The sequence below is a fragment of the Doryrhamphus excisus genome, chromosome 11, assembly GCF_030265055.1.
Source record: "Doryrhamphus excisus isolate RoL2022-K1 chromosome 11, RoL_Dexc_1.0, whole genome shotgun sequence".
Classification (NCBI taxonomy): domain Eukaryota; kingdom Metazoa; phylum Chordata; class Actinopteri; order Syngnathiformes; family Syngnathidae; genus Doryrhamphus; species Doryrhamphus excisus.
Window position 1 is genome coordinate 16547828 of NC_080476.1, and position 72089 is coordinate 16619916.

The 72089-nt window shown below is 41.2% G+C and overlaps 4 protein-coding genes across 7 annotated transcripts in view; 3 read left to right on the top strand and 1 right to left on the bottom strand.

The window, feature by feature from the left end:
• The window catches only part of rbm27 (RNA binding motif protein 27), a 13196-nt gene extending 6763 nt beyond the window's left edge, over positions 1-6433 (top strand). For 2 of the 4 annotated variants that reach the window (XM_058087883.1, XM_058087886.1), the window contains 11 exons: positions 179-332; positions 402-593; positions 668-784; positions 1101-1235; positions 1340-1414; positions 1544-1714; positions 1806-1910; positions 3057-3296; positions 3388-3471; positions 3953-4072; positions 6113-6433. In XM_058087883.1, coding sequence (XP_057943866.1) covers positions 179-332; positions 402-593; positions 668-784; positions 1101-1235; positions 1340-1414; positions 1544-1714; positions 1806-1910; positions 3057-3296; positions 3388-3471; positions 3953-4072; positions 6113-6211 — 1492 coding nt within the window. In that variant the 3' untranslated portion in view covers positions 6212-6433. The remainder of the gene's footprint in view (positions 1-178; positions 333-401; positions 594-667; positions 785-1100; positions 1236-1339; positions 1415-1543; positions 1715-1805; positions 1911-3056; positions 3297-3387; positions 3472-3952; positions 4073-6112) is intronic. The other 2 variants (XM_058087885.1, XM_058087884.1) reach the window with 2 other exon arrangements.
• Positions 6434-11139: 4706 nt separating this feature from the next.
• Positions 11140-13049, top strand: pou4f3 (POU class 4 homeobox 3). The gene is made up of 2 exons (XM_058087316.1): positions 11140-11269; positions 11443-13049. The coding sequence occupies exons 1-2, from the start codon at positions 11162-11164 to the stop codon at positions 12355-12357; spliced, it is 1023 nt and encodes a 340-aa protein (XP_057943299.1). The 5' UTR covers positions 11140-11161; the 3' UTR covers positions 12358-13049.
• Positions 13050-27946: 14897 nt separating this feature from the next.
• On the bottom strand, positions 27947-42924 carry rad50 (RAD50 homolog, double strand break repair protein). The gene is made up of 28 exons (XM_058087959.1): positions 42805-42924; positions 41129-41266; positions 40784-40867; positions 40545-40696; positions 40280-40465; positions 39981-40185; positions 39763-39891; positions 39116-39281; positions 38956-39014; positions 38234-38368; positions 37910-38116; positions 36591-36773; positions 36361-36518; positions 36107-36282; positions 35790-36027; positions 35354-35543; positions 35137-35263; positions 33633-33826; positions 33435-33545; positions 33242-33334; positions 33047-33160; positions 32073-32200; positions 31888-31989; positions 31680-31802; positions 29413-29498; positions 29199-29341; positions 28910-29043; positions 27947-28306 (listed from the first exon to the last, which is right to left on the bottom strand). The coding sequence occupies exons 2-28, from the start codon at positions 41255-41257 to the stop codon at positions 28120-28122; spliced, it is 3939 nt and encodes a 1312-aa protein (XP_057943942.1). The 5' UTR covers positions 41258-41266; positions 42805-42924; the 3' UTR covers positions 27947-28119.
• A 5262-nt stretch (positions 42925-48186) lies between these two features.
• Positions 48187-57173, top strand: drd1b (dopamine receptor D1b). Its single transcript, XM_058087917.1, has one exon. The coding sequence runs from the start codon at positions 49190-49192 to the stop codon at positions 50606-50608; it is 1419 nt and encodes a 472-aa protein (XP_057943900.1). The 5' UTR covers positions 48187-49189; the 3' UTR covers positions 50609-57173.
• The last annotated feature ends 14916 nt before the right edge of the window (positions 57174-72089 follow it).

Here is a 72089-nt window from a genome sequence, read left to right on the forward strand (position 1 = left end):
CCCTTGGGAACACATTTACAGTAACTAAAAGGAGTCTACACTTACATTTTCATTCTACATCAATTATGGTGCTATATAAGGAAATCATTTTATTTTCATTATTTTTATATTTCTGGGTTTAGTATAAATTCTAACTGTCATTGCACGACACTCATCGCTGTCTAATTGTCCGTTTTAGGCCAAACTTTAACCACCAGCACAAGGGTGGCTTCCCGAAGAGGAATTTCCACGTGAACACCAAGCTGGAGGTGCGCAATATCCCGCCCGACCTCAACACCATCACAAAACTCAACGAGCACTTCAGCAAATTTGGGACCATCGTGAACATTCAGGTAAAAGAGCAAAGAAACCAAAAAATAGGACAACTTCTGTATGACCACTTACCTCTGTTCTCCATCCAGGTGGTATTTGGCGGCGACCCTGAGGCGGCGTTGATCCAGTTCACGACCAACGAGGAAGCCAGACGGGCCATGTACTGCGTGGAGGCCGTGCTCAATAACCGCTTCATCAACATGCGCTGGCACCGCAAGTCCAGCATGCTAGGGGTTCACCCGCTGGAGCAGATCTCGGGGAGCACGGTGGCAGGGCCCCAGGTAGGGTCACTGGACCGGAAGGGAGCATGAGCGATTGTATATGAACTCTGATCTTACCGTTTTTGTTGCGCTAGCAGGGGATCAAGCAGCACAACCCTGCCGCGTACGTCTTGAACAAGCATCGCTCACCAGTAGCAGTCGGCGCCACGAGCACCCCTGACAACCCGAACCCCATCACGGAAGCTGCCAACGTACGTCTTCATCTCTTGTATCTTTGTCTTCCTCCTGCCGGTTACAGTATTGATGATAACTAACCATAATTCACTGCGGTCTTATGCACGCTAGTTATTAATGCTAACTGAATGATGAAAAATAATCCACAAAGTCAGAACATGCACATGCACGGGTGCTCAATTGAGCCATGTTGTACGTCACATGATCACATTTTAAAAGTGAAGTCTTGTTTGTTTGCCATGTCCTGCTTCTCCCAGCTCCTCGCCATGACCTCAATGTGTTGCTAACATTCTCTCTCTCTTGTTCTCTCGCCTGACTCCGCACGGCACTTAGGTGGCGCCGGCGCCGGCTCCGACAAACACCCAGAAGGGCCCCTCTTACGCTTCCAACCCGCTCAAGTTGTCCTCCAAGTGCCTCGGGAAAACGGCAAAAGCACTGGAAGCGCAGGAAGCCCTTAAAAAGAAACAGGCACGGCGCTCAATTTTTTAATACGCATCACGTCGCCGGAGCTCACGGGTGCCATTTGCTTTCCCAAATTGAGTGTGTCTTACATTTCGTTTGTTTTCATTCAGGAGGCGTTAAAACTTCAGAACGACTTGCGAAAGAAGAAACAAGAAATGTTGAAGACACAGATTGAATGTCAGAAGGTGAGACCGGTTATAGAGGTCATTAACCGTCAAAAATCAACAAAGTACCTCACGCTTTTGTCATAAATTTTTTTTTGTAATGTTGCGATGACCTTTGCTGAGATTCCCGATTTTGACTTTTCGTACCAGGCACTGATTAACCGTCTGGAGAAAAACCGAGGCATGAAACCCGAGGAACGAGCCAACATCATGAAAACCCTGAAGGAGCTCACCGAAAAGATAGACCAGCTCCAGAACGAAATGAATCCAGCCTCCCAGGCGCCCAAAGCCAACCACAACCAGCCCAAGACCAAAACCGACGTGAGACGGGGACTCAATAGGATTATCCCGACGGATGAAACAGAAACATAGCATTATTTACATTTTTTTGGTTCTTTTCTCTCATATGCAGGCCCAGAAGGAGCTGCTGGATGCTGAGCTGGACTTCCATAAGAAGATGAGCTCTGGTGAAGACACGACAGACCTCAAGAGGAAGCTGGGGATGCTACAGAAGGAGGTAAAGTCACCTGGCGACATCATTTCAGATCATAACGGCGTCAAAGAGGTAAAGGAATTTCATATCTGACATATAAGCAAACCACATTTTAAGCAACAGCGCCTCTGCTGGTTGCAGCAAAGTAGGCGCCCTATTATGCATCGGTCGCTTCAAGGTGCAATTAATCGACAATCGCAATAAAAATGGCAGCGCTCTAAAAGTAAAACATTGCTTTAATAGTACTTAAGGAGTACTTTTTGTTGTGGGAGCGGCATCTTAAGGAAGCACTTTAGAGTCTCTCCGACTCGCATGTGTCGTCCCACTGAAACGCATCACAAGCGTGTGCTTGTTGTGTCCCAACATGCGCTCAATAAGAACACGGCTTTTGATAGTAACACCCTGCCTAACATGTTTTTTTTTTCTTCTTCTTCTTCTTCCCCCGTGGCTTCTAAATTAGCTAGCTGTTAAAAATGCATCACCCCCCAGCCAGTCCTCCCTGTGCACATTAAAAGCGCAGCCACTTTTAGCGAGCCCAGAGGAAGAGCTAAATGCTAACGAAGCCCAATCAAACACCAGCCTCTTACGGAGGCCGTCTCATTAAAGTTTGACGAAAATCACGGGCGGGCGATGTGAGGGAGACGTGAGCAAATGGAAGTTAAGTAAGTGAGAGTGGGAGGGGTGGGTGGGGGGTTTCGGAAGAGGTGAGGATACGAGGGAGCAAGGCAGGACGTCTAATTGAAAAGTAGGAGAAAGCAAGTTGGAGGAATGTGATGACAACCATAGAACCAGAAACATAGAGCCTATCACAGCTTTTTTTTACACCCTGGACTGGTGGCCAGCCAATCACAGGGCACATATAGACAAACAACCATTCACACTCACATTCATACCTATGGACAATTTGGAGTCGCTAATTAACCTAGCATGTTTTTGGAATGTGGGAGGAAACCGGAGTACCCGGAGAAAACCCACGCATGAACATGCAAACTCCACACAGAGATGGCCGAGGGTGGGATTGAACTCGGGTCTCGTAGCTGTGAGGCCTGTGTGCTAACCACTCGACCACCATGCAGCCCAAACAGGACCATATGAACAATAGAATATCAGCATGAGTGTGTGTTTATCCTCGACAATAACAACAACAACGGCCCCCTGCTGTCGTCGTAGGCAACACAACTTGGCATCCTACGATCCCCGACGGGTCAAGGCCGCGGCCGAGGGCGAGGCAAGACGCCGCCGGAAGCCGGCACCGCACACATGGGTCGCGCCAGGGGCCGCAGCCGTGACATGCCAGGGCGCGGCGGCAGCGGCGCCGTCAACCGCATGGTGGTAGACCACCGCCCCAGAGCCCTGTCTATCGTGGGGGTCACCCAGGAGGAGAAGGAGGAGCTCATGCAGCACTTTGTGGTGAGAACGCCGCAACGCCATGCTTTCAGGGCGTAGTATAATAGGCCCCGCCTACTCGTTCTTTATGCTTAAGGATATGTTTTATTCCTAGAATTTTGGCGACATCGAGGATCTCCGCGACCACGACGCCGCCGGCGTCATTGTGACCTTTAAGACTCGGAGTGAAGCCGAGAATGTAAGTCACGTCATCCTTTTTTCATTCATTTTCTACCGCTTATCCTCAGGGGGGGTGCTGGAGCCTATCCCAGCTGTCTTGGGGTGATAGGCGGGGTACACCCTGGACTGGTCACCAGCCAATCACAGGGCACATATAGACAAACCACCATTCACACTCACATTCATACCTATGGACAATTTGGAGTCGCCAATTAACCTAGCATGTTTTTGGAATGTGGGAGGAAACCGGAGTACCCGGAGAAAACCCACGCATGCACGGGGAGAACATGCAAACTCCACACAGAGATTGCTGAGCGTGGACTCGAACTCGGGACTCCTAGCTGTGAGGCCTGCGCGCTTAACCATGCAGCCTGCTGTATATCCATCATATAAAAAAATATATAAGCGGCTGTATGAATACATGGGTAACAAATTAAGTCACAAACACTTAGCTTTAGCGGTTTCAAACCCTTGGTAACGTTACCGTATGTGTCGTCCAGGCTGCCAACCAGGGAGCGAAGTTCAAGGATCGCGTGTTGCAGATTTCCTGGTACAAGCCCAAGACGCCCTCCGTCACCACGGAACCGGAGGAAGAGGAGCCCAAAGACGATGACAACACGGTAAGACGATGAGCAGGGATACACAATATGTAACAGTTATTATTCATTCATTCATTTTCTACCGCTTTTCCTCACGAGGGTCGCGGGTTGCTGGAGCCTATCCCAGCTGTCTTTGGGCGAGAGGCGGGGTACACCCTGGACTGGTCGCCAGCCAATCACAGGGCACATATAGACAAACAACCATTCACACCACTAGTCCAACCACTAGACCACCGTCAACCCCCCCCCCGTCTTTCATCAGAAAAAAAAGGTTTAGTAATCAGCAAAATAACATAGCTAAGTTTCAGGAAAATATCCATTCCTGACTAAAAAATTGAGAAAAATACATTACATTACAATACAAATACATTTCAAGCATGAAATAACACCCTCATAGTCACTTTACCAACAACCATTCACACTCACATTCATACCTATGGACAATTTGGAGTCGCTAATTAACCTAGCATGTTTTTGGAATGTGGGAGGAAACCGGAGTACCCGGAGAAAACCCACGCATGCACGGGGAGAACATGCAAACTCCACACAGAGATGGCCGAGGGTGGAATTGAACCCTGGTCTCCTAGCTGTGAGGTCTGCGCGCTAACCACTAGGCTACCGTGCAGCCAACAGCTATTATTATTATTATTATTATTATTATTATTATTTAACCACTTGAAAACTGTATCATGACATGACTACTATGAACAAAACCTATTTAAAAATAGCAGCACAGAAAGTATAAACTGTGGCGTTTTCCTGTCAATGTTATAGCACCATGCTGTTGTTTCCTTTTCAAACGCTGCGGCGATAGGAACAAGCCCCCCCTGTGCCTCAGCCGTCATAGCACCGCCGGTGTTTCATGTTGTGGAATATATCTTCCTCTGAAACCGCGATACGTCCCGCCCACATGATGAACGCCATGTTTGTTTACAAGTCAGCTCACAGGAAGTTTACGTAGAGCCTCAATTCCATCAGTTTATCGTATTAGCCGTGTTTCATTTGACTATTGTTTTGTTTGTCCGTGTCGTTTTTAAGTCGAGAGGGAGGAAAACTTTGGGATGTTTTTTAGTGTTTTTCGTTCATAGATTTCTCCCTCTCTCTGCGGCGCTCTTAAATTTTTCACGGGGCTCAACTCTCAGTGGGAAAAGGAGGCCGAGCTCCTCGTAAGTAAAAAGCATCTCCGCCATCAGAGGGAAGCAGGACGACTGTCAGGAGGAATCTCAGGAAGGAGACCGCTTTTATGTTTTGGTTTTTACAGCTTTTCAGTTAAGTAGTGACATACCGGGGGTGTCCAAAGTGCAGTCCGGGGTTCATTTGCAGCCCGCGGAACACTAACCCGGGTGGTTTATATTTATTTATATACTATTTTTGGGGTTCCAAGCATGCCAAGTAGGTTTGTATGCTACTCGTTGGTTGATAAGTTGATGATGAACATACATGCTAGCGTTAGCTTGCCCGGTTGTACCGTATCGGGTCTCACTTTACATTAAGGTACACAAAAATGATGAGTGGTTAGTTAGGTTTGTTACCCTTGTTGTAAAGCAGGGGGTCTCAAACTCAATTTACTTGGGGACCACTGGAGCTAGGGTCTGGGCAAGGCTGGGCCGCATCAGGTTTTCCCAAAAAAAAACAAAAAAAACCCCAACATATTGCGCAACTGCAGGGTCTTGAGACACATGCTAACTCGCAAACTAGAGAGCTAGCGACCTAAACGGTAGCCTTCAAGTTATTTCCTTTAAACTTAAATAGCCAAAAACTTACCACTTCCACACGGATAGAGAGGATAACTATTAACAGTTATTTAACCTTTAACATGAACATTAATCAAACGTAATAATTTTTTCTGGGTACATGATACCATACAGCATCAAGGCGGGGGCCTCGAACTAGTGTCCTGTGGGCCACGTTTGGCCCGCGGGCCACATGTTTGAGACCCCTGTTGTAAAAGTTACCCCATAACTGCCCTCAGTCTCCTCTTGGATAATGCTCTGTGCCTCCATTGTTTGATGCGTTTTACATAAAGACGTGTGCCATTTTGTTTTGGTGTCCTTCAATCAGCAGAAGGAAGGAAGCTCCTACTTGCCCGGCGAGGAGGAAGAAGAGGAAGAGGACGACGACGAGGACGACAAGTACGAAAGCCGATCTTGGCGACGATGAACCAGCAAGAAAAATCCGACCCAAGAGGACTTTTGACCCCCACGCGCCCCCACCCACCCCCACGCCCTTTCCCAGTATTTTCAAACAAGTCACTTTGACGACTAACAAGAAGTCTTCTCTTTCCTTTTCGAGCGTTTTTTTTTTTTTCGAGGGTTCCCTCCACTCGACCTCTCACTTTTGCTGAGAAACGTGTTCTTAGAGATAAACGTAGAAACAAAATACCTACATGAAGTTGGAGTGTTGGCTGTCAGTAATGCACAACATTTGTGTCTACTGTGAAAAGGTATTTTTATACATACTGTATTTAATTCATGACTTGTTTTTTTTTTTTTGGTAACTTGTGGCCCCTCACTCGACTTTTTCACTTCTTAATTTATTTGTCTTACCGGAAAATATCCAAGTATCCGCCACCGTCTGAGCCAGTTAGAATATAGGAAAGACCTAGAAGACAACAAATAGGCAAAATTCAATTCTACACGTTCTGAATGATATTGGTGTAAATATTTTTTTTTCTTGTTCCCTCAAACACACGAATCACATGACTCATCCATCCGTCAAGTCCATTAGTAAGATGTTTGATTGTAAAACGCGAGCCAACCCCTTTTTTGTTTTTAGCAATATATATATATATATAAATATATGAATTCTTTGCCTTACACAGAATTTTTACAAGATTTGTGACTTCATTTTTGTATATTTTTGTGAATGATGTTAAAGAGGAATTCATGTTGATTTTGTTTGGGATTTTTTTTTTTTTTTTTTTTAATCGGAGTATATTCAAAAATCCAATTCATTCATTCCATTTCATTAAATTTGTTATCCAAACGGCAAAAAAATAACCAGGCCCCCCACACTAGATTTTTTTTGTTTGTTTGCTCAAAACAAAACAAAAAACATTTTTGAACCAGTTTCAGTCCTAAAATATAGATTTTTAGAAATATAATTTCTTTGTAATATGATGCTGACCCGTCCAACAAATTTTCATCCATTAGCGAACCAAACACTATTTAAAAAAAAAAGAAAGCTATACATAAATATTTTCTCCCTTTTATTTTAATTCATTTTAATTTCCTTATGATGATAAAATGTTATTAATTTGTCATCCAAATACTCAAACGGTTTCTTTGTTTGGCATAAATTGTCACTCACTGCCTTTTTAATTCGGAGGAAAGGAATAAAATTAGTTTTCTAAGTTCATGCACCCCAATTAAAAATCACATGAATCCTCCTGGGTTTTTTTTTTTTTTAAATCATCATTCAAAAAAACTGAGTGAAAAAACCCAAATAATATTAATAGAACATCCTGCATGTTAAATCAACTCTCATTTCTTTTCTGACCTTTTTTGACTGATGACATCATCACCCAAGATCACTGTTTGTTTTAAAAGAACGACCAAGTGAATTGTCCCATTTTTTTTTGTACTACTACTACTACTACTACTACTACTGTACACAATATGCCGTAGTGTAAAGAAAAAAAATGTAAGTTTATCGGATAATAGTTTTTGGGATTTGTTACTGTTTATATTGCAAGGATGTGGATGTATTTTTCTTCATGTATTATTTTTCTTTGTAAAAAGATGGATTTCTAAATGACTATACTATTATAGCATGTTTGCTTTTGCCAATAAAGATGAAGGAATGGACTGCTTAGGGAGGGAGGGAGTGAACAAAAAAAAAAAGAAAGAAAAAAAATATTACATTTGGGCAAGAACAACACCAAAAAATATATATTGGCAAGTTTAAAAAAAAAAAAAAAAAAGCAAGCAAAAGCATTCCAGGAAATATCATCTTTAAATAATTGTGTCGTGTCCTTTTTTTTTTTTTGCACCTCTGACATTTTAGTTGATACCCCTGCACTTGTGTACATACATACATACGTACTTACATGTTTTGTTGTGTAATTGTAGTGTTTTCGTGGCAAGAGTTGTCCCCCAAAATATCACTGCACCCTTTTTGCAAGAACACGTCAGAAGCGATCTTGAGTATCTGAAAAACACACACACACACACACACACACACACACACATAGATGACAGCTCCCAAACAATGACCACTAAATTATGAATGACCTGAGTGTCTATTAAGAAGAAAAAAAAGCCAGGGTGAGAAAAGGGATTTCATGCTTTATTCAGAGTAGAATACTGCATGACAGCTTCTAGTGTGTGTGTGTGTGTGTGTGTGTGTGACGCATACCTCCACCAAGGCAAACAGCCCTTTAGTAAAGAAAAGAAAGAAAACAGAATGTAATTTGTTGCAATATATATAAAAATATAGTTTGAATGTTGTATTTTCGGCACGGTGGTCGAGTGGTTAGCGCACAGACCTCACAGCTAGGAGACCAGGGTTCAATTCCACCCTCGGCCATCTCTCTGTGTGGAGTTTGCATGTTCTCCCCCGTGCATGTGTGGGTTTTCTCCGGGTACTCCGGTTCCAAAAAAAAAAACATGCTAGGTTAATTAGCGACTCCAAATTGTCCATAGGTATGAATGTGAGTGTGAATGGTTGTTTGTCTATATGTGCACTGTGATTGGCTGGCCACCAGTCCAGGGTGTACCCCGCCTCTCGCCCGAAGACAGCTGGGATAGGCTCCAGCAACCATTACACTACCTCCACCATATTTTACTGTTGGTATGATGTTCTTTTTTCTGAAATGTGGCTTTACTTTTACGCACACCTTCCAAAAAGTTCAACTTTTATCTCGTCTTTGTTCGGCAGGGATTTTGGTCTTGGAACTCTGCCATGCAGGCCGATTTTGGCCAGTGTCTTTCTAATGGTGGAGTCATGAACACTGACCTTGACTGAGGCAAGTGAGGCCTGCAGTTGGATGTTGTTATGGGGTCTTTTGTGACCTTTTGGATGAGTGATGGATGTGCTCTTGGGGTCACTTTGGTTGGTCGGCCACTCCTGGGAAGGTTCATCACTGTTCCATGTTTTTGGCCGTTTGTGGATAATGGCTCTCACTGTGGATTGCTGGAGTCCCAAAGCTATAGAAAGAAAGAAATGGCTTCATAACAGGGGTCTCAAACTCAATTTACTTGGGGGCCACTGGAGCTAGGGTCTAGGGTGAGACTGGGCCGCATCAGGTTTTTAAAAAAAAAAAAAAAAAACGCATTTATTAAAAACTAAAAAATTAAAAAAAACTTCGCTTTGGTTCCAATTTTCTACAATAAAAGCGCTGATAAAACATTCCACTGTTCTTAAATATCTTACTTTTTATTTTTCTACACTAAATAAGATGAAAAATAAATAAACAAATCAAGAAAATTAATCAATCAATAATAAATAAATTGATTTTTTTTTTTTTTTTTAGAGCCCTGTAGACATGACAAAACACGACTATAGTCACATTTATACTCTTTTTATTTACAACATATTGCGCAACTGCAGGGTCTTGAGACACATGCTAACTCGCAAACTAGAGCGCTAGCGACCTAAACGGTAGCCTCCAAGTTATTTCCTTTAAACTTAAAAAGCCAAAAACTTACCACTTCCACACGGATAGGGAGGATAACTATTAACAGTTATTTAATCTTTAACATGAACATGAATCAAACGTAATAATTTTTTCTGGGTACATGATACCATACAGCATCCATATCAAACTTTCATATCAAGGCGGGGGCCTCAAACTAGTGTCCTGCGGGCCACATTTGGCCCACAGGCCACGTGTTTGAGACCCCTTATTTAATGATATGAAACATTTAAGTGTGACAAACATAAAGGGGGCACCACTGTATTACCAGCAATGGGATAGAATGGCGGGTGTGTCTCCATTTATGATAATAAGGTTTTTTGTGTATGTGTTTGTTGAATAGAAAGATGCTAACATTGTAACGGATGCCTGCCACCTGCTACATTATTTACACGTTAAGGGAACCAGACATGCGAGCGGCGGGATCAGATGGACCTGCAGCGTCATCATTCTCTGCCCCCCCCCTTCCCCCTCGCCCCCCCCCAAACATGCTCTTCTTTCTGTAAGTCTCCCTTAATTCTATTGGGTGGAACTTTTATCATATGATTTAATGCTTACAGTGTTTGTCACACTAGGATCAGCACCATGGACAGCTGCACAGTGCTGTCGACCTATGATAAATAATAATGCTCAGTTATATTCATTTATAATACTTTTAAAAGCCAAATTGTGCAATTAATAAGTGTATAAATGTGCAATAATTTGTTTTTCATACTTAGTTCAATGATCATTAATAATATAGTACATTAATAATAATTTATTACGGCTTTGTTGTGGTTCATCTACTGCATAGATATTTACTACTACTACAAATGGTTATATTTTGTATCATTTTTGTGTTTTTTGTATTTGTATTGTTTTGTATTTGTATTTATTATGGCTTTGTTGTGGTTCATCTACTGTGTATATATTTACTACTAATAAAAATAGTTATATTTTGTATCATTTTAGTGTTTTTTGTATTTGTATTGTTTTGTATTTGTATTTATTACGGCTTTGTTGTGGTTCATGTACTGCATAGATATTTACTACTACTACAAATAGTTATATTTTGTATCATTTTAGTGTTTTTGTATTCTAAAATGTAACAGTATACTAAAAGGCTTTGCTTATTATTGGATTCTGTATAATTATGTCATCATAATAATATTAATATTTGATTATTAAAATATATTTTCTGTATTTTAATACTGTTTTAGCATCTGTAAAATATATATATATATCAATAGTAAAGTATTCGTGTACTCTTTTATGCATTAAGAAGTAGACGTTTGGGAAATGCAGGACAAATTGAGCGGGTAAGCATTATTGCGCATGCGCAGAACAGGTCCACCTGTTGCGTCCATGTAAGAGGAGCTAGGTGCAGGGGGAGGAGGAGGAGAGGAGGAAGGTGTAAGGGTGCAGTCATAAAGTCCAGTCAGTGTGGACCTGCTCTTCCTCCATCATAGCGGAAGAAGAAGAAGAAGAAGAAGAGGATGATGATGATGACCATGGACGGCAAGCAGCACTTGAGCCACCCCGGCCTGCACACTCACGGGGTGCATGAGAGCATGCGCAGAGTGTGCCTGCCGGGCCCACCACAGGTCGGTGAACGTTTTGTGTGTAAATGTGATTTGACTTTGTTCCATGCGATACACTCCTCCTCCCTCCATATTAATTTTTATGACCTCCCTCCTCCTTCTACTCCTCCTCACCATCATCATCATCCTCATGCCTGACACAATTCCCCACTGACTCCCACCATGCTGGCTTGCAGCTGCAGGCCAATATATTGGGGGGCGGCGTGGAGGAGAGCCTGCTGGCGCGGGCAGAAGCTCTGCAGGCGGCGGCTGACAGCATCAGGAGAGACGGCTGTACCTTCCATACCATGAGCACCTCCACCTCCACCTCCTCCTCCTCGGTCTCCTTACACGTACCTGCTATCATCGCACCTCAGAATCATCATCATCACCATCATCATCATCACCAGCTGGGACAGAGCCTGGAGGCCGGGGATCTTCTGGAGCATCTCTCCAGCAGCCTGGCTGTGACCGGGATGGGGGCTCCGGAGCCCGGCATGGCTCACCACCATCATCAGCACCACCACCTGCAAACCATGGGACAGCTGCACCAGGCCATGGCCGCCATGGGTCACCCTCACCCGGGCATGCCCGCGCACAGTGACGTGGAGTCAGACCCACGCGAGCTGGAAGCCTTCGCAGAGCGCTTCAAGCAGAGGCGCATCAAGCTCGGCGTGACGCAAGCGGACGTGGGCTCGGCTCTGGCGGATTTGAAGATCCCCGGCGTGGGTTCGCTGAGCCAGAGCACTATCTGCAGGTTCGAGTCCCTCACGCTGTCGCATAACAACATGATCGCGCTCAAGCCAGTGCTCCACGCTTGGCTGGAGGAGGCCGAGGCGGCGCACCGGGACAGGAGCGCCAAGCAGGATCTACTCGGAGGTGCCGGACCCGGTGGCCCGATGGGGGACGACGCGAGGAGGCGGCGGCGCACCTCCATCGCAGCCCCGGAGAAGCGCTCACTGGAGGCCTACTTCGCCATCCAGCCGAGGCCCTCCTCGGAGAAGATCGCAGCCATCGCGGAGAAACTGGACCTGAAAAAGAACGTGGTTCGAGTGTGGTTCTGCAACCAGAGGCAGAAACAGAAGCGCATGAAGTACTCGGCGGTGCACTGACATTGAACGCATCACCCGTTCGTTGGACATTTGCGAGGCAGCTCTTGTCACATCTCAAATTTTGGGATTATATCTTCTATATTTTTCATTTTAGTGCACTTTTTTTTTAAAAAAAAAAAAGCACAAATCAGGAATTGTTGAACACGTGACTGTGCTGTAACTTCTAAAAGACACTTTATGTCACTTTCAGGGATGTTACGTCACTTTACGTCATTTGATGGATGGACTACTTCAACACAATCACGTCTTCACTTTGTTCTTCCTAAGTGCAAATGTTACTGATTGTTGCTTTAAAAAGGCACAGTATTATTATTATTATTATTATTATTACTACTTGTTGTTAAATTATAAATTATATTATTAAAACTGCGTGGATTTCCCCCTCTTACACACACACACACACACATACACATTTCACAAGGTTGTGTTCATGTTCATTATGAATGAACAATGGCTGCTATTATTGAATGATATTATATTTAAAAGCAGATTTACATGATATAGTCACTGGTCACTTCATTAGGTACACCTCCACAACCATTCATTTCATTTCATATGAGTTATTGAATATGTGTGTGTGTTATTTTATTGGGTCACGTGTAGCCGTGCCTGCTGTATGTACATCATATTTATGAAAACCGCTCACCCTTTTTAAAGACGTTGTTTAAATGTAATTAATAAATGACTGTTTATTTTCTAAACCTGGCTATTTCCATGACTCCACCATTCCATAATATTGTGATATATTAATATATATTTTGTATGTGTATAAATTCCTATGCACACACACACACACATATTCAGGAATTAAATATGCATGATGAGTGTTTTATTTTACATATAGCCTATTGCCTTTTAAATTGCTACACATTTAATTATGGATAATGGATGAATGGCCATGGCAGTTATTATTATGAAGACATAGCAATGTTATTATATTTTTATTTTTAATTATATTTTGGTCTATAAGGGTGATGATGATTTATAGTGCATATTTTTTTTACATTAAAAAAAGTAAATATAGTTAAATTAATCAAATATTGTAGCTAATATTGTATTCAATTCAAATATTTGTTTTATTATTTACTATACCAGAATACTATATTGACTGTAATTTTTAAAAATAATTTATATTTGATTATTCTAACACAACAAATATGCAGGTATTATCTATAATAAAAAATACACTATTTTTGTTATTATTTAAATCTGATCATTTTTAAATGTCATCTTATTTCTTTCTAGTTATCAACAAAAATCTGCATTATTTTTTCAAATGTTATAAATATACCGATTTAAGTCAATACATATATTATAGCTTGTTTAACTGTATAAAATATAGATAAAAAATAAAAAATATATATTGTAAATGTGAATATTATATGTATATATTTAAATATGTTACATTATAAATATGGATCATCATATGGGCTGCTTCCGGTCCAATCTTCTGTTAAGTATTAATATTTCAACATCATTCGTCTGCACTTGATGCTAAGTAGATAAAGAGGTCGCACCCCTGGGTCACATCATTAGGTACCCCTGTAAACGCTACATGAACCAATTATCCACTATTCCTATTATAATGGCTGTGAGGAGCCACAGTGGGCCGGTGTACCTGAGAGCTGGGTGGAATATTGGAATATTTATTCAGGAAGAGACCTGGCTACCGCCGACAGCAACGCTAATAATAAAGATGTTGTGATTATGGGGTGTTCCTAAAGACGTGAGCATGTAAAGAGGAGGTTAAACAGGGTCTGCAGGGTCGTGTTCATACATAATGGATGCTGATATGAGAAGCGGAGCCTTGTGTTGTGTTGGTAAGTGGAGCTGAAAGGCGTCATGTGGCCGACTTTGAATTATTTACATTCTCATGCAACAATCTTACATTTGAGTATTTAAAAAAAATTTAAAAAAATAATAAAAAAGAGAATTTTGGGAGAGATGCAAACACTTTTAAAGGGTGTTACTGACAGAATGGGGATGCTACTCTAGAATTTGTATAAATATAAATATATATAAATATAAATAAACACACACATAAGGTTGTCATGGCAGTAAGGAGAGTAAGGGAATGCAGCCCAAAATCAATAATTTATCAGCAGCCGGTAGCAACAAATGAGAATGTAGAAGACTCTTCTCTATTAGTCAGCTTCTATCAGCATCACAACACACACACACACACACACACTTACAGACTTGGGTGATGGATGTCTTCTTCATTGAGATGATGTCCATCTGTCTCTATGATGACGTCATCTTAGAAGGACATCTACAAACACAACACTCAAACACCTGATTAGGGGACTACAATAGCAGATAATGCATACGTATATGTATACATAAACTACACACATATGCAAAATAATACACACCAACCACCTATCCCAGCTGTCTTTGGGTGAGAGGCGGGGTAACACCCTGGACTGGTCGCCAGCCAATCACAGGGCACATATAGACAAACAACCATTCACACTCACATTCATACCTATGGAAAATTTGCTAATTAACCTAGCATGTTTTTGGAATGTGGGAGGAAACCGGAGTACCCGGAGAAAACCCACGCATGCACGGGGAGAACATGCAAACTCCACACAGAGATCACAGAGGGTGGGATTGAATTGGGTTTCCTAGCTGTGAAGTCTGCGCGCTAACCATTCGACCGCCGTGCAGCAGAGTAATAAAATTATTTTTCATATTTAAAAAATGTAATAAAAATATTTAAACTAATAGAAATCAAAATACATCTAAATTCATATTTTAAGTAATTTTTAAAATTATTATATATGTAATGTCAGTGTTTTTTTGTACTTTTTTTTGCAATATTCATGAATTCACTCATTCATTTTCTACCGCTTATCCTCATAAGGGTTGCAAGGGGGTGCTGGAGCCTATCCCAGCTGTCTCCAAGCGAGAGGCGGGGTACACCCTGGACTGGTGGCCAGCCAATCACAGGGCACATATAGACAAACAACCATTCACACTCGCATTCATACCTATGACAGTGCCGTCATTAGGCTTCATTCGTTTTTAGGGGAGCCTCAGTCCCCCTAAAAAATTTTTGATAAAAAATACAAATAATTTGATATTTTTTATTGGGTCCACCCTCGGCCATCTCTGTGTGGAGTTTGCATGTTCTCCCCGTGCATGCGTGGGTTTTCTCCGGGTACTCCGGTTTCCTCCCACATTCCAAAAACATGCTAGGTTAATTAGCGACTCCAAATTGTCCATAGGTATGAATGTGAGTGTGAATGGTTGTTTGTCTATATGTGCTATGTGATTGGCTGGCCACCACATGGATTTTTTATTGGGGATGCTACTTCTAAATTTTATAGAATAGGGCAAAAGCAGGCTAACAAGCATTATGACTATCATCAAAAATCCTATTTTAAGGGGGCTTCTTAAGCCCCCCTAAATATTTTTTTTTAATTGACTTTTTTATTTATTTACAAAAAAAATCAAATACAAATTTCATATAATAGGGCAAAAGCAGGATAATACTACGAGTAGTAGTAGTAATAATCAGAAGAAGAATAATGATGATAGTAATAATAATAGGCTAATTAATAATATAACAATGAATATTATATAGTTAATCACTGTCCACAGGACAGAATGGTTGCGGGGCTTGAACAGCGGTTTTGCAGTGTAGATTATGTGTACTAGTGTACATTTAATGGTGGCCTAAAACTATTGAGTATCTCTACTAAATCTGTCCAAAAGTGGGAAAGTTATATCCCGGTTGTTTTTCCTTATTTGGATTTTTATTTTTTTGATTTTTTTAAATGTTTTTCAGCATGTTTTTTGGAATGTGGGAGGAAACCGGAGTACCCGGGAAAAAACCCACACACATGCACGGGGAGAACATGCAAACTCCACACAGACGGTGGAATCGGATTGCAGGTAGGCCTGCGCTAACCACTTGATCACCGTGCAACCCAGTAAAAACATAATTAAACCAAAAAATAACTTTGTTGTTTATTTACAAAAATATCTGAACAGCTGAAAGAGATTTAGTTGTTGCCTATTTTCCATAATTGGGTAATTAAATCCGAATGCCGGACATCAACCGATACAGTAATACATACAGTATGAATACAGTAACTAAAAGTAAATGGATTGAAAAGGGCTGGCATGCATGGAGGATGATATTAGAGGCGGTGTTCTTAATTCATTCAGCATGCATGCCTGAAGAACAGTATGATACACTGCATTCATTATTCAAAGTCCTCTCCATTATCAGAGTGCCTTGAGGAATAAGATTAGCCAGCCAGAAAGAACTCACTGTGGTGTGATTTTTTTTTTTTTTTCCCCTCTCCCTCCTAACAGCACTTAAAAAGACCGGATCAGTCTGAACAGGAAGTCAGCACATTATCATTTTCTCTCCAAGAAAGAAAGGCTTAGAAGTTCGGAAGAATTGACCAAGGAAAAAAGGAAGCATGGAAAAATAGTACGGAATAAAAAGTTTGACACCGTGTCATCCTGACTGTCCAAATATTTCTTTGCAGAGCGTCACGTCAAGGTGAGACTCTGCAGTTTCCATGCAGGCTGACAGTGAAGCGGTGTGACAAGAGGGAACACCCATGGGAACGCCAAGGGAGGGGCGGCGGACATCATGCCATGATTTAAAAAAGGGGCCCGGAAAATACACATCAAAATAATGTTCCATGAAAGTTTAACTTGGGAATACTGCTGTCATTTGGTTTTAATCTTTTACGTACTTTTGGCAAAAAAAAAAAAAAAACGCACCAAAAAAAAAATTTAATCTGTACTAAAATGGAACTATGGGGGTCTACATTGGCAAAAATAATAATAATCTGAGATTTCGAGACTAAAGTCAGAAATTTACGAGTATAAAGCCGTATATATTTAAGAGAATATAGTCGTAACTTTACAACAATAAACAAGAATAAATAAATTGTAAATGTACAAGAATAAAGCTGTACATTTTAGAGGAAAAACTTTCTAATGTGATGAGAATAAAGTCGTACATCCACAAGGAAAATTTTGTGAATTTACAAGACAAAAAACGTAATATTACGAGAACAAACTTGTAACTTTACAAGAATAACGTTGTAATATTACGAGAATAAAGTTGTAAATTTACGAGAAAAAGAGAAAACAATTTTTTACCAGAAAAAAAGTTGTAATATTACAAGACTAGAGTAGGAAATTTGCGAGAAAAAGAGAAAAAAGTCGTAATATTACGAGACTAAAGTCGGACATTTACAAGAATGAAGTTGTAAATCTAAGAGAAAAAAGTTACAATATTACGAGAATAAAGTCGTATATTTACGAGGAAAAATTTTGTAAATTTTGAGAGAAAAGGCCTAATATTACAAAAAAAGAACAAGCTCATAACTTTATGAAAATAAAATCGTAAATTTATGAGAAAAAGAGCAAAAAAAATACCAGAAAAAAGTAGGAAAAAGTAGGGATATTATGTCGGACATTTATGAGAATAAAGTCGTAATATTGCGAGAATGAAGCCGCAGCGTTATGAGTATAAGGTTGTAATATTACAAGAATAAAGTTGTAAATTTACGAGAAAAAGAGAAAACAATTTTACCAGAAAAAAAGTCGTAATATTACGAGACTAAAGTCCGACATTTACAAGAATAAAGTTGTAAATCTAAGAGAAAAAAGTGACAATATTACGAGGAATACTACGTCCGAAATTTAAGAGAATAAATTCGTAATATTGCAAGAATGAAGCCGTAGCGTTATGAATATAAGGTTGTAATATTACATGAATAAAGTTGTACATTTAAGAGATAAAAAGTTATATTACGAGAATAAAGTCGTACATTTTTTTTGGTAAAAAAAAGTCATCATATTATAAGAATAAATTTGTAAATTTACCAGAAAAAGTGGAAAAAATTAACGAGAATAAAGGTGTAATGTTCACTGACTAAAGTCATACAATTACGAGAATAAAGTCGTAATATTGTGAGAATGAAGCCGTAGCGTTATGAGTATAAGGTTGTAATATTACATGAAAAAAGTTGTACAATTAAGAGATAAAAAGTTATAACATTACGAGAATAAAGTCGTACATTTTTTTTGAGTAAAAAAAGTTGCAAATTTTTTTTGAAAAAAAGTCATCATATTATAAGAATACATTTGTACATTTACCAGAAAAAGAGAAAAAAATTAACAAGAATAAAAGTGTAATATTCACAGACTCAAGTCATACAATTACAAGAATAAAGTCGTAATATTACAAAAATAAAGTCGTAATATTACATGAAGAAAGTCGTACATTTTATGAGAAAAAAATATTTTTTACATTTGCATTTATCTATAAAATCATTTCATTTGTTTTTTAAATTTTTTTGGAGATAAACACTTTTCAACATTTCCATAAATCCATGTTAAAAAGGGTATATAATTGAAACAATTTTGGAGATTGTGCTAACATATTCCCATAAATTACTTGGAAAGCAAAATGACCTGACAGTGTTCCACCTTCTGCTCTGCTGTGTGCAAGAGGTTTTTAGATCAGAAGCGTCCTTCATGACACGATCATTCTTCTAAGTGACCGAAAGGGACACACGGAAACATTGAAAAACAAATAAATGTCGGACTCGTGGAGAAGCAAACAATGGCAGCATTGATGAACTCACTCACGCTTCCTGCTTCCCTTTGAAGGCACACATGAAACACAGAGACCCCCGGAGGACGCCCCCTGGCAGTTGCAGCAAACCCCTCCTCCCCCCCACCCCCTTTCCACCAGCCCCGCCGTCTGCTCCCAGCGGCCCCCGGGCCCTCAAGTCAGCCCTCAGGCTACTGGCCCGGGATCATCTTGCAGAAGCAGCGGCTTGCACACAACAAGAGAAGAACATCATCATTTAGATCCATGAAAACGCCTTAACACCTCGTGTGTGTGTAGTAATGGCATTAAGATGTTGATGCAACCACTAAGTCAATGTTGAGCGTGCTATGCTATGCTATGCATGCTATGACCAGGAAGAAGAACACATTCAAACAGGCTTCTGATTGGTCCACATGGAAACAAAAATTCTATTTTGTGTCAAGTCACATGAAAATAAAAATATGTATTGTTATATTAAATCAAGGCTGCACGGCGGTCAAGCGGTGCAGACCTCACAGCTAGGAGACCTGGATTCGATTCCACCCTCGGCCATCTCTGTGTGGAGTTTGCATGTTCTCCCCTGTGCATGCGTGGGTTTTCTCCGGGTACTCCGGTTTCCTCCCACATTCCAAAAAAAAACATGCTAGGTTAATTGGCGACTCCAAATTGTCCATAGGTATGAATGTGAGTGTGAATGGTTGTTTGTCTATATGTGCCCTGTGATTGGCTGGCGACCAGTCCAGAGTGTACCCCGCCGACAGCTGGGATAGGCTCCAGCACCCCCACGACTCTTGTGAGGATAAGTGGTAGAAAAATGCCACAATGATCCCCGGAGAAACGCAAAATAAATTAAAGTCATTAAATACAGTAGGCCCAAAAATTATTTTAAAAATTCCAAAGGCACAAAAAAAAAAAAAACGAGAACAAAAAAAAAAATAAATAAATAATAATAAAGGTGTCACTCCGTTCACGCCATTGTTCTATAAAACAAAGTGATCTCTCTTCCTTCCTGTTTGGAGGCAGCAGGTGAGGCAAACAGACACACGTGTACATGAGCTCATTTATTGCGTGATTAATTAATTAATTTAGTATCAAAGTTTAGTGCCCACCAGACTGGTTTATCATAGTTTAGAACTCGTGTTTATCACTAACCAGCTACGATTAGCTAGACCAGGGGTCTCAAACTCGCGACCCGCGGGCCGCATTTGGGCCGCAATGTGGCTCGATCAACATGTACACAGCTGTAAATAGTGTATATAAGTTCCTGATCAGGGGTCTCAAACACGCGGCCCGCAGGCCAAATGTGGCCCGCATTACGCTAGTTTGAGGCCCCCACCTTGATACCAAAGTTTAATGTTGAAATGACAGCTTAAAGCTGTGTGCACACCGGACACAATTAACATGATTTTGCCCCCGCCCCATACTGTTACCCTACCCTGTTACCCTACCCTGTTTTGCTTTGGATTAGCAATGAAGCTAAAGGCTTATGACGCTAGGGTACAAATAAAATGCAGGAAATTATTTGGAATAAAACAGAAAATACACGTCAAGATAAAGCATCTCATCAAACATGTTGTTAAAGTTACGACGCTGCTCCCAGACGGAACTGAGTACGATGCTAACTTGCTAATTGGGTCAAATGATTAAGTTTCATTAATGTTCATGTTAAAGGTTAAATAACTTAATACTGTACATTTGAATCTGAAAAAAATAATTTCTCTACCAACTGTATGTGGTTTCTTACCTTTTTCTTTTATTATTATTTTACTGTTTTATTACTGATTGATTGATTTATTGTCTTTATTCTTAATTTGTTTATTTTTTTATCTTATTTTGTGTATAGAAAAATAAAAATTACGATATTTGAGAACAGTGGAATGTTTTATTAGATATTTTGGTGTGGAAAACCGGAACCAAAGTACTGAAAAAGTGTAGGGTATAGCAGAAGCAAAAGCATTAAAGATAGTTTTTTTATTGATTTTTTTTTTCCAGTTTTTAATAAATGCGTATTGGTTTTTTTTTTTTTTTTTTTTTGAAAACCTGATGCGGCCCGGCTTCACCCAGAACCTAGCTCCGGTGGCCCCCAGGTAAATTGAGTTTGAGACCCCTGAGCTAGACAATGACATTCAATGTAGAAAACTATATATAAACTAAAGGAAGGATTGGAATTAGGTTTGGGATCATTCCAGCGCGTGTATAAAAAGCACTGCGATTGTTTTGAATTAGTCATGAGCGTCACGGTTCAGCAGCACACAGACCCTGACCACCGGCAGGAAGTGCCATCCCCCTTGCCTGCACAGCGTTCACATTGCATCACATCACCGAGTGACGGCAGCAAGAGGGAGAAGAGTGCTGAAACGTGTTCCTCCCAGAGAGCTGTAACATCTACACCCGTGTATTTCTGGGCACCGCCCCGCTGCTTGAGTGTACCCGCGGAAGACAAGCTTCTTTTTAAGAGTTCTGCAGGCCTGAATCTTATTTATATTTGAAGACGTCAGCGCTTCTGTGGCTAAGTAGCTAATAAAGCGATTACCTGCCCCATAAAAAAAGATACATTTTAGTGGTCCCCACTTCATTAATAAGATAATAATGTGGGGCAGTTTATGGTCTTCTAATGTGGTTTATGTTACTTGGTGATAGAAATCTCGTCTAATGTGTTGTGAGCTCTGGTAAAATTGAGATTACCAATTGAGATTGTGATCCCATATTATGATATTATGGCGGCACGGCGGACGAGTGGTTAGCGCGCGTACCTCACAGCTAGGAGACCAGGGTTCAATTCCACCCTCGGCCGTCTCTGTGTGGAGTTTGCATGTTCTCCCTGTGCATGCGTGGGTTTTCTCCCACATTCCAAAAACATGCTAGGTTAATTAGCGACTCCAAATTGTCCATAGGTATGAATGTGAGTGTGAATGGTTGTTTGTCTATATGTGCCCTGTGATTGGCTGGCGACTGGTCCAGGGTGTACCCCGCCAAAAGACAGCTGGGATAGGCTCCAGCACCCCCTTGCACACCTTATGAGGATAAGCGGTAGAAAATGAATGAGTGAATTCATGAATATTGCAAAAAAAGTAATAATAATATAATAATAATTTTCAAAATTACTTAAAATATTAATTTAGATGTATTTTGATTTCTACTAGTTTACATATTTTTATTACATTTTTTAAATATGAAAAATAATTTTATTACTGGGCAGCACGGCCGGATGGTTAGCGCGCAGACTTCACAGCTAGGAAACCCAATTCAATTCCACCCTCTGTGATCTCTGTGTGGAGTTTGCATGTTCTCCCCGTGCATGCGTGGGTTTTCTCCGGGTACTCCGGTTTCCTCCCACATTCCAAAAACATGCTAGGTTAATTAGCGACTCCAAATTGTCCATAGGTATGAATGTGAGTGTGAATGGTTGTTTTTCTATATGTGCCCTGTGATTGGCTGGCGACTGGTCCAGGGTGTACCCCGCCTCTCGCCTGAAGACAGCTGGGATAGGCTCCAGCACCCCCGCGACCCTCGTGAGGAAAAAGCGGTATAAAATTAATGAATGAATGAATTATGATATTATGATTATATCCCAATGGTAAGTCATAATAATGATAAGTTGTTTAATCCTCACTATGCTCACGTCACGGGGGTATGCTGGAGCCTATCCCAGACGGGGATAGACACCATGAACTGGTTGCTAGCAAAATCGATGGACAATTTGTCAATAAACACCACACAGAGATGCCCGACATGCACTCTAGGAATCAATCCTCTCTACCTGCGGGCCACATCACAGTTATGGCTGCCCTCAGAGGGCTGCAGATTTCCCTGAAATGCGTGCGGAACTGAACTGTTCAGGTCTCATACACATTTATCTTGTTTCTGCTGCAGACATTTTGGAGAAACTAAAAATGAGAGGGTTTCTTAGAGGACTAATCTCCCCTTAAAGTGGGTGGAGTCACAGCACTATTACAGCAGAGTGCATACAGCACAGAAAGTCATCCGACTCCCCCTAGAGGAAATCCATAAGTATGCATTACTTTAGGCCCAAACTGACCAATGTTCATTCATTCATTTATTTTCTACCGTTTATCCTCACGAGGGTCAAGGGGGTGCTGGAGCCTATCCCAGCTGTCTTTGGGGGCTGGTCGCCAGCCAATCACAGGGCACATGTAGACAAACAACCATTCACACTCACAGTCACCTTTACACTCATATTACCCAATAAAGTTGATATAATCAGAAAAACTAAGCCATTTAAGACATAAATAATGTCAATAAATATTTTCTCGATGTGTGGACAGGAAGTGGCGTCGGGTACGGCCTCAACAGTAGCCGCTATCATTATTATGATGACTATTATTATTATGTTATTATTGTGCTTGTTGTGAGATAAATAATCATATAAGAATAAACCAACCATAACCATTGGTGGTCAAGTCTGGTGCATGTTATTAGTGACACCTAGTGGCCAGATGAGAGGAAGACAGGAAGTGATGTCGGGGTTTCACAGTTGATTTTCAGATTGACGCTGGTTATGGTCGCAACAGTACCCCATCTTTTTCATGAATTCATTCATTTTTTTACCGCTTATCCTCACGAGGGTCGAGGGGGTGCTGGAGCCTACACCCCTGGACTGGTGGCCAGCCAATCACAGGGCACATATAGACAAACAACCATTCACACTCACATTCATACCTATGGACAATTTGGAGTCGCCAATTAACCTAGCGTGTTTTTGGAATGTGGGAGGAAACCGGAGAACCCGGAGAAAACCCAGCTGGGATAGGCTCCAGCACCCCCGCGACCCTCGTGAAGATAAACGGTAGAAAATGAATGAATTAATGAATTTTATATATACACAATATTTACCACTTCCACACAGAATGGGAGGAGAAGTGTTTTTTTTTTATTCTTAGGATGTCAGACCTTTTATAGCTGACTTCATGCAGCTAGGAGACCCGAGTTCAATTCCACCCTCTGTGTGGGTTTTCTCCGGGTACTCCGGTTTCCTCCCACATTCCAAAAACATGCTAGGTTAATTAGCGACTCCAAATTGTCCATAAGTATGAATGTGAGTGTGAATGGTTGTTTGTCTATATGTGCCCTGTGATTGGCTGGCGACCGGTCCAGGGTGTTTATATAACACATCATGGCTAAAATGTCCTACAGAAGGGTCACAGTGGTAAGATAAGAAAAGTGACTCACATTCAAGGACTTCTGCTTGGTATCGCAGTGCCATGGTGGTCAGAGATGGTCGGACTCGGCGGTAACTTTGTGGATGACTGAGCACCAAGAAAGAAAGACAGCGGTTAGTGGTTTTACTTGGGTAGGTTTCTACTTGTTTTGTTCCCTTCCCCCTCCCCTTGGCTTGATAGGACTCAATGGAACAGCTTTGATTGGGATCTTTGTTTGTGTTATTATATTTAACATACAAAATTACTAACCGAGCCATTCAGTCGGTGGGCGAGGCGGCCCCTCTTCAGAACCGTTTACTTGTCTGCTGCTCCTTCTCCTTCTTTTCCACCTGGAATGCATGGACTTGGGACTTGCAGTGACCTGGGTCAGTCAAAAACTAAGACCAAGACATATTTAATTAAAATATAAATTAAAAATTCATAACTTCGGTATGACAGTCAAACCAACTCACCTTGAATGGATCGTCCACTCCAAGATGAACATGACAAAAATGTTTATGAGAATAAAGAATAATTTTACAACACTTTAACTATTGTAATTTTACAATAGTTACAATTTTACAAAACTAACACTGGATATTAGAAATAATATAATTTTGACAAGAATTGTCTAAATTTTACAGGAATAATTGTAATTTCACACAAATAAAGTTGTATTTAACAATAAAAAAAAAAAGATTACCCAAGAATGCATAACCAAAAACACAATTTCACATCCAGAAATAGTTATAATTCAACAGAAAACTAATAATTTTACAAGACTAACACTGGATATTAGAAATAATACAATTTTGACAAGAATTGTGTAAATTTTACAGGAATAATTGTAATTTCACACAAATAAAGTTGTATTTAAAAATAAAAAAAATTAATGATTACCCAAGAATACATAACCAAAAACACAATTTTACACACAGAAATAGTTATAATTCAACAGAAAACTAATAATTTTACAAGACTAACACTGGATATTAGAAATAATACAATTTTGACAAGAATTGTGTAAATATTACAGGAATAACTGTAATTTCACACAAAGTTGTATTTAACAATTAAAAAAAATGATTACCCAAGAATGCATAACCAAAAACACAATTTCACACCCAGAAATAGTTATAATTCAACAGAAAACTAATAATAAGAATAAGGTCATTAAACAATTTTGCTTGCTTATGTCACCATGATGACCAATGAGAAACTTGTCAAATTATACCAGATAATTTGTGATTTGATATAAGAAACATCAGGTAGCGGCATAAAAGTTGACCCGATGAACAAATCAAAACAGCATATTTACATGGGAGTGTAAAATTACTGATTAAAAACAAGATATTCTTTATTATTCAAATACAGAATAAAGAGATGGGTGTTCACTAACAAAATGGCAGTTGAGTTGTTCCTCTAATAGCATCATCTCACCGATTGAATTGTCTTTAAATGGTTATTTTCAGTAGGAAAATATATTATAACTACAATATGGCACTTAAATGCACATAAATAAATTAAATAGGCACATTTCAATGACTGGTATTATTACGGTGGCTTCAGAGATGTACAATACAGTAGCAATGGATGATAATGCATATAATACTGAGAAAAATAAGCAGGGTAAACATCATCACGCCAAATGCGTGGCCTTAGCCAACGTAAACATGTTTCTGAGTGACCTTTGAGTCTATTGCCACGACGGTTGAGTTGTTTCTCGGAGGCACGTTGGTGCTGCCGAGGCTTCCGTGCATCATTCGGTAGTGGATGCAATTGGTGAGATAGTTTTGAAGTAGAGGCAATCGAATAAAGTTGCCGTTCGGCCCCAGCTGGTCTTGAATGTCTTTGCATTGAAACTGCAATGCAAGGAGAAGAATCGGCGTGAGGCACAAGAGCCAGAAACAACGAAAAAGTAAGTAGCGCTTACTTGTTTGGCGTCATTATACGCTCTTAAGTATCTCGCAATCTCCTGAAGTGGATCATGGGATTGGTTCACCAGGAGCTTGTGAACTTTGCAGAAGAACAGTCTCTGTAGGGACAGAGAAAAATGAATAATTCATGTATATGTTGAGAGTGTAAACATCCAAGAGTGGTCATATTCTTACCCCACATTTTTTGCTGCCTTGGGCCAAATGCTTCACATCATCAAATTCTTGCTGCAAAAAAAAAAAAATCATTAAGATGGTTTGTCAAACAATATAATGTATAGAAATGTTATTCCCTTACAGTGAGTACAGATATGTTGAGTCTCAACAGGTCTATGATGGGTTTGAGTTCTTCTTTGGCATTGTGGTGGATGTCTTTGGTTGGATGGCCCAGCAGGGTTGTAGAGGACATCAGCAGAAGCATCATCATCACCACCATCATCATCATCATCTTTGCAGAATTAAAGCAGCTCACCATAGAAAGTTTGCAAACTTCGATATGCCCTTGATAGATTCTATAGCGGGTTCTGACACCTTGGTTGTGAGTACAGAACTTATAGTCGTCTTCTCCCACCCACTTCGAATGTGCTTACTTAGGTGTGGGGGTGGGGGGTGATTCCGCAACACAGCAGTGCACTGGAGATAAGATGTGTTTGATTATGTGCTTATGTGCATTAATTTCCAACAAAATGAGATATGTTTCTTTGAATTCAGTTGCCATATTAGTCAAAACTATAAAAAAACAAAAAAACAAAACACAAACACCAGAGTTTTTTTTTTTTTTTGGCATCTTCCAACTTGGTGTAAGTGTTGAAACATAATACAGTAAACCTCGGATATATCGGAAATTCGCTCACAACGGACAGATAAAAAAAAACAATTTTTCTGTAATGCATTTCCAATAAAAATTCATTGCATATATCGGATTTCGCCTATTTCGGACAAAATCTCCAGTCCCGTTCAAATGCATTTCCATTAAATTTCCCTCGCATATATCGAATGGCCGCATCGTGGCGCTCCGATTCGCCGAATCGTGACAGGCTGCTATACGACGTCATTTGCAGCGTTGCCTGCGCGTCCATGTACATTGGAAACATAGTCAAGGAAGTGCCTTTTTATAACAAATAAAATCCGATTTACGCATATACCGGATATAAATCCGATATATGCGTAAAACGGACATTTTCCGGTATACGCATATAACGGATTTCGCTTATATCGGACAAAACCAGCGGGAACAATTGAATCCAATATATCCGAGGTTTACTGTAATAAAAATAAATCTTGACATTTAAGGTATAAAATCATTTTACGTGACATCTTGATATTGTTGTGAATAACTTGTTAAACGAGTGGCTGACGGAACTTGTACTTGTACGGAACTTTTCCACGTCAAAAAGGTGTTCCAAGCACATTTACCTACTGATGACGTAGCATCAGGAGCAACTGGGGGTTCAGTGTCCTGCCCATGGATACTTCAGAATGATCAGGGCAGGACATATAGTTTGGGAGACTGAGCCACTGATCGCTTCTGGGACGTTACATACAGTTCTGTACAGTCATCAAAGTACACAATCAAACTTGACTCTAACTAATTAATGAACCACTTAGGTCCAGAAAAGCAAAAAATGTAGAAATACATCTTCGGTTTAGCTTAAGTGGTTAGCATGTCTTATACTTCACCGCAACATACTAATTATTAGCTCTGTATGACTCGGGATTTTACCTTTTCTGTTTACATTCTTGAAACCACCGCTGATTAAAGTGGAGAAAAGTGTGATGTCACATGACGCATTTTGGCACACTTGGAATTTTTACGGTTTGAACGTGAATTTTCGCCGTCCGCAAACGGCACAATGTACTTGATTCAGACCGGAGAAAGTAAACACAAGTGTGAACGCATGCTTAGCCTCTAGTTTAATGTGTTTTTGATCTTTTAAACAAAAAGATAATATTTTTATTGACAGAGGTGTTCCCCCTGCCTCCATGTTCTCTTCTTACAAGAGAAGGCTAACCCAATCCAAACTGGTAATAATGAACAATAATGGGAATTACTATACAGCGTTTGGCGGTGTTGTCAGAGGAAGGAGGAGGCGAGGGAGTTGATGCTGCACTTGGTGATCTCGGAGTTTTGTTCGTGGTTCTTGTGGATGCGGTAGAAGTGTTCGATGTAACTGGAGCGGCCCAGCAATTCCACAAAGTCCTCGTCGTGTGTGATAATAAGTAGCTGGAAGTTGCGCTGGTGGGAGCGGGTCTTGATAATTCTGTCCCAAAAAAGGAAAAGTGGCATTAGATGCAGTCTGAAAGCTCACCACTAGATGTTGATAAAGCCTTCATTTTGGGGGGGGGGGGGGGGGGGGGGGGGGGGGGGCAGGAGGTATGGCGGTAGTAGGCAACCTCAGGCACGTGGACTACTATTTGTGGCCTAAATCAGTACAAGTAGTCCTAATTAAAAAGGTGCCGTGTTTATGCACACCTGTGTCCAACACTTTTCTGACCGCTAAATGCGGTTAGAATGTTGTATTCTCGTGTTAAACGATGCCAGCGTTTCAGATAATGAGGTTTGTCATTTGGAAGTGAGTCACTTCCTTATATGGGCATGCCCAGGTACAAGCTTTAGGCCTCCTCCCTGCTCTGGGGTGTGTTACTGTCATGCCCAGAGGCAGGCCATTGACGGAATAAATTAAAACTAAGCGTTTTGGAAATCTAAGGATATATAGCTGGAATAGGTGAAGATTCTGGAAGATCTAGAAAACTTTGTGCATGTTAAATCATGTGTAGCTTTCATAATTAAAGAATGAATTCTGTAATATGAAAGCACACAAAACACAAAAAGTGTGTGTGCGTTTGTGTGTGTGTGTACTGACTCCACAAGGGCGTGTGCCAACGACTCAATGTTTTCTCTGTCAAGGTTGGTGGTGGGTTCATCCAGCGCCAGGATCCCACAATTTAGACAAAAGGTCTCCGCCAAGGCAAGACGGATAATGAGAGATGCCAGTACCTGCAAACACATAACCACAAAATGAAACAGACAGTAAACCCTAAGTGATAAGTGAATTTGATAAGTTAAACATGCAGTATCGGGGGAAAAAAGCTGCAAACCGCCATGTGGTGAGTGAAAAAACATACACGAGGTAAAAATGCCTAAAAACATACCTTTTGACCAGCACTGCATCGTCCCTTCATGTCCAAAGCCGCGTCTCCCTTCACCATAACAACTCGATAGTTGTAAACCCTTCGCTTTACTCCGGCAGAGGAGTTCTCGTCCACGTCCGAGCGGATTTCCACGTACTCAATGTCTGATGAGAGTGGAAGTGTGTTGTGAATAGATGAGAGTGAGGCATCGACACCACACAAAAGGCTCACGTACCTTTACCGCTGTAGGTACTGCGCCAAAGGTCTCTGATAATTTTATTGATTTCATCCATTTTCACACTGTGGAACTTCATGATGGCTCTGAAAAGTGTGTAGAGGCACTTAGTCAGCAACTCGTATTTACATATTTCTTTTAGCAGCAAATTATATAACTTTTTGTAGAAAATCCTAAAAAAAAGTCAGACTTGTCAGACACATTTCACATTTAGGACTATGGGAATTGATCTTGTTTTACAAGTGTGCTAGTTTCCAGTTTAAATTACCAGTACCTTTTACAAGTAAGCCCCAGAATATAATTGTAATTATTTTTGTACAAAAATCTACAAAGATTATGAAATCAAAGTTGATCTATTTTTTTTTAATTTCATTTATTATTATTAATTTATTTTACATTTTAATTGACGGTAATCCTATTCCAAAAAAGGAAATGGATCAAATCTGTGTCATATTGATAAACGGTAAACAAGTGGTGTGATAAGAGTGATAAAAACAACAAACTGGAGGTTGCTTTCCTGTTTAAGAAGTGTTTGATCAATAATCTGATGAGAGGCCATATTGCGGTCTGTAAACCTCCCTCTCCCCCGACACCCATATATGGCAAAAGAAGAGAACGGTAATAATGAAACCTGGGGGAAAAGGAGCTGAGTCACCCTGATCGATCTGCCTGACTTGCTGATATGACTGAAAGAAGTCAAGGCATACGTTTCCTCCAGCGAGTGGAGGTGACGTAGGTGTGACGATGCCTTTTTAAAGTAAAACAAAGCAAAAATTGCAGCATCAATCGCAAAAAAAGAGCCATCAGACCATAAAGTGGGATGTTGCTGTAAATAAGGGGTCTCAAACACGTGGCCCGCGGGCCAAATGTGGCCCGCAGGACACTACTTTGAGGCCCCCGCCTTGATATGAAAGTTTAACGCGCAAGTTTGATGTTAGTTTGGATGCTGTATGGTATCATGTACCCAGAAAAAAATTATTACGTTTGATTAATGTTCATGTTAAAGGTTAAATAACTGTTAATAGTTATCCTCCCTATCCGTGTGGAAGTGGTAAGTTTTGGGCTATTTAAGTTTAAAGGAAATAACTTGAAGGCTACCGTTTAGGTCGCTAGCTCTCTAGTTTGTGAGTTAGCATGTGTCTCAAGACCCTGCAGTTGCGCAATATGTTGTAAATAAAAAGAGTATAAATGTGACTATAGTCGTGTTTTGTCATGTCTACAGGGCTCTAATAATGCTTTGTTCATTTTAATCTGAAAAAAATAATTTGTCTACCCACCAACTTCTTTTTATTTGCCGTTTTATTATGATTATATTTATTTATTACGGATTGATTTTCTTTATTCTTGATTTGTTTATTTATTTTTCATCTTATTTTGTGATGTTGCATCATTTGAAGGATGAGCCAGCTCCAACCCACTTCAGGCTTTACCTGTGGTGGATCGTTCTCGTCCCTACTGACAGTTAAAAGCTTGGTTTCACAGTTCCAATATATTCGCACAATTTGTTTTTTTTTTTGGTTTTGCCACTAGTGTGACAAAACTGCGTCATGAGCGCCTCATCTGCTGTAAAGCACCCAAGACCTACTTTCTTGTAATCTTGATAATGTTGAAGAATCAGGTGACTCAACAAATGCGAACGAGGAGGAAAATATTGCTCTTTGCTGCGTCATTAGGATGGTCGGACAGCGATGCTCAATAATTTGCATCACATCGAGCGTGACTAAGGGTGGAATACCGCAGTTAAACGATCCAACATGTGTAAACAATTGAATTAGGGCTTTAGTTATGTAGAACTGCCCTGCAGAGGTGCTGGTTCTACGTGTCTAATGTTCTAGTTACCTTACGGATCGCAAATTCTGGACTGTAAGCCGGTACTTTATTCCTACATGCTTTGAACCCTGTGACATAAACAATGTGGCTAATTTAGTCCCATGATGCTTACGGTGCGAAATCAGAAAGAAATAGACGCCGATATCAAGTTTTAAAGTATTATGCAGAGGTCATACTACGACCTGACAAAACTTAAGTAAGTTTGATCACGTGTAGAATTATTACAGCTTTTGCTTGGACTGCTTGGCGCATTCAGGTGCGCTTAATAGTCCGTAATTTACCATAGTTACATAAAAAGAAGCAAATGACAGAAGTGCCATTCGGAATATCGTCATTTCGAATTCTAAATGTCATAGAACATAAAAATAAATCAACTGATTTTGTTATTTGCTGGGGCTGATTTGCACTTTACTTGTGTGCGTAGGCAACACACTCACTGATCGAGGGCCTTGTAGTAGAGATCCAGGTCTTTGATGACCAGCTCTGTTGTCCGCATTGTGATCATCTTGTTTTTGTACAGAGTGTCCGCTTTGTCGTACTGATCTTCCCGCAGCTCTTTTCTGAAAGTAATCCAATCCAAGTCACTTCGGTGAAAGTGTTATGTCAACTCCAAGCTAGGAGCTGAGATGCTTTGGCCCGGCTTACCTGTAATGCAGCAATTCCTCCTCAAATCCTTTCTGGCGACCGAGTGCAATGCTGCGGTTCTTCTTCAACTCTTCCAGCTTGGACTCGGCACTGCGTCGTTCTCTGTATGAGTGGACAAGAGGTGAGAATATTGAGATGATGGAAAAGTACTCGTTAATGCGACGAAAGACAGATGGGGTGCTTACTGGCGGAGCTGCATCACTTGCATGTTTCCCATGTCTTTGCAAAGGGACTCGCGCTTAGCCACGACATCTTTGAGCTCCTCCTCACGCTTCCTGAGTGTCAAGTTGTCCTGTAACCAGCGCTCCTGCACCTGTTAATATGATATAATATAGTGTATAGCAGGGGTCTCAAACACGCGGCCCGACACTAGTTTGAGGCCCCCCGCCTTGATATGAAAGTTTAATGTTAGTGCGGCCCGCGCAAGTTTGATATGGATGCTGTATGGTATCATGTACCCAGAAAAAATTATTACGTTTGATTAATGTTCATGTTAAAGGTTTAATAACCGTTAATAGTTATCCTCCCTATCCTTGTGGAAGTGGTAAGTTTTTGGCTATTTAAGTTTAAAGGAAATAACTTGAAGGCTACCGTTTAGGTCGCCGGCTCTCTAGTTTGCGAGTTAGCATGTGTCTCAAGACCCTGCAGTTGCGCAATATGTTGTAAATAAAAAGAGTATAAATGTGACTATAGTCGTGTTTTGTCATGTCTACAGGGCTCTAATAATGCTTTGTTCATTTTAATCTGAAAAAAATAATTTGTCTACCCACCAACTATATGTGGTTTCTTAAGTTTTTATTATTTGCAGTTTTATTATTATTATATTTATTTATTACTGATTGATTTTCTTTATTCTTGATTTGTTTATTTATTTTTCATCTTATTTTGTGCAGAAAAATAAAAATTAAGATAATTGAGAACAGTGGAATGTTTTATCAGAGCTTTTATTGTAGAAAATCGGAACCAAAGCACTGAAAAAGTTTGTATATTTTTCTGTTTAATAAATGCTTTTGTTTTTTTTTTGAAAACCTGATGCGGCCCAGCCTTGCCCAGACCCTAGCTCCAGTGGCCCCCACGTAAATTGAGTTTGAGACCCCTGGTGTATAGTAAAGTCTCCATTTGACAACTTCCCCAAATAAATATTATATAAAGAATTTACCTTTTGAGTGTCAATGTCCTGCCGGATATTTCCCATCTCTTTGTTAATCTTCTCCTTGTGTCTTTCAGCCTCGTGGAGATGTGTGTTGGTGTCTTGAAGCTCCGACTCCTTTTGCTGCAACAACACTTAATATGTTGGTTTGAGGTGCATGTTGACGATACTTGAGGATTAGTGTAAAAAGAGCAAGCAACTTACCTCTTTGTATTCATCTTTGCCTTCATCAAGGTAGATGCTGATGTCCCTTTCCAAGATGGTAATCGTCTTAACTTTCTCCTTGATGTCGTTGATCTGGCAGTGACAAAGCGGTAACAAGATCGAAAGTCAGCGAGGGAGAATAGCGTTGCCGCTGACTTTCAGTTTGTAGCACGAAGGTGCAGCATTCATTCACCTTCTCCTGCCCTTCTTCCTGCCTTTGTTTGTTGCGTTCCATCAGCTCCTGTTTCTCCTGTTGCATCTTATCCAGGGTGGACGACAACGGGAGAAGCTGTTCCTTTGCTTCCTGGTTGGGCGATGGAAAAAAAAAAAAAAAAACCATGACATTTCATTTCTCCCCCTCAAATTAATTTAGTGGTTACAAAGAAAGTACCCGGATGTCCCTGGTTAAGGCCTGAATCTCGGCGGTGAAATCAACACATAGATCCTCCAGCTGTTGCTGCTTCTGCATATCGCTGCTCAGCTGGAGTTTCTCTGCTCTGGTCTCATTCACGCAACTCTTCAGCACCTGAATCTGATCCTGCTGGTCTTGGATCAGCTTACGTTTCAGCTCCATCTTACTGGAAGCTGCGAGGAAACAAATGTCAAATGCAACTACAGACTCTCAGAAAAGTGTGCACACCCCTCATATTCCAGCACAACATTTCTTATTACAGAATATCTTCTCATAGGACAATACTTGATGATACTTTACAGTAGTTAGTGTAGTTTGTACAGCAGTAGAGCTGTCCCTTGTTTATCACAGTTAATTGGTACCAGACCCAACCGCAGTAAGTGAATTTCCATGAAGTAGGATTCAATATTCATTCATTCATTTTCTACCGCTTTTCCTCACGAGGGTCGCGGAGGGTACTGGAGCCTATCCCAGCTGTCTTCGGGCGAGAGGTGGGGTACACACGCTGGACTGGTCGCCAGCCAATCACAGGGCACATATAGACAAACAACCATTCACACTCACATTCATACCTATGGACAATTTGGCGTCGCCAATTAACCTAGCATGTTTTTGGAATGTGGGAGGAAACCGGAGTACCTGGAGAAAACCCACGCATGCACGGGTGAGAACATGCAAACTCCACACAGAGATGGCCAAGGGTGGAATTGAACTCGAGTCTCCTAGCTGTGAGGCCTGCGCGATAATCACTTGTCCACCATGCAGCCCCGGTACAATTCATTCATTCATTTTCTACCGTTTATCCTCACGAGGGTCGCGGGGTTGCTGGAGCCTATCCCAGCTGTCAGGTACACCCTGGACTGGTGGCCAGCCAATCACAGGGCACATAGAGACAAACAACCATTCACACTCACATTCATACCTATGGACAATTTGGCGTCGCCAATTAACCTAGCATGTTTTTGGAATGTGGGAGGAAACCGGAGTACCTGGAGAAAACCCACGCATGCACGGGGAGAGTGGGAGGGTGGGATTGAGGATTCAATATTATTAAACTAAATATTTTCATCGTTTTGACTTTCTAAATAGGTTTTGATATTATTACAGCCCTGTAGACATGAAATCACACCGCAATCACTTTTATACTCATATTATTCTTTGTTTACATCACTTTGCGCAGGCTACAGAATCACAGGAGGACTGCGGCCACTGCGAGCATAACAAACTATCAAGCTAACTAGTTAGCCTCTCCAATTTGCTTCTTCTATTCTAAAAGTGTGTAATTTGTCTTTCAGTATTTTTTGACTAGCAACGGCAATATTGCAAGTGATGACTGTATAATTTACTACCACTAAAAAATGGCACATGCATTATTGTTGAAAAGCAGATGGCAACAAGTGAGCACCAATATAATTGTATCTTCAAACATGTTGCCAGCAGCATTGTGGACTGGGAAAGAGCAGGAGCGAACACATGATCTTACTAGTGTCTAACTTCAGCTGAGTCTCCTGCTTCTCCTGGCTGACTTGCTGGATGGTTCTGGTCAGGTCTACTCCCTGGAGTTTGGCGGCATTCTGAGCTATTTTCCTCTCCACTTCCTTGAGGTCCATCTGAGTAGAAAGAGAGGACAGCGGGTCAGCGCTTCATTGAGGTCTGATGGTGGGTCCAGCTGAGAACCACTGGACAACAGCACTATGTACCAGGAATCTGTCCATGAGAGAGATGTCTTGCAAACAAGCTTTGGCAGTTTCCTCCTCTGATGTCAGCGTCGCGAGTAGAGTCTCCTGCTCCTCTGCATCACCTTTTAACCTCTCGATGTCTCTGTTCACACTCTGCAGACGATTTCTCAGCTCAGGCAACTCCTTCTCTTGCAACTGTACGATTGACAACCTGTAAGGGACGGGTAAAACAAGAAAGGTTATACTTGAGAAGACTGTTTGCATCATGAATTAGATGTACTGTGGCGCACAGCATACAGTAGATATGTGATTGTTAGAATCTCATTTCATTACTGAGTGATGTTTCTAAGATTTTGACACTTGCAGCAAGTGTGTGCAACCAATAATTTTGAAGTTAAGATGATTCAACAGTAATCAGAGTATCTGGAATAAACAGAAGATAAAAAGGTTGTGATACCTGACAGGTCTCAGGGTCATCACTTCATCTCTCCTCCTCTCCTTCCTCTTCAGGTCCTGTTCGGTGTTTTTCAGCATATCTGGAACCAGGCGCAGTTTGGACTGCATGTCGCTGATCACGTCCTGCAGGTCCGTCTCCGAGGGAAAGGTGCGCTGGCACACGGGGCAGCAGGGCTCCGTCTCTTCAGTCAGCTGGCTGATGAACTGGGTGTACACAGCAGTGGCTCCGGCTAGCATAGCTGGAAGAGGAGAGAGGAGAAAGAGAAAACATATCTCAGTTTCTCTATTCTGTGGTGCTCTAACCTGTGGTGCGCTAACCTCTTTGTTTGGAGATCTTTTCCAGGTCTTCCTGCACTTTACACAAGTCTTGCTCCAGATCCCGACTGCCGCACACATCAAAGAACTTTTCTTCATCAGTCGTCAACTGCTTCTCCTTCTTACGCAGTTCGGCGGCTATGTGGCTTTTATTCTGCTCGTTTGACGCCAGGTCTTTACTGAAAATATTCAAATCAAAACAGCATTGTCAAGAATAATGACAAGCCTTTGATGAAAGCATTTATCAAATCACACACTTAAGTTTAGCCAGTTTGTCCCTGGTGCTGTTTATTTCCTTGGACTTGGTGTAGAGCCAGTCTTCCAGCTCTCTTAAGTTGGGGAAATGGCCCAACAATGACACCAGATCGTTGCTGTGACGTGACTTGATCTTCCGTACCTGCTCCTCTTTTTCTTTCTGCCAAGACAAAAAATTAAATGTCAGGTGAAACGAGACAGAAGACATGTGGATTAATGCCAGTATGACAACCTTATCCTTTGTCAACATGTCCATCTGTGTGCGTGCGGTGGTGTGTATGTTGAGCAAGCCCATCTCCTGATCCAGCTGCCTCAGTGCACGGTCCATTTCAGCCTTTTCTCTCTGGAGCTCCACAATCTCAGCCTTTAACTCTTCTACATTTGACATCTGCAGGGCACTTTGAAGCTCACGCTCCTAGAAAAAAAAAAAAAAAAAAGGTAATAGTCTACGGCAGTGTTTTTCAACCTTTTTTGAGCCACGGCACATTTTTTTACATTGGAAAACATCACTAAGTCTACAGGAGGAACGAGCTAGGTGTTGCCACACGGACGGATATTACATTGCTCTGCCAGTCTTTACACCACAGACACTCCACAGTAGCCACGTTTTTACATCACCACTTTTTCTCTTTCCGAATGACCTTTCGGGAAACAATGGTATCCATAGAAAGGAATATTCCAATCTCTTGTCTACATGCGTCGCTATAATCAACCAGAATAGTCAATGGGGCATGCCCAGTAAAGCGTAAACACCAACATCACGTGATACCGACTTCCCCGAGTTGTTCTTTCACTTGTTGGAATAACTCCGTATTGCCAGTTTTTCGTTTGTCCAGTCTTGAAATTTAGTTTGAATCAAAAACAAACTTTGCTTAGTCCAGTGCCGATTGCTGGCCTCCATTTTTAAAACTGAAGAACGTCTGGATCTGCGTGTTACGTCATTTCTGAGCATGCGATATGATAAATTTAACCAGGAAAGGATCAAATTCAAGCTTGCTAATATTTTATAATTCAACTCGGTACATGTTTTATATAGAAATATATTTTCTTTCGACTCATGGACTTGTTAATAGCGTATAGACGGGTTTAGATTCTGTTCCACAGATGGCGCTAATGCACACGAAAGCTGCTTACCAACCGCCAATAAAGCACAGAAGAAAAAAAAACTCACCCTCACAACTTTCCGTTTGACCAGCTGCAAGATACCTCAATCGGATTGGGGATATTCCACCCCAGTTAATCCGATTATATATTCATTCGGATTGGCACTATTCTTTCGGAATGAGGCGTATACAAAGGTTACATTCTTTCCGTTTGAGCTAATAAACCAAATGCAATTGGAATATTTGGGTCCACGTATACGTGGATATTGCCATAATATTTGCAAATGATGATTAATAAATGTTAATTATAAAAAGTGATATTCGATAATTTCTCACGGCACACCTGACAATTTCTCAAGGCACACTAGTGTGCCGGGGCACAGTGGTTGAAAATCACTGGTCTACGGCATGTTCTAAGGTTCAATACACATAACACCTGTACGCTCACCGCTTTCGCCAGATCGTTTTCCAGCTCCTGCATTCTATCAGATGAACCTTCCAGTCTCTGCAGCTCAGCGCGTGTATTTCGGAGATCTTGCTGCTTTTTTCCCTGCAGGTCTCTCTTAAGTTCAACAGTCCTCTCCAGACCAGTCTTCTTGTGTCTGATTTCATCAATGGACTGTTGTTTCTGTTGCTCCTTTTCTTGTAGGTCTGCCTGGGGGGGAAAGGAGTGACGACACGATGAGGAAGACAATGACAATATAGTACAACTTTAGACTTACGTTAAAATAGGATCTCTTTGAGAGGAATGGTGTGACTGAGTATTTCTTACCAAAACCTGAGCCAATGTCTTCTTTTCCTGCTCCAGTCTCTGTGTAGCATGACGATGAAAGCTCTCCACCTGAAGAGCCGTAAAGGGCGGCCTGTCGTAGCCTTCCACCTCTAGTTGTGACGACAACAAGCGGACCTGCAATTTAAAGAAGCAGTTTAGAACAGGGGTCTCAAACACGCGGACACTAGTTTGAGGCCCCCGCCTTGATATGAAAGTTTAATGTTAGTGCGGCCCGCGCAAGTTTGATATGGATGCTGTATGGTATCATGTACCCAGAAAAAATTATTACATTTGATTAATGTTCATGTTAAAGGTTAAATAACTGTTAATAGTTATCCTCCCTATCCATGTGGAAGTGGTAAGTTTTTGGCTATTTAAGTTGAAAGGAAATAACTTGAAGGCTACCGTTTAGGTCGCTAGCTCTCTAGTTTGCGAGTTAGCATGTGTCTCAAGACCCTGCAGTTGCGCAATATGTTGCAAATAAAAAGAGTATAAATGTGACTATAGTCGTGTTTTGTCATGTCTACAGGGCTCTAATAATGCTTTGTTCATTTTAATCTGAAAAAAATAATTTGTCTACCCACCAACTATATGTGGTTTCTTATGTTTTTATTATTTGCCGTTTTTTTATTATTATTATTATATTTATTTATTACTGATTGATTGATTCTCTTTATCCTTGATTTGTTTATTATTTTTTTTAATGATAATCTCGTACTCACCTGAGTGTCACGGTTCTTGATGTTTTGGGTGTGGCGGTCAGCCTCGAGTTGGAGACGTCCTGGGAAGTCAAGATAACATATCTTACCCATGGTGACTTTCCCTTCTTATTATTGTGCATAAAAATGTAAATGTGTGTTCTCTGTAGGCGTGACCGTGTACCTTGTTCTACCAGGAGGTCGGCTTTGACCCTGTTGAGTCTCTGACACTCCCTGCCTGCTCGATCGAGTTCCTTCTGACAGTCAGTCAGCCTCCGTTCCTTCTCCCTCACTGTTCTCTGGTGGTTCTGGTACAGCTCCTGCAGTTGGTCGGTCGAACCCTGGAACACCTGCAAGCAAACGTGAAGAAGCTCCGTCATACATATGACTTTATTGACTGTTACGGTACGTGATTAAAAAAAAAAAAAAAACTATATTAGGAAAGCAGGAAGTGAACAAATGTAACAGTTACTGATTGTAAAAGTACCAGATGGAGGGGTAGGATTTAATAAGCTTTGCTTCTTCCTACTGCTTTTGGACATGTGGAACTGTGAACTGATTATGTGATGCATTCAATTGTAATCTGATGAAATAAAACCATTACCATTAAAAATATCATATATTTTAAATATGGTAAATTACTGTATGGCAAGTTTCACACCAACAGCTAAGTAGTGCAAACCAACACCTGCTGCTGAATGCTGACTACTCGTATTTCCTCAAATGCAGCTACTGCCATCTTGTGGAGTTAAAAACACACACACACAGTCGCTGTCTTAATTTTAATGCAACGCAACTGAAACCCCAATGTTCAAATTCAACACGTTCTACCTGTTCCATTGTTTCCTCCAGGTCCTTGTTGTCCTCCTCCATTTGTTTCTTCCTGCTATCCAAAGCCTTGATATCATTGTCCAGCTTCATCACTTTGCCCAGTTTTAAGTCGATGTCCAACAGTCCATTCTGAAAAAAAATAAATATAAGTACATTTTGGCCTAATGATTGACTTGTTCCCTAGCATAATGACGTCAGGTAGCAATCACGTTTCACACCTCCAGTGGATCAATTTGTCTCTCTATCAGCTGGATGTTATCCTTGGAGGCGATCATCTGAGCCTCCTTGTTGGCGACAATCTCTCTAATCTGCTGGGCTTTCTCCTTGTTCTGCTTCAGGAATCGTAACTCCACCTGGCACTCTCTCACCGTGTTGTTGTGCTTGAGACGGAGCTGACGCATTGTTTCCAGAGCTTTGATATACCTGAGGGAGAGAGCAGGAGAAATACACATTTACTGCCAGTGTGACGCGTTAGGGCGGGGAAAAAAAAAAAAAAAGGAAAATGAGTTGACTTTACTTTGTTGCAGCAAAGATAGAATCAAATTTTTCTTTGAGCGCCTTGCCGTCGCTAAGTGGCCAGTTGGACTCCTCTTGGTGGCAGAAGATGACATGATTCAACACAGGCTTAGACACACCGAGCGCAGAAATCATTTCCCGATCCATGTCTGCACATTTATTTGACATGCTCACTCTCTCACCATCCCTACATAAATACATGAGCGGGGATTTAAATTAAGTTTTTCAATACTCCAAAGAATTAAGAGAGAGGGTTGAAAACTTACTTTATTCTAGTGATGACCTGCTCTAGGCTTTTGAAGGAGTAGTTCTTGGCTTTCTGGGTGCAGGACATGGAACGTTGGATGGTGACTTTTTCTCCATTGACGTCGGAGAATAAAAGTTTGATCTGTGCTCGCACATCGGTTTCATGGGCATCCTGGAATCAAAAAGCTCACATTAATTTAACTTTAATTTAATTTTTGATGCACATACATGTGGGTGAAGTATGGTCGTGGGTATTTACCTTTGGATCATGGACAAAAGCACCTCCTTTAGAACCTGGGGGAAGTTCTCCTGAGGTTGCGTACTTAAGGCACTCGATAATGGTCTGAAAAAAACAAATCAGAGTGTCCATAAAGTGTCTTTGCAATTTAACAAATGTATTGCAAAGGCAAAATTTACACACACATTTGTGGAAATGATACCAAATAAATCATTTTGTCATGTCTAAAGATCTGCTAAATTATTAATATTTGCATAGAACAAGACTTTGTTATTTATAAAAAATATACAAATGCTACAGTAGCATTAAAAAGCTACAGGTCTGTTCAATCTGACAGGTGGTTGTTGACCTCTGTTGTTCGTGTACCGTTTTGCCAGCTCCGTTGGGTCCCACCAAGACCGTGAGAGGAGTGACGAACGAGATTACTTGCTTGTCTTTGTCCTCGATCCCAAAGCTCCGCACCCCGAGGATGCTCATCTTCTCAATTTTTGACATTTTTGCTTCCTGCCAGAGATGACACAACAAAAAACACAAACCTCTGAGTAGGAATTTAGGACTAAATAACAACTTAACAGCTGTAAAGTGGAAACCTTGCAAATACGGTGGGTACACCACAAGTTGCTGTGATTCATGCAGTGTGTGTATAAAGGTCTCTCATTTGGGGTATCCAAAATCTACGGACATATGACCCCAAGATCCACAGGGGTCCCCAAGGTAATTCAAGGGGGTGCATTCGCTACAAATGCGCAAAGGGTGCGTATTGGTATTGACAGCGCACAGCAGAATAAGAGAATGAAATGGCAACTCAAGTTTTCAACCAGGGTTGGGCGGTGTGGACCATACCATACAGCAGGGGTCTCAAACACGCGGCCCGCGGGCCAAATGTGGCCCGCAGGACACTAGTTTGAGGCCCCCGCCTTGATATGAAAGTTTAATGTTAGTGCGGCCCGCGCAAGTTTGATATGGATGCTGTATGGTATCATGTACCCAGAAAAAATTATTACGTTTGATTCATGTTCATGTTAAAGGTTTAATAACTGTTAATAGTTATCCTCCCTATCCGTGTGGAAGTGGTAAGTTTTTGGCTATTTGAGTTTAAAGGAAATAACTTGAAGGCTACCGTTTAGGTCGCTAGCTCTCTAGTTTGCGAGTGAGCATGTGTCTCAAGACCTTTTATTCTTGATTTGTTTATTTTTCATCTTATTTTGTGCAGAAAAAGTAAGATATTTGAGAACAGTGGAATGTTTTATCAGAGCTTTTTTGTAGAAAATCGGAACCAAAGCACTGAAAAAGTTTGTATATTTTTCTGTTTTTAATAAATGCGTTTATTTTGGGGGTGGCGGGGGACCTGATGCGGCCCAGCCTTGCCCAGACCTTAGCTCCAGTGGCCCCCATGTAAATTGAGTTTGAGACCCCTGCCATACAGGATATCACGATATGACAGTATACAATTTTAATGCAACCAAATCTTGTATAAAAAGCTACAAACCTGAAGCCATATAATGAAATACATATGTCTCAAATTATCAGGCACATGTATTTATTGGTAACAAACTGGCTAACCACACAAGCTAACTCCTGCTAGCTTCCGTTCACAGCCAACTTTCCCCGGCGTTTATCCCCATTTCAACCTGTGTAGGTCGGGAGGGTGTTTATGATGATTTTATGCCACGGTTGGGTGGTCTGCCAAGTAAATACTTCCACACACGAACGTTACTTCTCTTCACCATGACAGCATTTTGATTCATCTTAGAATTGTCTTATCACTGGAAGAATCGATACCGGTATATAAAATATATCGCCCAACCCTACAGACAACTAACATTCCTTGATAGTTTGTCGACAATGTGGATGTTTTATGCGATGCGATATAATGGAATAAATACTTGACTACTCATGAAGGAAAACTTATGAGGCTGACTCTCGTCGCTAGACCAAAGCTAGCTAGCATTGACAAACGTACCAAGCTAGCTACAATGAATAACAATGATACAACACATTTGCGACTAAAAATCCCATTTATGTCACAACAATACACTTACCTTTATGGTTTACTGCGGTTGCGCACTTCGGATTTAACGCTGCTTTTCGCGCTGCACGGGGGACGTGACGTCACTACCTGAGAAAACGGACTTCCGGGATATAGGAAGCAGAAAAACAGCACATAGATCGGGTACCGCAGATCTTAATGGCATATTCTCTTTGGTGGTTGAGCAGTGCTCTTCTAACAGTATTTCTAACGCCAGATATTGAAAAATTAACGCAATCACATTAAACGCTCTTTGGGCGATTTATGCAGTAATAACGTGCTGTCAGGCGAGTCAGGTGATGAAAAACAAGAAAAAGAGTAATTATAACATATAAATATACTCACCAAAAGGCGAGCAGACTTTTACAACTAACATAACAAGTACCATAACTTTTCCTGGAGAAGGATAGGACACATTCACTTCGTATACAGCAGGGGTCTCAATCACGCAGCCCGCGGGCCAAATGTGGCCCGCAGGACACTAGTTTGAGGCCCCCGCCTTCATATGAAAGTTTAATGTTAGTTAACAAGTTTGATATGGATGCTGTATGGTATCATGTACCCAGAAAAAAGTATTACGTTTGATTAATGTTCATGTTAAAGGTTAAATAACTGTTAATAGTTATCCTCCCTATCCGTGTGGAAGTGGTAAGTTTTTGGCTATTTAAGGAAGTAAGGAAATAACTTGAAGGCTACCGTTTAGGTCGCTAGCTGTCTAGTTTGCGAGTTAGCATGTGTCTCAAGACCCTGCAGTTGCGCAATATGTTGTAAATAAAAAGAGTATAAATGTGATTATAGTCGTGTTTTGTCATGTCTACAGGGCTCTAATAATGCTTTGTTCATTTTAATCTGAAAAAAATAATTTGTCTACCCACCAACTATATGTGGTTCCTTAAGTTTTTATTATTTGCCGTTTTATTATTATTATATTTATTTATTTATTACTGATTGATTGATTTTTTTTTAATTCTTGATCTGTTTATTTATTTTTCATCTTATTTTGTGTAGAAAAAAAAAATTAAGATATTTGAGAACAGTGGAATGTTTTATCAGAGCTTTTATTGTAGAAAATCGGAACCAAAGCACTGAAAAAGTTTGTATATTTTTCTGTTTTTAATAAATGCGTTTTTTTGTGGGGGGAAAACCTGATGCGACCCATCCTTGCCCAGACCTTAGCTCCAGTGGCCCCGAGGTAAATTGAGTTTGAGACCCCTTGTTGACTGAGATTGACTGTTAATTGCTGTAGGATTCCTTATGTGGAATATTGGAATAGTTTTGTATTCAGAGACATTTAGACATTAAGTAACACCTCTATACTCAATATAGTAAACATAAAAATAGAAAAAAATATTAGCGTCAGAGTTTCTTGCTATTGTTTCATCACACGTCACTGGTATGCACAATTGCTATGTATTTATTTATTTGTTATTTATTTGTTGCATTATATAGACCACCACAAGAGGTCAGTGTTTCCCTTTAGGGGAAAACAACCTCTACCCCCTAATGTATGGTCTCTTTCCACTCCCTAGAGTGCAGGTTTATTATTGGATGGCGCTTCTGAGGCTTTTGGGCCATTTTTTTTGCATTTTCTCACACTGTCATATAACACCTTGATTAGATCCATTATTATTATTTCCCAGATAAAGGGCTACACTGAAACTGAAGTGGTGGGAAATAATCTTAAATAAACACAAAGCAGTAACGATGAGTCAAAAAGCAACGTTTAGGCGTGAATAGCACTTTTTCCCATGTCCGCCTGGACCTGTAGTGCTGGTGTTTATTTACCACCTGCAGCCACTCCCTTTAAAAACCTGTCAACATCACCTCTGTGACCCCCTCCCCCCTCCCCCCAATTCTGTTCCACATTAAAGTATGCAGCATGCACACACACACATACAGGCAGTACCTTCTGCTTTCAGTCCACTGACTCGGTCTGTCTGCGTTATCACACCACTGACTCACGGTGCCTCAATCTGCCCAGCTCATGGCCCTCTTTCTATTTCCATCTCATCCTGACATGAAAATGTCAAGACCTTATGTCTCGGACAAATGGAGGTGTACTGTATGTGTGTTGTTGTGATACCGAGTGCATGTTATTATATAGCCACTGTCCGCCTATATGTTTAAAATTTATATTTTAATGAGTATTTTCAACCGGTTGCTATCATATAACCTTCTTTAGCTGCACAAGCAATGTTTTAAGCAACATTTCAATGTTATTAACAGTCAAACACATGTAAAGAGAAAACAATTAAACAATTATAATAAAGTAAAACTACTCACCGGAGAAAGGATGTTGCAGTATTTTAGCTTTGTGTTGCAACTAGCGCATTGTGCAACTACACAAACATAAATCAAACAATACAGAGTAGTCAGTGTACAGCAGGGGTCTCAAACTCGCAGCCCACGGGTCAAATGCGGCCCGTGAGACGCTAGTTTGAGGCCCCCCACCTTGATACCGAAGTTTAATGTTGAAATGACAGCTGTTACCATACTGTTACCCTACCCTGTTACCCCGCCCTGTTTTGCTTTGGATTAGCAATGAAGCTAAAGGCTTATGACGCTGGGTTACAAATAAATGCAGGAAATGATTTGGAATAAAACGGAAAATACACGTCAAGATAAAGCATCTCATCAAACATGTTGTTAAAGTTACGACGCTGCTCCCAGATGGAACTGAGTACGATGCTAACTTTCTAATTGGGTCAAATTATTAAGTTTCATTAATGTTCATGTTAAAGGTTAAATAACTGTTAATACTGTACATTTGAATCTGAAAAAAATAATTTCTCTACCAACTGTATGTGGTTTCTTACGTTTTTTTATTTGCTGTTTTATTATTATTTTTACTTATTTATTACTGATTGATTGATTTATTGGCTTTATTCTTAATTTGTTTAATTTTTTTAATATTATTTTGTGTATAGAAAAATAAAAATAAAGATATTTGAGAACTGTGGAATGTTTTATCAGATATTTTGGTGTGGAAAACCGGAACCAAAGTACTGAAAAAGTGTAGGGTATAGCAGAAGCAAAAGCATTGAAGATAGTTTTTTTTATTGTTTTTTTTTCCAAAAATAATGTATATGGCCATTTTTTTGTAAAAAAATATTAATACTGAAGTTAGTTGTGCGTATTTGTTGCGTAATTTAAAAAAACTAAATGAAATTAATGAGTTAAAATACAAATATTAGGCATTCAAAGACTAAAGTGAATGATATGTAGTATACTACGTTGGTCACTAGATGTCAGTAATTTTACCGTAATGTTCAGTGAGACACATAAACAAAAGGCTTTTATTGCAGGTTAAAATGATCTCACAGACATAACAGGTACAATAATCCCTCATATAAACATATGCCGCTGATGCGGGTGAAATCTCTGAACCAATTACAGTAAACCTCGGATATATCGGATTCAATTGTTCCCACTGGTTTTGTCCGATATAAGCGAAATCCGTTATATGCGTATACCGGAAAATATCGGTTTTACGCATATATCGGATTTATATCCGGTATATGCGTAAATCGGATTTTATCCGTAATAAAAAGGCACTTCCTGGACTATGTTTCCAATGTACCGGGACGCGCAGGCAATGCTGCAAATGACGTCGTATAGCAGCCTGTCACGATTCGGCGAATCGGAGCGCCACGATGCGGCCATCCGATATATGCGAGGGAAATTTAATGGAAATGCATTGGAACGGGACAGGAGATTTTGTCCGAAATAGGCGAAATCCGTTATAAAAAATCCGATATATGCAATGAATTTTTATTGGAAATGCGTTACAGAAAAATCAGTTCTTTTTTATCTGTCCGTTGTGAGTGAATTTCTGATATATCCGAGTCCGATATATCCGAGGTTTACTGTACGTCACTTCCTGTCTGCCTACCACTCAGGTCCCCAATAGCAGCACACAAGAGGAGTCTTATTTTCTGTTATTATGTGTACTATATTGTGTAATATGAGTGTCAAGGTGACTACAGGGGTGTTTATTTCATGTTTAGAGAGCTCTCAATTAACCGTGATAAATGAGGGATTACTGTATAGGTTTAGTATATATTGAAAATGACAAATTCCGTCATTATTGTCTATATAGCTGGTAACGCAAGTAAGATAACTGCATGGACGTTGGTCTGCATGAGTGCTGCCGGTACTCTAGGGTTCTGCGGTTCATTGTAGGAATACATGAGTTTCCCTTCCTTGAGAAATGGGGCTGCATGGCACTTTTCCAACATGATAACGATCCCAAAAACACCCCCCCCGGAGATGACAGGTGCCGTGCCGAGGAAGCTGAAGCTATCTAACAATAATGGCACCTACTGAATTAATTTGGGGGGGGGGGAATGTGCTTCACGTGTCAACAACATAAAAAGCTGGTGATTAATTAACAAACATGCTCATTAGTGACAGAAGTTAATTCCCACATCAAATTCCTTGTACAGCGACAACATCCAGAGAACAAAGTCACACCAACCCAAAAAAAAAAAAAAAAAAAGAGATATCTGTTCTCTGTATTCTCTTCTACTCCTATTCTATTTTGTTTGCTTTTTGGAGCAGACATAAATTAGCCTGCATGGCTGCTTGTGTGTGTGCATGTGTGTGTGTGTGTTTGCATCTAACGTGGTCTTGGTTTGAACTTGGGCGGCTGCACGCCATAGCCTGGCTCTGCGCTGTGGGGAAATGTGGGCGTTGTGTCTGCCAGGCCTCTTACACTTGGCTTGTCTACATGCATTACTCTCTCACAACACACACACACACACACACACACACACACACATTGTCATGACACACACGCCGCCTAGTCATGCCTCGTCATAGATGCACACATGCAATATGAGCCCCCACCCGTCTGTCTTATACTATACCGCAAAATGAGCGCACACTCATTGTGTTGTCAGACCTTCCATTATAACATATCGGCTACATTCTTTGCTGCTACTGCTGCCTCACGGGATTCTGTTTTTTCCGGATTGGTGTTCATGCAACAGTGCATGCAAACACACACACACACACTTACACACACACACAATGCACTGTGTCCACCAGATAGCGCCGTTGAGCCTTTTGTGTGCAATCTTGTAAGATCATCTCAGGTCACACAGGCGCCTTTTTTCCCAGCATCTCCTCCCCTTTTTAAAACTTATGCAGCCATATAAATATAATAAATTGCCACTTCATAAGAAAGGTGCTTAATATTTAGTATTATTTTATGTTTTTTTTTTCTCACATGGAAGTAAAGTTCAAGTGTAACAAAGCTCTCTAGGAAATTAAATGTGAGTACTATTGTGGGATTTATGTGGTGGTGCTTTTTTGCTCTTATCGGTCGTCCCTGGATGGATGGATGGATACATGGATGGATGGAGCGGTGCGGCATGCAAGAAGCAGGGAGAGAGAAAAAGAGAGAGAGAGTGGAGAAGCGCACACCAAAAGCTCACCTCTCGGCGAGCCCCTCTTTGGATGACACACTCTCCTCCTCCTCCTTTTTTCCTATTTCTTTTCCTCCATGCATGGACCAAGACGGCATTATATGGATGTCCTCGGAAAAAAAAAAGGATTGCCTTCCCATTGAAATAGAGAAAAAATGAAAAGGAATAAAAAAGACTGACTTCCAATGGAGTGCAACGGAGCTGGGGGTATGCATTTGGACTGATAATGAAGCGGAATTGGATTGTTTTCCATCCAGCATGCCGTGAGTGTCATCCTATTAAACAATTTTATTGATTACATATTATATTCGGAATATTGAAGAATTTTAAACTTCAAAGTAAAACACTAGAAAATGACATTAATATGTCATTATAAAGTGGACTGCTGACACTTTCAGCCCGATTTTGTTATTGTTTTTTTTTTCCTCCATTAAAGTCATGAACAAAACAGTAGGGTTTCGATCCTGGGACCGATATAGTCAAGTGGAAACGCCTGGAGTACCATTAAAACAAATCCGATAAACGCACTGCGAAGCCTGTCAATAGCTGCTATTGATGAGGCGCTATATAAGGCTAATGACCGGCTCCGGTAGCTCTACTCATCGTTGGCGCAACGGCAATGTGTTGTGAAACTTTTCCCAACATGCCACGTCTTTGAACGCACCGCTTGAAGATAAAGAAGACCCAGGACTTGAATGTGTCTGGAATAGAAGCACCAAAAAAAAAAAAACACAATGGTGCTTCCGAAGAGGTGCCAGACCCGGATTGCGGGAGAACCAGTGTCAAAACAGCTGACCTTCCTGTCCTGAATCGGCGAGAGAGGCTCAGCTGCAGCGGCGGGGCCAGGGGGGATGTGATGGGGTGACGGCTCAAAACCTCCCCCGACACATCCCTAAAACCCACCCGCCCTCCCTCCCCTTCCTTTTTTTTTTTTTTTTTTTCTCTGACTTTAGCGTAGCTTCAAAAACAATGGATCACAATTTCTCCACAGTTCAAGATGGTAAACAGATGCTAACGGAGCGCGACTCGTCCAAACGGGTGCTCACGGGATGCTTCCTCTCCCTCCTCATCTTCACCACGCTGCTGGGCAACACGCTGGTGTGCGCCGCCGTCACCAAGTTCCGTCACCTGAGGTCCAAGGTCACTAACTTCTTCGTCATCTCCCTAGCCATCTCCGATCTCCTAGTGGCCATCTTGGTGATGCCGTGGAAAGCCGCAACGGAAATCATGGGTTTTTGGCCTTTCGGTGCCTTCTGCAACGTATGGGTGGCGTTTGACATCATGTGCTCCACCGCCTCCATTTTGAACCTGTGTGTGATTAGCGTGGATCGCTACTGGGCCATCTCGAGTCCATTCCGCTACGAACGCAAAATGACCCCTAAAGTGGCGTGTCTAATGATTAGCGTAGCGTGGACCTTGTCGGTGCTTATCTCCTTCATTCCTGTTCAGCTGAACTGGCACAAAGCTCAAACCGCCAACCTAGCCGAGCTAAACGGATCGTACCCGGGAAACCTGCCTCCTGATAACTGTGACTCCAGCCTGAACAGGAGCTACGCTATCTCCTCATCGCTTATCAGCTTCTACATCCCCGTTGCCATTATGATCGTGACCTATACACGAATTTACCGCATCGCTCAAAAACAGATACGGAGAATATCCGCTCTGGAACGTGCGGCTGAGAGTGCCAAAAACCGCCACAGCAGCATGGGGAACGCTTCCAATATGGAGAGCGAGAGTTCGTTTAAAATGTCGTTCAAACGAGAAACCAAAGTCTTAAAAACGCTCTCGGTCATCATGGGGGTGTTTGTGTGCTGCTGGTTGCCCTTCTTTATACTCAACTGCATGGTTCCGTTCTGCGAACCCAATCTGCCCGACGACGCCAACGACTTCCCGTGCATCAGCCCGACCACCTTCGACGTGTTTGTGTGGTTCGGTTGGGCCAACTCATCGCTCAACCCCATCATCTACGCTTTCAACGCCGACTTCCGAAAGGCCTTCTCCATCCTGCTCGGATGCCACCGCCTCTGCCCGGGCAGCAACACCATCGAACTCCTCAGCGTCAACAACAACAACACCGGAGCCGCCCCCGTTCCCAATCCCAACTCTCAATACCAGCCCAAAAGCCACATCCCAAAGGATGGCAACAACTCGGCGAGTTGTGTGATTTCTCACAACATCCTACGTCAGGAGGACTTGGAGGAGGAGGAGTTACACAAGCTGGACCGAGGCGGGCTCGGGGACGACATAATGGAGGTAGGTGTGGTAAACAATGCCTTGGACAAACTGTGCCCAGCCATCTCCGGGAATTTAGACAGCGATACGGAGAGCACACTGGAAAAGATCAATCCCATAACACACAACGGGCAGCACAAAGCCGTGTCCTGCTGAGAGCAGGATCAGAACACTCAGAGACGGACATCTCGATAAAAAATGCCTGACAGTGACGTAGGTACCTTAAGACTGTCAAAACACCAATCCACAAGGAAAAACCTTTCCGAATGTTTCCAAGTAAAGGCACTTTATTCCGGGTAAACTAACTGCAAAATTGAATGACGTGGTGTGAAAACATTTGCATTTTGTACAGTAGTCCACGTGGACTTTTAACAGTATTTAGTGCCAAGGACAATGTAGAAGTCGTTCGATGTAGGTGTAGGCGTGTGTGTTTAATGGAAAAGTTTACTAACTTGTTTAGTTTGTCTCTGATAATATTTTCATTGCAGTATTCATCTGGCAGTTTTCCTGCAAAGGGCCCAAAGGTAGTTCCAAGATATGTTCAGTTAAAGGGAAACAACCCTATTTGGTAGGCTAAGTTCCTTTCACACAGTCCATCAGAGAAGTAAAGTCTTGAATTGTAAACCAAAAATTGTCCGGGGTTGGGATTTACGAGTATTTCATCCGTACCTTTCACACAGCATGTGTTTTTTAATGTGTTCCCGTTCTGTCTACCGGCTTCTAAGAGAGGAAAAGTTCCTTTCACACAGTCCATCAGAGAAGTAAAGTCTTGAATTGTAAACCAAAAATTGTCCGGGGTTGGGATTTACGAGTATTTCATTCGTACCTTTCACACAGCATGTGTTTTTTTTCTGTGTTCCCATTCTGTGTTCTGTCTACCGGCTTCTAAGAGAGGAAACAAACCTATTTAGTCGCCCAAGTTCCTTTCACACAGTCCATCAGATAAGGAAAGTCTTGAATTGTACACCAAAAAATGTCCGGGGGTTGGGATTTACGAGTATTTCATCCGTACCTTTCACACAGCATGTGTTTTTTTTTTGTGTTCCCGTTCTGTCTACCGGCTTCTAAGAGAGGAAACAACCCTATTTGGTAGCCTAAGTTCCTTTCACACAGTCCATCAGATAAGTAAAGTCTTGAATTGTACACCAAAAATTGTCCGGGGTTGGGATTTACGAGTATTTCATTCGTACCTTTCACACAGCATGTGTTTTTTTTCTGTGTTACCATTCTGTCTACCGGCTTCTAAGAGAGGAAAAGTTCCTTTCACATGGTCCATCAGATAAGAAAAGTCTTGAATTGTACACCAAAAAATTGTCCGGGGTTGGGATTTATGAGTATTTCATCCGTACCTTTCACACAGCATGTGTTTTTTTTTGTGTTCCCGTTCTGTCTACCGGCTTCTAAGATCTGAGTCATAACAGAGATAACAGGATGTTGCCTGTGTGAAAGGGTATTCCAGGACTGGGAGTCTTGCACATTTAATTATCTGATCCTGCTGACTTCTGCAGGGTGTCTGTGTGAAAGAGGCTAGTGGGTGGGTCCTATTTTCTGTTGCATTTTTTTTTAATCTCTCGATCCCTAAACTTCCTTTCCTGTCTCTCTCTCGGTTTAGTCCAGTTTATCTTTTCTTCATCTCAAATTAAGAGTGACTTCTCTCTTTTTTTTCTCCTCTCCCTGAGTCACTTGCCCTTCCCATTTCCTGGCAAAGACATTTCTCCGGCTTAAAGTGGTACTAGTGTTTCTGTTCTTAGCAGTACTCAATGTAAGAAGAATGTAAGTCTAGACCAGTGATTTTCAACCACTGTGCCTCGGCACACTAGTGTACCTTGAGAAACCGTCAGGTGTGCCGTGAGGAATTATCCAATATCACTTTTTATAATTAATATTCATGAATCATCATTTGCAAATATTATGTCAATAGCCATGAATATATGGACCCAAATATTCCAATTGCATTTGGTTTATTTGCTCAAACGGAAAGAATTGAACAGGGATGGAATATTCCTTTAACCAATCCGATTGAGGTATCTTGTACCCGCTCAAACGGAAATTTGTCAGGGTGCGTTCTTCTTCGTGGTGTTTTTCTTCTTCTGTTGTTTATTGGCGGGTTAGCAAGCAGTTTTCGTATGCATTAGCGCCATCTGTGAAACAGAATCTAAACCCTTGCATACTTTATTCAAAAAAAAGAAAAAAAATATATCTATATAAAACATGTCCCGAGTTTAATTATAAAATATTAGCAAGATTGAATTTGATCTTTTCCTGTTTAAATTGATCCCGGGTGCGTTCTTTCAGCGCATGCTCAGATATGACGTAACACGCAGATCCAGACGTTCTTCACTTTTAAAAATGGAGGCCAGCAATCGGCACTGGACTAAGCAAAGTTTGTTTTTGATTCAAATTAAAATTTCAAGACTGGACAGATGAAAAACTGGCAATACGGAGTTATTCCAACAAGTGAAAGAAAAACTTCGGAAAAAAGTCGGTATCACGTGATGTTGATGTTTACGTTTTACCGCGCATGACCCATTGACTATTCTGGTTGATTTTCACGGCGCATGTAGACAAGAGATTGGAATATTCCTTTCTATGGATACCATTGTTTCCCGAAAGGTCATTCGGAAAGAGAAAAAGTGGTGATGTAAAAACGTGGCTACTGTGGAGTGTCTGTGGTGTAAAGACTGGCAGAGCAATGTAATATTGGTCCGTGTGGCAACACCTACCTTGTTCCTCCGATAGACTTATTGATGCACGTGTGAGGTCGTGGTGACATTTTGGAACATTTTTGGTTAGATTTTTCCAATGTATAAAAACGTGCCGTGGCTCAAAAAAGGTTGAAAAACACTTGTCTAGACTAAAATAAGTCATATATGGAAGAACCTGAAAGAAAGTGACACCAACTGATATTTTTTCGGCAACATGTAAATATCCGATTAGCTAAATTGCTCACAACGGGGAGTCATGCCACGCCATGCTGTGTGCTATGCTCGGCTCCGGCGGCCATGTCAGAAGCACGCAGGGTGATGACAGTCGCTTGCGTTCACAGCGTGATGGAAAATGACCGCTCAATCATGTTGAATCAACGGCTCCAAATATTGCATTGATGAATATTGATGAAATGAAACTGCATTGTAATGTAGCAGCTTCCTGGTTGTGGGAGGATTGCGTTGCGTTGTCATTGGTGGTACTGTGTAAAATGTGTTGTGTATCTCATTTACGTGAACGATGGTTGACAAAATGCATAGCATACTGTACGTGTACTGTAAGAGAACGTTCTATGAAAGTCCTCATGCATCATCAATTTGAATTATAACAGTGATAGAAATGTACTACTTTCTGCATGCGAGGTGCATCCCGGACATGAAAAGAAATATTTGGGGGAAATAATATAGATTTTTATGTATTTGTGCTCCATTACCGTATGGGGTGTCCTAATTTTTTCACATAACTATTTTTTTTCATGTGACATCAAATATTGAATAATTGTCAACATAATTCACTCCTACGGCACGGCGGTCTAGTGGTTAGCGCGCAGACCTCACAGCTAGGAGACCACAAGATTTGACCGCCAAAACAACAGGCTTTTATTGCAGGATTTGAATGAGCTGAACTGATGAGTTTTATTTACGTATTAAATGGCTTATTTTCGGGTGGTTAGCACGCAGACCTCACAGCTAGGAGACCAGGGTTCAATTCCACCCTCGGCCATCACTGTGTGGAGTTTGCATGTTTCTCCCCCGTGCATGCGTGGGTTTTCTCCGGGTATTCCGGTTTTTCCTCCCACATTCCAAAAAAACATGCTAGGTTAATTGGTGACTCCAAATTGTCCATAGGTATGAATGTGAGTGTGAATGGTTGTTTGTCCATATGTGCCCTGTGATTGGCTGGCGACCAGTCCAGGGTGTACCCCGCCTCTCGCCCAAAAAGACAGCTGGGATAGGCTCCAGCACCCCCGCGACCCTCGTGAGGAAAAAAGCGGTAGAAAATGAATGAATGAATGAATGGTTAAAAAACATGGCCGCCATCAAGCAAAACGTCACAGACGGGACGTAACTAATTACCATAACATTTTGTTTAATAATAATAAAAAAAATTTTTGACCACAACCCATATGTGGCGCCATTACAGTGATGTGACAAAATTAGGACATAGCATGGGGTCATGTTTTTTTTTTTTTTGGTTTATTTCACATTAAAGTGTTATATTATTTACTACATGTCCAAATATAAGATACCTGTTCATGTTATGTTGCCTTTCCCCATTCATATGTTTACTGCTTTATTTATGCCAGAGGTTTTCAAAGTGTGAGGTGGGGGTTTGGAATAATTTAGAAGGGGCACATATGAATATTATTTCAAACCTGTTATGTTTTTTTTTGTAATTATGTCAAATGCAGAATGATTTGATTTTGATATCATACATTTGGTGGCGATAAATGTACTCAGATAAAATATTTTTTTGGGGAAGTCTAGTCAGGGAGGGGCGGCACGGTGGTGGAGTGGTGAGCACGCAGACCTCACAGCTGGGAGACCAGGGTTCAATTCCACCCTCGGCTATCTCTGTGTGGAGTTTGCATGTTCTCCGGGTACTCCGGTTTCCTCCCACATTCCAAAAACATGCTAGGTTAATTAGCGACTCCAAATTGTCCATAGGTATGAATGTGAGTGTGAATGGTTGTTTGTCTATATGTGCCCTGTGATTGGCTGGCGACCAGTCCAGGGTGTACCCCGCCTCTCGCCCAAAGACAGCTGGGATAGGCTCCAGCACCACCGCCACCCTCGTGAGGAAAAAGCGGTAGAAAATGAATGAATGAATAGTCGGGGAGGCCGCAGCGGTATTCTGTTTTCATAATGGAGACTCCCGGTGCCACACTTTGAAAACCCCTGGTTTATGCTCTGACTCACTAGCGCCTCTGGAGGAATAACGTGGTACTGTAAAGCAGCACCAGCTGGTCACCAAAATGCATACCTGTCATTTTTCCTTTACTTTTCCAGAACACTTGTTGCCAGGTATGCTTAAATAAAATCAGGGGACGTAGACTAATATAAATATAAATAAACGTATAACCAAAGTTAGGCTTGATTGAGTTGCAGTATTTTTTTTTTTATTTTTTTTTTCCCAAGGGGAAGTCATGTGTTTTGAAACTGTTGCGCAGGGACACAGATCATCCAATAGCAAAGCAATTGCTCTTGAACGCAGCATTTGATTTTCCCATGCTGGAAAATCCAATGCTGTCTATATGGCAACAAAAATAAAACAGGGTGGTAGCTTTTTAGCTCAATAAGTGACACAAGCGAGCTCATTGTCCTTCTGTCACGCTGCTGCTCGATTAGCTTAGCAGCGAATGGCCTCGTTGTCAATTCCGTTTAATTTCAAATATTCCATTGCAGATTATTTTCTTGTATCCGATACCGTTTGAGCTCCACTTTTTGTCCCGCGTAAACACAACAGGAAGTAATGTGTGCTATGTTGTGCAGTTAGTCAGTCAGGACCGGACAAAAAGGATGCATGGGAACCGCCTTGGAGAATATTCACCCCTCCTCATCCTCATCCTCCTCCTCCTCGCTCTCTTTTCTCTTGGCTGCCTCTGTCGACTTGATGAGCATTCCAGATGTTAACACGGATTGAATTTATTATTAAACAGACAGGGCCTACTGTTTCCCTTCTGTACTTTTGAGTCACGGCAATGAATCAAAGCTCTCTGCAGATATTCAGAGAGTAACTGATGAGGCTCGGAATTATGGCCGGGATTTTTTTAAATTTTTTATTATTTTTTTTTTTGGTCATCGGTGGCATATTAATACTGATTTCAAGAAGAACCGGGAAGTAGGATATATCGGAAACCGGAGCTTATAAAGTGAGATGTCAAAATGATAAGAAATTATCACCAAATATGCTATTTTTATAGCAAATATTTACACAAATTATGTCAGTATTATTCAGGTGTTTTATTATAGTAATGATACATTATAGATTTTTAAAAATTAATTATAATATTATATAATTTATAATAATTACATTATATATTAGCGTTATTTTTTGTCTGAACCGGTTCCATTTTTATGTTCGCCCAGTTCCAAAAAAATATTTAATAGTCAATCTGAATTTTTCTGAAATCTGAAATCATAGTCTTTTGGGGTACATCTATTTGTCTCAGGCTGCATGGTGGTTGAGTGGTTAGCACGCAGGCCTCAAAGCTAGGAGACCGTGGTTCAATTCCGCACTCGGCCACATTCCAAAAAACATGCTAGGTTAATTAGCGACTCCAAATTGTCCATAGGTATGAATGTGAGTGTGAATGGTTGTTTGTCTATATGTGCCCTGTGATTGGCTGGCCACCAGTCCAGGGTGTACCCCGCCTCTCGCCTCCCGAAGACAGCTGGGATAGGCTCCGGCACCCCCGCCACCACCCTCGGATAAGCGGTAGAGAATTAATGAATGAAAGTTGGAACTACGACTTCCGATGGCGTTCCGTCGCAATTTTTTCTGACTTCCTGGTTTTCCGAAAGCAGTTTCTCGAATTGATCTCAGTTGAGTCCCGTGTTGAAAGCGTCCGATTCCTCTGACCACTTGCCGTGCACACATGAGTCATCAGTGCATGTCACTGCTTTGATTCAGAATTCGAGCGACAACATTCCACTCTCTCCTTTCTTTTCCATGTCCTCCAGTTAGGAGTTATTGACAGAACAATATGGGACTTCTCCAACGTCCTATCGCTGTACGATGCAGGGGGGGGGGGGGGGGGGGGGGCTGCTCCATTTGACGAACAAGCTATTTCCATGGGAGGGAGGGATGGATGGATGGATGGATGCGGGGATTGTTGTTTTTCTTTGATGAACACAAGTGCTTTTTATCCTGTGTATCAAACTTGGGAAAACTGTTTGTCTTTCTCCATTGTTTGGATTGAAGATGCAGGCAAGCCAGTGACTATTTATATACCTGTATTAATTTATTGACAATGTTTCTGGTGTTCTTTCATGAAAGTGATGTCAAAAGATTATAATCCTCATGACTTATGACTTGTATTTAGTTGAAACTTTGTACAAAATATATATATAAGTATGATGTGCCATCTTCTTGTAAAAATAAACATGTATTGCTCTTTGTTGTTTTGCATACGTGCTCTGTGATTGATTTTGACATGTGTGTGTGTGTTTGTGTGTGTGTTTACCTTTGACACCGCTATTGGAAGATCATGTCATTGCAGTGGATCAATGTGGATTGATTCGGAACTACGATGCTTTTTTTTGTTTTGTTGTTGTTCCAACTCCCTGAGCGTGTTGTCCTCGCTGTGTGCCGGCCTTGGACGTGCATTTAAATAACCTGACAGGCACTTGGCAGCTGACGCATCCTCCTCATCCCTTCCCCCCCCCCCCCCCCCCCCCATCTTACCCAGACTCATTTGTAACGTTAAATGTGGCTCTTGGCCTTTTATCTTTTATATTTTATATATCTCTTTGCTGTAAATAAATGATGCATAAGGGGTAAAAAAAAAAGATGCATTACAACACACCTAGCAGCTTTTTACACCATTGTACATATTAATCATGTCATGTAGCATACTACATACTAGACTAATGAGCAACAATAAAAATTATTTATACTTTGGATTCCAGGCTTAAAACAATAAGTATGCACTAAAATAGCACCTGCGTGTCTATTTCTGTCCTTCCCATAGGTACTGAATGGATTGCTCTCCTAACACAAGCTGCCCTTAATGTGAAATTGTGCTCAACCAAGTGCATGTTCTCAATCTCAACAAGGCACATTGCAGCTAAATTCAAAAGCGATGACTTTTAATAATTAAAAATCTTGGCTGGATTTGGCTTGAAGCTCGTTCTAGAATACCTATGTGGACACACCTGTTGCCATGTTATAGGTTAGCACTAAGAGGTACAACGGATGAGCAGTGGCGTTTCACAAAAATGGTGTCTGATATACGTAGTACCTTATCCTGATCCTATCTATTCTGGTCACTCCCAATGAGAACCTCAGCATCCTCATCTGTGCTGGATCCAGTTCTGCTCCCTGTCTTTTCCTCACTGACACTGTCTCTAGAACAAACAACATGGTACCTGGTCCTGATCCTATCCATCCTGGTCACTCCCAATGAGAACCTCAGCATCCTCATCTATGCTCATCATTGGTCACTCCCAATGAGAACCTCAGCATCCTCATCTATGCTAGATCTAGTTCTTCTCCCTGTCTTTTCCTCAGTGACACTGTCTCTAGACCAAACAACATGGTACCTGATCCTGATCCTATCCATCCTAGTCACTCCCAGTAAGAACCTCGGCATCCTCATCTATGCTAGATCCAGTTCTGCTCCCTGTCTTTTCCTCAGTGACACTGTTTCTAGACCAAACAACATGGTACCTGATCCTATCCATCCTGGTCACTCCCAATAAGAACCTCAGCATCCTCATCTCTGCTACCTCCAGTTCTGCTTCCTGTCTTTTCCTCAGTGACACTGTCTCTAGACCAAACAGCATGGTACCTGATCCTGATCCTATCCATCCTGGTCACTCCCAATGAGAACCTCAGCATCCTCATCTATGCTAGATCCAGTTCTGCTCCCTGTCTTTTCCTCAGTGACACTGTCTCTAGAGCAAACAACATGGTACCTGATCCTGATCCTATCCATCCTGGTCACTCCCAATGAGAACCTCAGCATCCTCATCTATGCTAGATCCAGTTCTGCTCCCTGTCTTTTCCTCAGTGACACTGTCTCTAGACCAAACAACTTGGTACCTGATCCTGATCCTATCCATCCTGGTCACTCCCAATAAGAACCTCAGCATGCTCATCTCTGCTACCTCCAGTTCTGCTTCCTGTCTTTTCCTCAGGGACAATGTCTCTAGAACAAATAACATGGCCCCTGATCCTATCCATCTTGGTCACTCCCAATGAGAACCTCAGCATCCTCATCTCTGCTACCTCCACTTCTGCTTCCTGTCCTTTGACCAAACGACATGGCTGGTCTCACCACAGTTCTGTATACCTTTCCTTTCATTTTAGCTGAAACTCCTCTATCACACATCACGCATGACCTTTTTCTCCATCCGTTCCATCCTGCCTGCACACGCTCCTTCACCTCCTTCTCACAATCTCCATTGTTCTGGACTGTTGACCCCGAGTACTTAAAATTATCCACCTTCTGTGTCTCTCTAACAAAAAGATTAAATATAATAAAAGGAACAACCCCTTTTATCCCTGTGGATGAAAATATTGTCTGAGGCTAGTCTGGAATCCATGATCCTTCTTGCTTCCATGAACTTTGAATCCTTTTCATCCTCACGAATGAGCAGCCAATATTTGTGGCCGTGTCCCCCGCCCCTCTCTCTCTGAGCTTTTTATGATGTTCATTGTCACTTCCATGGTGATGGCTTTCCTTTTCATTGGTGCACTACTACCTGGGAGACAAAACGAAGTGTCGAAAGTTAACCAATAAAGTATCAAATTTTGTGATACTAAAATACTAAAATACTTAAATGGCGGCACGAGTGGTCGAGTGGTTAGCGCGCAGACCTCACAGCTAGGATGACCAGGGTTCGATTCCACCCTCGGCCATCTCTGTGTGGAGTTTGCATGTTCTCCCCGTGCATGCGTGGGTTTTCTCCGGGTACTCCGGTTTCCTCCCACATTCCAAAAACATGCTAGGTTAATTGGCGACTCCAAATTGTCCATAGGTATGAATGTGAGTGTGAATGGTTGTTTGTCTATATGTGCCCTGTGATTGGCTGGCCACCAGTCCAGGGTGTACCCCGCCTCTCGCCCGAAGACAGCTGGGATAGGCTCCAGCACCCCCGCGACCCCCGTGAGGAAAAAGCGGTAGAAAATGAATGAATGAATGAATGTGACTTAAATTGTTTGATAAAATACTCTGAAAAGATATAATATTGCGGTGAGAATTTCATAAGGGTAAAATGGATATTAAATCCTAAATACTACCACAATGGTCAGCCTGCCAGATCCCATACATGAACATTTAACCAATCCCGGTCCAGTCAGTCAGTGAGAGACAGCGAGAGGTCAGAGCGGAAATACAGTCAAGGTTAATGATAGACTGCAGGCAGACACACACGTGCACATGAGCACGCACACACACACACTCACAGACATAGTGTTTGTGTGTGTGTGTGTGTGTGCGTGCGTGCATGTTGTCATGCGCTTATGTAACCGCACCAGCCCTCACTCAGCTCTTTGGCTCAATCCAAACCGTCAGACTGACTTCATTCTGGAGTCCAGTGAAAAACAATATGCAGTAATATTATGAGTGAATTTATTAATAAGCACTTTTTAAACCAGACATTGACCCCCCTCTGATTTGTAAAGTACAAGAGGATAGACAGACATTACAGACTCTGTGTGGCCTGTGCGCTAATCACTCCACCACTATGCAGCATCTTAATTATCATTCATTCATTCATTTTCTACTACTTTTTCTTCACGAGGGTTACAGAGGGTGCTGGAGCCTATCCCAGCTGTCTTTGGGCGAGAGGCGGGGTACACCCTGGACTGGTCGCCAGCCAATCACAGGGCACATATAGACAAACAACCATTCACACTCACATTCATACCTATGGACAATTTGTCAAGTCAAAAATTGTCAGAGGTCAACAGTCCGACACACAGTGTCATCTTTCAAAGAACACGTTAACAGTACTAAATTCATAAAACAGCAACTTAACACTCAAATGATTCATTTATACATTCATTTTCTACCGCTTATCCTCACGCGGGGGTGCTGGAGCCTATCCCAGCTGTCTTCGGGTGAGAGGCGGGGTAAACCCTGGACTGGTGGCCAGCCAATCACAGGGCACATCTAGACAAACAACCATTCACACTCACATTCATACCTATGGACAATTTGGAGTCGCTAATTAACCTAGCATGTTTTTGGAATGTGGGAGGAAACCGGAGTACCCGCAGAAAACCCACGCATGCACGGGGGAGAACATGCAAACTCCACACAGAGATGGCCGAGCGTGGAATCGAACTTGGGTCTCCTAGCTGTGTGGCCTGTGCGCTTACCACTCGACCGCCGTGCAGCCAATCTTAATTATCATCATTTAAAAAAAGTCTTCAATAAAAATCATAAATACACCTTTGAGATATATAAATATATATATAATATTAACAAAATACATTGAATTAAATACTGTCAATATAATATATAATACATTACTATTACTATTTTTACTATATTACTATCACTAGTAATAATAATTATGTGTGGTTCCTGTCATTGCTAGAATAAGAGGTCCAATAAAGGTTTCTGTCTTGTACATTTCTGACTTGTAAAGTACAAGAGTACAGAGTTTTTGTAATGGGACATTACCGTAATGCCTTGTGTTGTGTACAGTTTTAAGAGTCCAGGAGAAAATGTCAAACAATAAGTACTTCCTTAATAAAGTCTGCGTATTAAAACTCAGTTTGATTCATTATTTGTGTTTTTGAGATTGAGCCAAGATGGCCACCAAGCGGGAACAGTTTTGTAACACTGGGACCGTTCCAGCAGAATGTAATGAACCAGATAGCACTTATCTTGTTTTATGTTCAATGATTTCTATCCTGACAGGTAACAACTTCCTGGCGTTTCAACTGAGGTGATGAAAGACTTCCTTCCGACTCTGGCAACGTAGCTAGCCGACTTGTTATGCGAGACTATTTCGTTTTTTTTTTTTTGTTTTGTTTTCAATCAATCTTTGAGATAGATACATTTTATAAATCCGCAGAGGGAAAAGTGATGGGACGTGTTGTGCACATTTTCTGTTTTTCCTGTCCCTATTCTCGCTATTTTTCCTATTAATTAATCATTGATTAATGCATTACATCATGAAATTTTCATGTTAGCTGTTTTTTTTTGTGTGAGGGTTTCCCCGTCAAAGTAGGTATTTCCCATGACGTCCATTGTTAGCTAGCTCATATTAACTTGTTTTATTGAGGTAGAATGCACAGAAAAGGGAAGGGTTAGGGTTAGGGTTAACCCTAACCCTAACCCTAACCCTAACCCTAACCCTAACCCTTCCCAAATGTTGTGCACATTTATTGCATTATTTTGTTTTTAATTTTCTCTTTATTAATGCATTTCATCATGAAATTAACTAAAGACAACTCAGCATCATCATAAAAGTCGTTTTCATGTTAGCTGTTTTTTTTGTGTGAGGGTTTCCCCGTCAAAATAGGTATTTCCCATGACGTCCATTGTTAGCTAGCTCATATTAACTTGTTTTATTGAGGTAGAATGCACAGAAAAGGGAAGGGTTAGGGGTTAGGGTTAACCCTAACCCTAAACCTAGGCTATTCTTCCTATTAATTAATCATTGATTAATGCATTACCTCATGAAATTAACTAAAGACAACTCAGCATCATCATAAAAGTCGTTTTCATGTTAGCTGTTTTTTTTTGTGTGAGGGTTTCCCCGTCAAAGTAGGTATTTCCCATGATGTCCATTGTTAGCTAGCTCATATTAACTTGTTTTATTGAGGTAGAATGCACAGAAAAGGGAAGGGTTATGGATAACCCTAACCCTAAACCTAACCCTAACCCTAACCCTAACCCTAACCCTAACCCTAACCCTAACCCTAACCCTAACCCTAACCCTTCCCAAATGTTGTGCACATTTATTGCATTATTTTGTTTATAATTTTCTCTTTTTCCTGTCCCTATTCTCGCTATGACATGATAAATTAAAGCACAACAAAAGTAAAGTCAGCCAGCTTATTATCAGAGGCTAAAAAGGAAAAAAGATTTTGCAGAGGAAGCGTGCGGAAAAACAGCAAAGTGATGAGTAGTTTGGCTTAAAAGCCTTTTTAATGTCACATCTTAGAGGTTTGGGCCAGAAAACTGCAAAAGTATAACAAGCGAGTCCTCTGTCATTCAGCCTACAAAGCATATTACCTGCATCACTTCCTGTGGGTCTATAAAGCCTCGGCTCAAGCTCCTTAACAAGCTCTTTATAGGGGAGCTGCACTTTTTGTGGAAGTTTGCCCATCATTCACAATCCTTATGTGAAACATGAACACATATTTCTTTCTTTTTTCTGCTATTCTTCCTATTAATTAATCATTGATTAATGCAGTCTGGACTGGTGGCCAGCCAATCACAGGGCACATATAGCCAAACAACCACTCACACTCACATTCATACCTATGGACAATTTGGAGTCGCTAATTAACCTAGCATGTTTTTGGAATGTGCGAGGAAACCGGAGTACCCGGAGAAAAACCACGCATGTACAAGGAGCAAACTCCACACAGAGATGGCCGAGGGTGGAATCGAACTCGGGTCCCCTAGCTGTGTGGCCTGTGCGCTAACCACTCATTCATTGTGCAGCCAATCTCAATTATCATTCATTCATTCATTTTCTGCCGCTTTTTCCTCACGAGGGTCACGGAGGGTGCTAGAGCCTATCCCAGCTGTCTTCGGGCGAGAGGCGGGGTACACCCTGGACTGGTCGCCAGCCAATCACAGGGCACATATAGACAAACAACCATTCACACTCACATTCATACCTATGGACAATTTGGAGTCGCTAATTAACCTAGCATGTTTTTGGAATGTGGGAGGAAACCGATGTATCTGGAGAAGGAGCAAACTCCACACAGAGATGGCCGAGGGTGGAATCGAACTCGGGTTCCTAGCTGTGTGGCCTGTGCGCTTACCACTCACCCGCCGTGCAGCTAATGTTAATATCATCATTTATATATAAATATATATATAATATTCACAAAATACATTGAATTAAATACAGTAAGTATAATATATAATACATTACTATTTTTACTATATTACTATTACTAGTAATAATAATTATGTGTGGTTCCTGTCATTGCTAGAATAAGAGGTCCAATAAAGGTTTCTGTCTTGTACATTTGTGCCTTGCAGTCCACTTATTCATCTCCATGGAATCCATTGTATCAAATAAATTGATCCTGCTCATAGTTTGGACAGGTGTACTCCATAAAGAATAGTTGTTTTTATGGGCCTGCAGGGAGAAAGTTGCACACTATACCGATACACCCACCCACAATACAACACCCACCATGATTGAGTGGGAAATTGTGTCCCACTTGTGAGGGTACTTCATCAAAAAGATAATCAGGATGTGTCATCTTAATCAGGAACAGTCAACTGGACCAGCTGATTGTCATGCTGTATCGCCCCCATAAGAATCGCTTGCCTGCAGGGTCGAACTAGCCAACGGGGGGGGGGGGGGGGGGGGGGTCCACACGGTTGGATGATTGAATCATTTTCATATTCCATATCACGACATTGCACAATACAGTAGAATGCTTCAAAATGATGTCAAAATGTTAGCGCACAGACCTCACAGCTAGGAGACCCGAGTTCGATTCCACCCTTGGCAATCTCTGTGTGGAGTTTGCATGTTCTCTCCGTGCATGCGTGGGTTTTCCCTGACATTCCAAATGCGTGTCAAATTTTGGAATTTTCAGGAATTTTCCATGTTGGCTGCACAGCCGTTGAGTGGTTAGCGCACAGACCTCACAGCTAGGAGACCAGGGTTCAATTCCACCCTCGGAAATCTCTATGTGGAGTTTGCATGTTCTCTCCGTGCATGCGTGGGTTTTCTCTCACATTCCATATGCATGTCAAATTTTGGAATTTTCAGGAATTTTCCATGTTGGCTGTACAGCAGTCGAGTGGTTAGCGCACAGACCTCACAGCTAGGAGACCCGAGTTTGATTCCACCCTCGGAAATCTCTGTGTGGAGTTTGCATGTTCTCCCCGTGCATGCGTGGGTTTTCTCCGGGTACTCCGGTTTCCTCCCACATTCCAAAAACCTGCTAGGTTAATTAGCGACTCCAAATTGTCCATAGGTATGAATGTGAGTGTGAATGGTTGTTTGTATATATGTGCCCTGTGATTGGCTGGCCACCAGTGCCCCGCCTCTCGCCCGAAGACAGCTGGGATAGGCTCCAGCATCCCCCGCGACCCTCATGAGGATAAGCGGTAGAAAATGAATGAATGAATGTGTTTAAGGTGTTGTTAACATGATCCAAAAGTGCCATTTAACAGGACTTTTAACAAGGCTTCACTTTAGTACAGTCAGTGCACACAAAGCATGTTCCTCACCTTGCTGCTCCAGCACATTTTCTCTCCTTAATGATGAATTGTCTCCAAATGGCACAGTATATATATTCTCTGCAGAGCCAATGGCCTACCTTTCCACGCAGACTGTTTCTTTTTTTTTTTTAATTATGACTAACTTCCCAAAAAGTATCCACTAGTGAGACACTTATTTTGGAATTTTACCCATCACCCACCATCCTTATGCGAGACATGAACACGTCTTTCTATTTTCTGTGTGTTCTAAAGATATAAAAACAGACAGCTTAGTATATAGTGCATGTAATGGGATCCACATAAGGTAATGGTTTAATTTCATTTGAACATGCATCAGATTACAATTGAATGCATCACATAATCAGTTCACAGTTCCACATGTCCAAAAGGAGTAGGAAGAAGCAAAGCTTATTAAATCCTACCCCTCCATCTGGTACTTTTACAATCAGTAACTGTTACTGTTATTTGTTCACTTCCTGCTTTCCTAACATAGTTTAATTTTATTTTATTTTTGTCACGTACCGAAGAATGAGGTGATATGACCATAAAATAAATAAAATAATATTTAATTTAATTTAATTTAATTTAATTTAATTTAATTTAATTTAATTTAATTTAATTTAATTTAATTTAATTTAATTTAATTTAATTTAATTTAATTTAATTTAATTTAATTTAATTTAATATCACCTCCTACTTCGGTACAAGACAAAAATTAAATTAAATTAAATTAAATTAAATTAAATTAAATTAAATTAAATTAAATTAAATTAAATTAAATTAAATTAAATTAAATTAAATTAAATTAAATTAAATTAAATTAAATTAAATTAAATTAAATTAAATTAAATTAATATAGATGGTAGATGGTTTGATATGACCATTAAAATGACATAATGGGTACCATAGTAAGTGTCAATATAGTGATATATATATATATAGCACATCATGACTGGTTCAATTCTCTTGTATTCTCCTTGTATTTAGCAAACATCAACTGCTTGTATTGTTTCTCGAATTGTTCATCGTTGTGCATTTTTTGAGGGTCTTACTCAATCCATTCCATAGTTTGATTCCACATATACCCCATATATACTCTGCATAGCATCCAGATTCCAAATGGATGCCTCAGTTGTCTCAACTTCTGCTCCTCATTCTCCTCATTGAGCGTTTACGTTCCTCTTGGCTCTCATTCAGTCACACTACCCCATTTACAGCCATTGGAGCATGTCTGCAGATTCCCTGTTCCCCTGCTAAGACACACACACACACAGGAAGTCTGGCAGCACGGTCGTGACCAAGGAACTTGGAATATAAATGAAATGCGACCACTCGCGGCTGTACAAAGTACTCAGAACCCACCTTCAACTTTTAGACTGCACGGCTGAGCCGACAACTGCTGATGTGAGGGAAATTAAAAGTATTGATTCATTGACATATTAATAAAAACACAAGCAGTCTAATTGATGCCAGATTAAAACACGTGCTGCATTAAAAAGACAAAATCCTGTACTTTAAAGGTAACCAGGGTTATTTTGGAATAAAGAACTAATAATAATATAAGCTTTAGTTTTTGACATTTAGGTTATTCATGTTTAGATTAGGGCTAATCTAAACATGTGGTTAGCGCGCAGACCTCACAGCTAGGAGATCAGGGTTCAATTCCACCCTCGGTTATCTCTGTGTGGAGTTTGCATGTTCTCACCGTGCATGCGTGGGTTTTCTTCGGTTACTCCGGTTTCCTCCCACATTCCAAAAACATGCTAGGTTAATTAGCGACTCCAAATTGTCCATAGGTATGAATGTGAGTGTGAATTGTTGTTTGTCTATATGTGCCCTGTGATTGGTAATTCTTTACATCTTCTTTCTTTAATTGATCAACAACCTTGTCATTTTTTTGATTGCCTAAATGACATCGCAACATTCACCGTCAATCATTTTATGGATTTCCAGGACAAGCCTGTTCAATTGCAGCCTTACAGATCATGACAAGCGACCCCCCCCCCAGAGGTAAACAGGTTGAGTAATCTCTTAACCATCAGCACGATTGAACGTGATTGATGAATCCACAAGTCTGTTTGGAGGTTGAGGAGGGAGGGAGGAGGAGCGTGTTGCTCTAAACTGAGAGCCGGTATACTCCATTTAATTCCCACGGTGCATGAACTGTGACAGAAGATTATCCACCAGTAAAGATTGGTCTGAAATTGGTTTCTTTCCACTGTTGTCTCCTATTAAAAGAACTTCTATACTCTGATGGACCAGATGGCTCCGTGGAAGGCTATCCCAAGGTTTGGAAAAGCGGGATGGAAATAATCCAATGTTCTTCTAGCTACCTGAGATCAAAATAAACAAACATTGAAATAATGCTAATACTAATAATGGAGGGCGGCACGGCGTACTAGTGGTTAGCACGCAGACCTCACAGCTAGGAGACCAGGGTTCAATTCCACCCTCGGCCATCTCTGTGTGGCATTTGCATGTTCTCCCCGTGCATGCGTGGGTTTTCTCCAGGTACTCCGGTTTCCTCCCACATTCCAAAAACATGCTAGGTTAATTAGCTACTCCAAATTGTCCATAGGTATGAATGTGAGTGTGAATGGTTGTTTGTCTATATGTGCCCTGTGATTGGCTGGCCACCAGTCCAGGGTGTACCCCGCCTCTTGCCCGAAGACAGCTGGGATAGGCTCCAGCACCCCCGTGACCCTCATGAGGAAAAATCGGTAGAAAATGAATGAATTTTGACAAGTTTATAAGCCTTGTAACGTTTTGCGACTCCAGAACTATTTTATTTTTGGGATGTTAAGGTTGCCGACCCCTGGCCTAGACTATATACTGGGAGCCACAACATCTCAGCAGTGGTTCCTGTGGGAAATCCCACACTCGCTGAAAGGAACATTCCCACACTGCCTCTATCTTCCTGTTGTAATTGAATGTGCTCTCAGGAAAACACAGTCTGTACAAACCAAATGTGTGACACCAGTGTATAAACATGCATATATTTCTTTCATTGACAGCAGCACTTGGCTTAGAATAAGATTAGAATTATGTAAATAATTGTGAGGAATCAAATCAGGAGTGATGAGGTTCTTGAGTTGAATGAGAATGGTTGAAATGACCTGAATATAATAATAGCTCCTCAATAATTCTCCTCCGGAATACTACTATATAGGCTTCCGCATATCTGCCAACAAAACGGACCCGAGTGAGAGAGACACATCCAGGGAAGGAAAATGACTTTTGGCAGCCCAATGTGCGCAAATTTGAGCTGTGATATAATTCAATATGATCTGGAGCTCCCGTCTTGAAGGTACTGCGGTTACCGTAACCTGCAACATCAGCTAATGGGACTGACAATCTCACTAAGAGCCCTCTAACGTGTTGCCCACATTTCATTTTTTATTTTGCATTGGAAGAGAATGGTTTCACTTTGCGTCTGATTGTGGATATACTAAGACAGGAAACACTTACTTTGTTGCACTGAGCTATAATATAATCCACAAATCAGATAAAATATATTCATTCATTCATTTTCTACTGCTTTTTCCTCATGAGGGTCGCAGGGGGTGCTGGAGCCTATCCCAGCTGTCTTTGGGCGAGAGGCGGGGTACACCCTGGACTGGTGGCCAGCCAATCACAGGGCACATATAGACAAACAACCATTCACACTCACATTCATACCTATGGACAATTTGGAGTCGCTAATTAACCTAGCATGTTTTTGGAATGTGGGAGGAAACCGGAGTACCCGGAGAAAACCCACGCATGCACGGGGAGAACATGCAAACGCCACACAGAGATGGGCCGAGGGTGGAATTGAACCCTGGTCTCCTAGCTGTGAGGTCTGTGCGCTAACCACTCGACTGCTGTGCAGCCAACATGGAAAATTCCTGAAAATTCCAAAATCTGACACGCATTTGGAATGTGAGAGAAAACCCACTCATGCACGGAGAGAACATGCAAACTCCACACAGAGATTGCCAAGGGTGGAATCAAACTCGGGTCTCCTAACTGTGAGGTCTGTGCACGAACCACTTGACTGCTGTGCAGCCAACATGGAAAATTCCAAAATTTGACACGCATTTGGAATGTGAGAGAAAACCCACGCATGCACGGGGAGAACATGCAAACGCCACACAGAGATGGCCGAAGGTGGAATTGAACCCTGGTCTCCTCGCTGTGAGGTCTGCGCGCTAACCGCCCTGCCGCCCAGCTGAAATATATAATAATATAAATATAAATGTACTGAAAGTTCATATGTAGTATTCTACGCTGATCACTAAGAAGTTACTGTAATATTCCAGTCGACGCACAACCACAAGATTTGACCGCCAAAAAAACAGGCTTTTATTGCTGGATTGAATGAGCCGAACCAAGTTTTATTTACGTATTAAATGGCTTATTTTCGGGTGGTTAGCGCGCAGACCTCCCAGCTAGGAGACCAGGGTTCAATTCCACCCTTGGCCATCTCTGTGTGGCGTTTGCATGTTCTCCCCGTGCATGCGTGGGTTTTCTCCGGGTACTCCGGTTTCCTCCCACATTCCAAAAACATGCTAGGTTAATTGGCGACTCCAAATTGTCCATAGGTATGAATGTGAGTGTGAATGGTTGTTTGTCTATATGTGCCCTGTGATTGGCTGGCCACCAGTCCAGGGTGTACCCCGCCTCTCGCCCAAAGACAGCTGGGATAGGCTCCAGCACCCCCGCGACCCTTGTGAGGAAAAGCGGTAGAAAATGAATGAATGAATGAATGATCCATGTCTGCATGACGGCCAAGTGGTTAGCACGCAGGCCTCACAGCTCACAGACCCGAGTTCAATTCCACCCTCGGCCATCATGCTAGGTTAATTAGCGACTCCAAATTGTCCATAGGTATGAATGTGAGTGTGAATGGTTGTTTGTCTATATGTGCCCTGTGATTGGCTGGCTGGTGACCAGTCCAGGGTGTACCCTGCCTCTCGCCCCAAGACAGCTGGGATAGGCTCCAGCACCCCCTGGTGGTAGAAAATGAATGACTCCATGTAAAAGTACATATAACTTGTGTATTAATCCAATGTAGGCTACTCTATCTTCATGCTGCATCTCCACCATCAACTCAATTGTCTCCCAGGATCTTTCCGGAATTTCTCCTCAATTTCATTCCATTTTTCTCCCCCCAGTCCTGCTTAGTATGTATGGAACTGGATGGCTGTTTGGCCAATGTGTCACAGGCAGAAGATAGGACCAGTAAGGAGCACAGAATGAATCCCACAAGGCGTTGTATTTGTCTTCATACAGTACGTCTCTCATGAAACCTATTTAAAGCAAATTGTACATGCTATCAATTTGTCATAGTGTCACCTTCAACCGCCTGTTGTACAGGCGATGGGAACGTTTCTCATTATGCCGAAGGAGGTCCTTGTTGGAAAATGGAGCTCAGAGGAGGAATTGGGTCAGGTAAGGGGTTGGTTTTGGACTTTTATGAACTCATTTGAGAGTTATGTATCTGGTTCCTACATTGTTGACCTAATGAGTGTGCTCATGTAGCTTCACGGCTTTCTATGTGCTTGTCATTGCTGCCATAGAAGGTCATGGAGAGATGAATTACTAGCATGTTTTTCAAGGTATTTCGCTGCTCTTGGCCTGATTTGTTCATAGTGAGAGATTATGGCCTTTACAGGTACTGGGTACTTTTTACTACAAGGTAATATCTCTCGTTTTTTCAGTCATTTAAAAATGTTTTTTTTCTGCCCTCAGTCTCTTGTTAAATAAAATGTGTGTCTTTACTGTGGGCAATAAAAGTCAGTACAGCCCCTAGTCTCCTATTGGATACATTTTGTCTGCTTATCCTAGCCAACACAGACAAATAGAAGAGATTTGTATTCTTTTCTGTTGCTGTTCTTTTTTGTAGTGTGTCTCGTTTCATATGTAACTGCAGAGACTCGAGATCGCATACTCCGTAGTCTCACATTTTAAAAAAGCTGCACTTTTCTGATTTTTGACTAAACTGAGAAGAGGGACCATTTGGTAAAATCTTATATTGCTTCTACAGGTCAGGGAAAACTGCCTGTTCCTCATCAGTCATCATGGCAGGACCCAGAATGTCCAAAAACCGACAAATTTTGGGTCAAAACATAAAAAAATGCGTCACACGCACCCAGATTTTTCCATCAGTAAACCGGAAACAAAATTATTTTTAACTTTTAGAGATGGATGAACAGTTTGCAATATTTTCAATTCATGCTCTGCTAGTTGTTGAAAAATGTTAATAAGTTAATAAGTAATTAGATCAGGGGTCTCAAACACAATTTACCTGGGGGCCACTGGAACTAGGGTCTGGGCGAGACTGGGCCGCATCAGGTTTTCCCCCAAAAAAACAAAAATGCATTTATTAAAAACAGAAAAATACACAAACTTTTTCAGTGCTTTGGTTCCGATTTTCTGCAATAAAAGCTCTGATAAAACATTCCACTGTTCTCAAATATCTTAAATTTTTTTCTGCACAAAATAAGATGAAAAATAAATAAACAAATCAAGAATAAAGAAAATCAATCAATCAGTAATAAATAA

Coding starts and splice junctions, on each gene's coding strand:
- pou4f3 (XM_058087316.1), top strand. CDS start 11,162: ATGATGATGATGACCATGGACGGCAAGCAGCACTTGAGCCACCCCGGC. Junction 11,270..11,442: donor GCCTGCCGGGCCCACCACAG/GTCGGTGAACGT, acceptor GCTGGCTTGCAG/CTGCAGGCCAATATATTGGG.
- rad50 (XM_058087959.1), bottom strand. CDS start 41,257: ATGTCAAAAATTGAGAAGATGAGCATCCTCGGGGTGCGGAGCTTTGGG. Junction 38,369..38,955: donor TCAAGAACCGTGACACTCAG/GTGAGTACGAGA, acceptor TTTAAATTGCAG/GTCCGCTTGTTGTCGTCACA. Junction 29,342..29,412: donor CAGTACCTACAGCGGTAAAG/GTACGTGAGCCT, acceptor CACTCTCATCAG/ACATTGAGTACGTGGAAATC.
- drd1b (XM_058087917.1), top strand. CDS start 49,190: ATGGATCACAATTTCTCCACAGTTCAAGATGGTAAACAGATGCTAACG.